Below are 72089 nucleotides of genomic sequence, written 5' to 3' on the forward strand. Positions count from 1 at the left end.
GGCCAAACAATCATACATTTATTATTTGAAACCTGGTTAGTTGTGTCAGGCTTTGATAAAAGGATTTGGACTCAGATGCAGATTTGGGACTTTAGACAGGCTTTTATTTTGACAATTTCCTTTTACCTCCCGAGTCAAGAAAAAACATCCATAATCACAAAAATAAACTACTCGGCGAAAAGGTTCCAGAAAAAGAAGGAACAACCGAAAATCACTCCGAACGGAGGGAAACACAAAAGTAAAGACGAACTATAAACAGTATTTAACAAAAATAGTCACTCGAAAAAGTTGAGGAATGAATGAAAAACTTAACTGAAACTTACCACTGCGGCTGAATAACTAAATAATCAAAATCACTCTGCTGAGGAGGAAAAAAGGAAAACTCCAAATATTCATAAAGAGCTTCAGGATCAAGGGACATAGGCACACAAGACAAGGCAAGGCATGGACAAAGACATGGACGCTAGAGAGCACCAATAAACCAGACAATCTGGCACAGAACAAAGGACTTTCTTAGGGACATGTTCTTAGGGACATAATTTGTTAAGGACAGACTTTCTTAGTGACAGACTTTCTTAGGGACAGGCTTTCTTAAGGACAGACTTTATTAGGGACAGACCTTATTAGGGACAGACTTTCTTAGGGACAGGCTTTCTTAAGGACAGACTTTATTAGGGACATGTTCTTAGGGACATACTTTGTTAAGGACAGACTTTCTTAGTGACAGACTTTCTTAGGGACATGTTCTTAGGGACATACTTTGTTAAGGACAGACTTTCTTAGGGACATACTTTCTTAGGGACATGTTCTTAGGGACATACTTTGTTAAGGACAGACTTTCTTAGTGACAAACTTTCTTAGGGACATGTTCTTAGGGACATACTTTGTTAAGGACAGACTTTCTTAGTGACAGACTTTCTTAGGGACATGTTTTTAGGGACATACTTTGTTAAGGACAGACTTTCTTTGAGACAAACTTTCTTAGTGACAGACTTTCTTAGAGACATGTTCTTAGGGACATACTTTGTTAAGGACAGACTTTCTTAGGGACATGTTCTTAGGGACATACTTTGTTAAGGACATACTTTTTCTGGGACAGACTTTCTTAGGGACATGTTCTTAGGGACATACTTTGTTAAGGACAGACTTTCTTAGGGACATGTTTTTAGGGACATACTTTGTTAAGGACAGACTTTCTTAGAGACAAACTTTCTTAGTGACAGACTTTCTTAGGGACATGTTCTTAGGGACATACTTTGTTAAGGACAGACTTTCTCTGGGACAGACTTTCTTAGGGACATGTTCTTAGGGACATACTTTTTTAAGGACAGACTTTCTTAGGGACATGTTTTTAGGGACATACTTTGTTAAGGACAGACTTTCTTAGAGACAAACTTTCTTAGTGACAGACTTTCTTAGGGACATGTTCTTAGGGACATACTTTGTTAAGGACAGACTTTCTTAGGGACGTTTTCTTAGGGACATACTTTGTTAAGGACAGACTTTCTCTGGGACAGACTTTCTTAGGGACATGTTCTTAGGGACATACTTTGTTAAGGACAGACTTTCTTAGTGACAGACTTTCTTAGGGACATGTTCTTAGGGACATACTTTGTTAAGGACAGACTTTCTTAGTGACAGACTTTCTTAGGGACATGTTTTTAGGGACATACTTTGTTAAGGACAGACTTTCTTAGAGACAAACTTTCTTAGTGAGACTTTCTTAGAGACATGTTCTTAGGGACATACTTTGTTAAGGACAGACTTTCTTAGGGACGTGTTCTTAGGGGCATACTTTGTTAAGGACAGACTTTCTCTGGGACAGACTTTCCTAGGGACATGTTCTTAGGGACATACTTTGTTAAGGACAGACTTTCTTAGGGAGATGTTTTTAGGGACATACTTTGTTAAGGACAGACTTTCTTAGAGACAAACTTTCTTAGTGACATACTTTCTTAGGGACATGTTCTTAGGGACATACTTTGTTAAGGACAGACTTTCTTAGGGATGTGTTCTTAGGGACGTACTTTGTTAAGGACAGACTTTCTCTGGGACAGACTTTCTTAGGGACATGTTCTTAGGGACATACTTTGTTAAGGACAGACTTTCTTAGGGACATGTTTTTAGGGACATACTTTGTTAAGGACAGACTTTCTTAGAGACAAACTTTCTTAGTGACAGACTTTCTTAGGGACATGTTCTTAGGGACATACTTTGTTAAGGACAGACTTTCTTAGGGACGTGTTCTTAGGGACATACTTTGTTAAGGACAGACTTTATCTGGGACCTACTTTCTTAGGGACATGTTCTTAGGGACATACTTTGTTAAGGACAGACTTTCTTAGAGACAAACTTTCTTAGTGACAGACTTTCTTAGGGACATGTTCTTAGGGACATACTTTGTTAAGGACAGACTTTCTCTGGGACAGACTTTCTTAGGGACATGTTCTTAGGGACAGACTTTGTTAAGGACAGACTTTCTTAGGGACATGTTTTTAGGGACATACTTTGTTAAGGACAGACTTTCTTAGAGACAAACTTTCTTAGTGACAGACTTTCTTAGAAACATGTTCTTAGGGACATACTTTGTTAAGGACAGACTTTCTTAGGGACGTGTTCTTAGGGACATACTTTGTTAAGGACAGACTTTCTCTGGGACAGACTTTCTTAGGGACATGTTCTTAGGGACATACTTTGTTAAGGACAGACTTTCTTAGGGACATGTTTTTAGGGACATACTTTGTTAAAGACAGACTTTCTTAGAGACAAACTTTCTTAGTGACATACTTTCTTAGGGACATGTTCTTAGGGACATACTTTGTTAAGGACAGACTTTCTTAGGGACGTGTTCTTAGGGACATACTTTGTTAAGGACAGACTTTCTCTGGGACAGACTTTCTTAGGGACATGTTCTTAGGGACATACTTTGTTAAGGACAGACTTTCTTAGAGACAAACTTTCTTAGTGACAGACTTTCTTAGGGAAATGTTCTTAGGGACATACTTTGTTAAGGACAGACTTTCTTAGGGACATGTTCTTAGGGACATACTTTGTTAAGGACAGACTTTCTCTGGGACAGACTTTCTTAGGGTCATGTTCTTAGGGACATACTTTGTTAAGGACAGACTTTCTTAGTGACAGACTTTCTTAGGGACATGTTCTTAGGGACATACTTTGTTAAGGACAGACTTTCTTAGAGACAAACTTTCTTAGTGACAGACTTTCTTAGAGACATGTTCTTAGGGACATACTTTGTTAAGGACAGACTTTCTTAGGGACGTGTTCTTAGGGACATACTTTGTTAAGGACAGACTTTCTCTGGGACAGACTTTCTTAGGGACATGTTCTTAGGGACATACTTTGTTAAGGACAGACTTTCTTAGGGACATGTTTTTAGGGACATACTTTGTTAAAGACAGACTTTCTTAGAGACAAACTTTCTTAGTGACATACTTTCTTAGGGACATGTTCTTAGGGACATACTTTGTTAAGGACAGACTTTCTTAGGGATGTGTTCTTAGGGACATACTTTGTTAAGGACAGACTTTCTCTGGGACAGACTTTCTTAGGGACATGTTCTTAGGGACATACTTTGTTAAGGACAGACTTTCTTAGGGACATGTTTTTAGGGACATACTTTGTTAAGGACAGACTTTCTTAGAGACAAACTTTCTTAGTGACAGACTTTCTTAGGGACATGTTCTTAGGGAGATACTTTGTTAAGGACAGACTTTCTTAGGGACGTGTTCTTAGGGACATACTTTGTTAAGGACAGACTTTATCTGGGACCTACTTTCTTAGGGACATGTTCTTAGGGACATACTTTGTTAAGGACAGACTTTCTTAGGGACATGTTTTTAGGGACATACTTTGTTAAGGACAGACTTTCTTAGAGACAAACTTTCTTAGTGACAGACTTTCTTAGGGACATGTTCTTAGGGACATACTTTGTTAAGGACAGACTTTCTCTGGGACAGACTTTCTTAGGGACATGTTCTTAGGGACAGACTTTGTTAAGGACAGACTTTCTTAGGGACATGTTTTTAGGGACATACTTTGTTAAGGACAGACTTTCTTAGAGACAAACTTTCTTAGTGACAGACTTTCTTAGGGACATGTTCTTAGGGACATACTTTGTTAAGGACAGACTTTCTTAGTGACAGACTTTCTTAGGGACATGTTCTTAGGGACATACTTTGTTAAGGACAGACTTTCTTAGTGACAGACTTTCTTAGGGACATGTTTTTAGGGACATACTTTGTTAAGGACAGACTTTCTTAGACACAAACTTTCTTAGTGACAGACTTTCTTAGAAACATGTTCTTAGGGACATACTTTGTTAAGGACAGACTTTCTTAGGGACGTGTTCTTAGGAACATACTTTGTTAAGGACAGACTTTCTCTGGGACAGACTTTCTTAGGGACATGTTCTTAGGGACATACTTTGTTAAGGACAGACTTTCTTAGGGACATGTTTTTAGGGACATACTTTGTTAAAGACAGACTTTCTTAGAGACAAACTTTCTTAGAGACAAACTTTCTTAGTGACATACTTTCTTAGGGACATGTTCTTAGGGACATACTTTGTTAAGGACAGACTTTCTTAGGGACGTGTTCTTAGGGACATACTTTGTTAAGGACAGACTTTCTCTGGGACAGACTTTCTTAGGGACATGTTCTTAGGGACATACTTTGTTAAGGACAGACTTTCTTAGGGACATGTTTTTAGGGACATACTTTGTTAAGGACAGACTTTCTTAGAGACAAACTTTCTTAGTGACAGACTTTCTTAGGGACATGTTCTTAGGGACATACTTTGTTAAGGACAGACTTCCTCTGGGACAGACTTTCTTAGGGACATGTTCTTAGGGACACCCTTTGTTAAGGACATACTTTCTTAGTGACAGACTTTCTTAGGGACATGTTCTTAGGGACATACTTTGTTAAGGACAGACTTTCTTAGTGACAGACTTTCTTAGGGACATGTTTTTAGGGACATACTTTGTTAAGGACAGACTTTCTTAGAGACAAACTTTCTTAGTGACAGACTTTCTTAGAAACATGTTCTTAGGGACATACTTTGTTAAGGACAGACTTTCTCTGCGACAGACTTTCTTAGGGACATGTTCTTAGGGACATACGTTGTTAAGGACAGACTTTCTTAGGGACATGTTTTTAGGGACATACTTTGTTAAAGACAGACTTTCTTAGGGACAAACTTTCTTAGTGACATACTTTCTTAGGGACATGTTCTTAGGGACATACTTTGTTAAGGACAGACTTTCTTAGGGACGTGTTCTTAGGGACATACTTTGTTAAGGACAGACTTTATCTGGGACAGACTTTCTTAGGGACATGTTCTTAGGGACATACTTTGTTAAGGACAGACTTTCTTAGGGACATGTTTTTAGGGACATACTTTGTTAAGGACAGACTTTCTTAGGGACGTGTTCTTAGGGACATACTTTGTTAAGGACAGACTTTATCTGGGACAGACTTTCTTAGGGACATGTTCTTAGGGACATACTTTGTTAAGGACAGACTTTCTTAGGGACGTGTTCTTAGGGACATACTTTGTTAAGGACAGACTTTATCTGGGACAGACTTTCTTAGGGACATGTTCTTAGGGACATACTTTGTTAAGGACAGACTTTCTTAGGGACATGTTTTTAGGGACATACTTTGTTAAGGACAGACTTTCTTAGAGACAAACTTTCTTAGTGACAGACTTTCTTATGGACATGTTCTTAGGGACATACTTTGTTAAGGACAGACTTTCTTAGAGACATGTTCTTAGGGACATACTCTGTTAAGGACAGACTTTCTTAGGGACGTGTTCTTAGGGACATACTTTGTTAAGGACAGACTTTCTCTGGGACAGTCTTTCTTAGTGATTTTTAATCACACAAAAATGTTATGTTTTCTTTGTTTATGTTTTGTACTAACAGAAATAATCATAATAAATGAAATAATGCTAATGATTGAAGGTCACTTTGTTCCACCAATAAAATATCTCATCATTTTCATACCAATAAGAAAAATAATGCTTCTCTTGTTGTGTCCATCAAAAGTTTGGCCAGTCAACAAAAACTGAAAAATACATATTTTGCATTAAAAAATGTTTTTATTGCACAAGTAATAAAATATATAAATGTATTTCTTTAAATACAAATAAATATAAATAAATACATACAAAATATATAAATATTTTTTTTAAAAAGCTATAAATAGAAGAAAATACATCGCTTTGTAGTCCAATTAAATGGACATCTTGGATGGAATGAGCTGGCTGGCACGGAAAAGATGCAACTTGACTTCAGTCCTGATCATCTCCCAGGCCTCCGCACTGTACTCCTGCAAACATTAGTATTATTATTATTGTATTATTATTATTATTTGTGTGTGTGCTAAATGTAGACACGGACCCACCTTTTCTTCCAGAACCATGCGGGACAGTTCCTTGAAATACTTTTGTAGAGTTTGGTTTTTGCTGTTCTTCACACTCCCCGGCTGTAGTTGCTCCATCCGTGCCATCTAACACAGGAAGGATGGCATTTACACCTGAATACTACTTACATGTACAAGTACTAATTGCATGTACAAGTACTACTTGCATGTACAAGTACTACTTACATGTACAAGTACTACTTGCATGTACAAGTACTACTTACATGTACAAGTACTATTTACATGTACAAGTACTACTTACATGTACAAGTACTACTTACATGTACGAGTACTACTTACATGTGCAAGTACTACTTACATGTACGAGTACTACTTGCATGTACGAGTACTACTTGCATATACGAGTACTACCTGCATGTACAAGTCAAGTACTACTTGCATGTACAAGTACTACTTGCATGTATGAGTACTACCTGCATGTACAAGTCAAGTACTACTTGCATGTACGATTCAAGTACTACTTGCATGTACAAGTACTACTTACATGTACAAGTCAAGTACTACTTGCATGTACAAGTCAAGTACTACTTGCATGTATGAGTACTACTTGCATGTATGAGTACTACTTGCAAGTACGAGTACTACTTGCATGTACGAGTACTACCTGCATGTACGAGTACTATTTGCATGTACGAGTACTACTTGCATGAACAAGTACTACTTGCATGTACAAGTCAAGTACTACTTGCATGTACGAGTACTAATTGCATGAACAAGTACTACTTGCATGTACAAGTACTAATTGCATGTTCAAGTACTACTTGCATGTACGAGTACTACTTGCATGTACTAGTACTACTTGCATGTACGAGTACTACTTGCATGTACAAGTACTAATTGCATGAACAAGTACTACTTGCATGTACAAGTGCTACTTGCATGTATGAGTACTACTTGCAAGTACGAGTATTACTTGCACGTGCGAGTACTACTTGCATGTACAAGTCAAGTACTACTTGCATGTACGAGTACTACTTGCAAGTACGAGTACTAATTGCATGTATGAGTACTACTTGCATGTACGAGTACTACTTGCATGTACGAGTACTACTTGCATGTATGAGTACTACTTGCATGTATGAGTACTACTTCTATTCCGACTTACGCAGTCCTGCAGGTCAACTTTCTCCCTGTAGACGACTGCGAGAAAGTGCTCCAGCGTTGTTTCATCCCAGGATGCAGAAGAAATGTTTTTGTGGTCAAACAGATCCTGGACCTCCTGCAGGAGATCAGCCACGAAAGTCAGACGATGCTTAACCTGCGAGGGCGGGAAAAAAGTCATGGCAGTGAGGACAGAAATGACATCCAGGTCCCAAAAAGCTCCCTGACATAAAAGTGTAATAAAACTGTGGTATTGTAAACATTAATTCAATATGTTGCCAACCTCTGGCACACCCTTTCCCAGTCTGTGGAACGCTCTGCCCGACCACCTGAGGGCACCACAGACTGGATGTTGTTGTTTTTTTTTAAAGGCTTAAAAACCCTTCTTTTTAGCCATTTTGTGGTGTTTGTGTCTGTGGGACCCGTTTGCATTTTTATTCAAATAAAAATGATACAATTAATTAATTTTTCAGACCGAGACTCATTGACTTTGGCTCATTTTCTGTGAACAACATATATCAGAACACATAATTAATGACTACACACCCCCGGGGCTAATAGAAGTATGTACCACACACACACACACACACACACACACACACACACACACACACACACACACACACACACAGAGCAGGCCTAGACAGGAGGAGGACAGAGTGTAGATACACCGAACATCAAGGGGTCAATTGTGCGAGAAAATGAGAGCAGCCAGTGCTGACAAACAATGTAGCAACACAAAAGAAGAATCCCTTGTGAGATGCAGAAACTGGCAGAGACATTTTCCGTGCAACGTTCATATTGTTGTTACTCAGCCAGCGTTTGTGGGTCTGATGGACCCATTGCTTTTAACGCCTCACAATCAAACACTCTTATGTTAAAACACTGAACAGATGTTTACCTTATCCCAATAAACATCTGTTCAGTATTTTAACATAAAAGTGTGAACATTATGAACATTACACAAGGGTTAAAAAAGGCATTTTTTTTTTTTTTTAGAAAAATGTGTGTTAGTTCTAGCTGTTAGGCTGTTCTAGTTTTTTTTTTTTTTTTTTTTTGCTATCTATTTTACTTGTTGGGGGCATCTATTTGTGGTTCTAGAATTGTTGTTTTTTTAAATGCACTGTAGCACTTTGAGGTTGTTTGCTCAATCTAGAGTGCTTTTACAATTAAAATTTATTATGGACCGATGTCCCTTTGGGACAGAGGACCCTATTGAATTTCTAAGGTTGTATTATTATTATTATTAGGGACCGATGTCCCTTTGGAACAGAGGGCCCTATCGAATTTGCAAGGTTTTATTATTATTATTAGGGACCAATGTCCCTTTAGGACAGAGGACCCTATTGAATTTCTAAGGTTTTATTATTATTGTTATTATCATTATTAGGGACCAATGTCCCTTTGGAACAGAGGGCCCTACTGAATTTGTAAAGTTGTATTATTATTATTAGGGACCAGTGTCCCTTTGGGACAGAGGACCCTATTGAATTTCTAAGGTTGTATTATTATTATTATTAGGGACCGATGCCCCTTTGGAACAGAGGGCCCTATTGAATTTGCAAGGTTTTATTATTATTGATAGGGACCAATGTCCCTTTAGGACAGAGGACCCTATTGAATTTCTAAGGTTTTATTATTATTGTTATTATTATTATTAGGGACCGATGTCCCTTTGGAACAGAGGGCCCTACTGAATTTGTAAAGTTGTATTATTATTATTAGGGACCAATGTCCCTTTGGGACAGAGGACCGTATTGTATTTCTAAGGTTTTATTATTATTATTCTTTATTATTCCGTCGCCTCTTTGAGCTGTAATTAGACCCCCTTAACATGCTTCAAAACTCACCATATTTGACACACACATCAGTACTGGCGAAAATTGCCATCTAATAAAAAAAAACCCTCGAAAACTCAAAATTGCGCTCTAGCGCCCCCTAGGAAAAACACGGCCAAAACTGTGTGTAACTTCTGTTAGGACTGTCATAGAGACGTGAAACAAAAATTTCTACGTAGGTCTGACTTAAACCTAGATTTCATACATTGACATTCTTCAGCAAAAATCAACAGAAAGTTGGCAAAAACCTCTTCAAAACAAGTTTCCTAAAAAAATGTCATTTTTGCCTCTTTGAGCTGTAATTCGACCCCCTTAAAATGCTTCAAAACTCACCAAACTGGACACACACATCAGGACTGAAAATTGCCATCTAATAAAAAAAAAAAACTCAAAATTGCGCTCTAGCGCACCCTAGTAATAAAACACAGACAAAACTGCTCTTGGGAAGAAAACACAGACAAAACTGCTTGTAACTTCCGGTAGGAATGTTGTAGGAACATGAAACAAAAACCTCTATGTAGACCTACATTTCATTCATTGACATCCTTCAGCGAAAATCAACAGGAAGTTGGCAATCCCCCCTTCAAAACGAACGTTTTTTAAAAACCTGTCACCTTCGCACAAACATTATCTCCTCTGAGCGCGTTTGTTGTGTCGGCTTCAAACTACCACAGGAGAGAGATTGAAAACCCTTCTGATTAAAAGTTGACGAAATAGTTTTTCTAACTTCTCCGGTTTTGATTTTACGAGCCTTCAAAGAACGGCTGCGCTGCTGCCCAATGTAAAGTGCTTTGACAAATAAAATGTGTGCTTATTATTTTTACTTACGGAGCGTTTGGACTCCAGCTCGTACTGGTCCTTGGGGAAAGGCAGAGGGTTCTCCACATCCTCGGTGGCATTAGCAGCCTGTACCCACACAAACATCCAAACACATCATCTTTGTCAGACGTCGGTCAAGTGTGAGGACAATCGATCCCCCGGGGACGTGGACTTACCATCTGGTCCAAGAACCTGAGAGATGTTTGGTAGTATTTCCCATAGTTCCACCGACATTTAGGAAGGGGAGCTGCCTCCGCCAGGCCCAGCAGGAGCACACCAAGAATTGCAAAGTTTGCCAACATCTTCCCAAATGCTGTAATTGCCCAGGTAGATGCTCTGAGCCTCTTTTATATGCACAGAGGCGCATCACCTGCTTTCCTTTTACATTTTCCTTTTTCATTTGAGTGGAATTTCGCTGTGACATCACCAGATTTCAGTTTGCAAGTCGGACCGGCAGCTGTGGTAAAACAAGCCGGCGGAATATTGAGACGATAGTCCGTCTTAAACGGAACATGAAAGTGATTATTCATGTGAGTCAAATCCTCAATTACCAGAGGAATGATGTAAGGTATTTGCGGAGGGCGGGGCCGGAGTGGAAGTCCTGGATTCAAAGGTGGAAGGGAAGTCCCAGGTTGATAGAAGGAAAGTGATTCCCACACTGACGTAGTAGCGTCACACCGCCTGGGACCGGACTTACCTTCCCTGACAGAGCCGGCAAACGCATGGAAATAACTTTCACCGCCTTCATTTTCACCAGCTTCTGTTTCACTACCTGTTATGCATTCCAGTGAAACCTTTGTCTTGCTATTCAACATCCGTGCCTAAAAATAAAACCAGCTCAGTACAGAAGGACTTTGATATTACTATTTGACCCTTTCCATGTGTGGATTTCACAGGTGTCAAACTCCAGGCCCAGGGGCCAGATCTGGGCAGCCACGTCATTTTTATTTGATTTAGCCTTTTTTTAATCAGGTAATATCCCATCTAGATCAAAGACCTCTTTTCCAATGGAGAGCTGGCAGCAAGGTTACATTAAGAACAGTAAACAACACATAAAACATCATATTTACAACATTAAAATGTGCTCATAAGACACATGTGCATACAGACAAGGTAAGCTACAATCCTTTCACTGAAGCTTTACCAGGGGCGTCACTAGACCTAATACTGTACTGGGGCACACCTGGGGCGTCACTAGACCTAATACTGTACTGGGGCACACCTGGGGCGTCACTAGACCTAATACTGTACTGGGGCACACCTGGGGCTTCACTAGACCTAATACTGTACTGGGGCACACCTGAGGCGTCACTAGACCTAATACTGTACTGGGGCACACCTGGGGCGTCACTAGACCTAATACTGTACTGGGGCACACCTGGGGCGTCACTAGACCTAATACTGTACTGGGGCACACCTGAGGCGTCACTAGACCTAATACTGTACTGGGGCACACCTGGGGCGTCACTAGACCTAATACTGTACTGGGGCACACCTGGGGCGTCACTAGACCTAATACTGTACTGGGGCACACCTGGGGCGTCACTAGACCTAATACTGTACTGGGGCACACCTGGGGCGTCACTAGACCTAATACTGTACTGGGGCACACCTGGGGCGTCACTAGACCTAATACTGTACTGGGGCACACCTGGGGCGTCACTAGACCTAATACTGTACTGGGGCACACCTGGGGCGTCACTAGACCTAATACTGTACTGGGGCACACCTGGGGCGTCACTAGACCTAATACTGTACTGGGGCACACCTGGGGCGTCACTAGACCTAATACTGTACTGGGGCACACCTGGGGCGTCACTAGACCTAATACTGTACTGGGGCACACCTGGGGCGTCACTAGACCTAATACTGTACTGGGGCACACCTGGGGCGTCACTAGACCTAATACGGTACTGGGGCACACCTGGGGCGTCACTCGACCTAATACTGTACTGGGGCACACCTGGGGCGTCACTAGACCTAATACTGTACTGGGGCACACCAGGGGCGTCACTAGACCTAATACTGTACTGGGGCACACCTGGGGCGTCACTAGACCTAATACTGTACTGGGGCACACCAGGGGCGTCACTAGACCTAATACTGTACTGGGGCACACCTGGGGCGTCACTAGACCTAATACTGTACTGGGGCACACCTGGGGCATCACTAGACCTAATACTGTACTGGGGCACACCTGAGGCGTCACTAGACCTAATACTGTACTGGGGCACACCTGGGGCGTCACTAGACCTAATACTGTACTGGGGAACACCTGGGGCGTCACTAGACCTAATACTGTACTGGGGCACACCTGGGGCGTTATAGACCTAATACTGTACTGGGCCACACCTGGGGCGTCACTAGACCTAATACTGTACTGGGGCACACCAGGGGCGTCACTAGACCTAATACTGTACTGGGGCACACCTGGGGCGTCACTAGACCTAATACTGTACTGGGGCACACCTGGGGCGTCACTAGACCTAATACTGTACTGGGGCACACCTGGGGCGTCACTAGACCTAATACTGTACTGGGGCACACCTGGGGCGTCACTAGACCTAATACTGTACTGGGGCACACCTGGGGCGTCACTAGACCTAATACTGTACTGGGGCACACCTGGGCGTTATAGACCTAATACTGTACTGGGGCACACCTGGGGCGTCACTAGACCTAATACTGTACTGGGGCACACCAGGGGCGTCACTAGACCTAATACTGTACTGGGGAACACCTGGGGCGTCACTAGCCCTAATACTGTACTGGGGCACACCTGGGGCGTCACTAGACCTAATACTGTACTGGGGCACACCTGGGGCATCACTAGACCTAATACTGTACTGGGGCACACCTGGGGCGTCACTAGACCTAATACTGTACTGGGGCACACCTGGGGCGTCACTAGACCTAATACTGTACTGGGGCACACCTGGGGCGTTATAGACCTAATACTGTACTGGGGCACACCTGGGGCGTCACTAGACCTAATACTGTACTGGGGCACACCTGGGGCGTCACTAGACCTAATACTGTACTGGGGCACACCAGGGGCGTCACTAGACCTAATACTGTACTGGGGAACACCTGGGGCGTCACTAGCCCTAATACTGTACTGGGGCACACCTGGGGCGTCACTAGACCTAATACTGTACTGGGGCACACCAGGGGCGTCACTAGACCTAATACTGTACTGGGGCACACCTGGGGCGTCACTAGACCTAATACGGTACTGGGGCACACCTGGGGTGTCACTCGACCTAATACTGTACTGGGGCACACCTGGGGCGTCACTAGACCTAATACTGTACTGGGGCACACCTGGGGCGTCACTAGACCTAATACTGTACTGGGGCACACCTGGGGCGTCACTAGACCTAATACTGTACTGGGGCACACCTGAGGCGTCACTAGACCTAATACTGTACTGGGGCACACCTGGGGCGTCACTAGACCTAATACTGTACTGGGGCACACCTGGGGCGTCACTAGACCTAATACTGTACTGGGGCACACCTGAGGCGTCACTAGACCTAATACTGTACTGGGGCACACCTGGGGCGTCACTAGACCTAATACTGTACTGGGGCACACCTGGGGCGTCACTAGACCTAATACTGTACTGGGGAACACCTGGGGCGTCACTAGCCCTAATACTGTACTGGGGCACACCTGGGGCGTCACTAGACCTAATACTGTACTGGGGCACACCAGGGGCGTCACTCGACCTAATACTGTACTGGGGCACACCTGGGGCGTCACTAGACCTAATACTGTACTGGGGCACACCTGGGGCGTCACTAGAACTAATACTGTACTGGGGCACACCTGGGGCGTCACTAGACCTAATACTGTACTGGGGCACACCTGGGGCGTCACTAGACCTAATACTGTACTGGGGCACACCTGGGGCGTCACTAGACCTAATACTGTACTGGGGCACACCTGGGGCGTCACTAGACCTAATACTGTACTGGGGCACACCTGGGGCGTCACTAGACCTAATACTGTACTGGGGCACACCTGAGGCGTCACTAGACCTAATACTGTACTGGGGCACACCTGGGGCGTCACTAGACCTAATACTGTACTGGGGCACACCTGGTGCGTCACTAGACCTAATACTGTACTGGGGCACACCTGGGGCGTTATAGACCTAATACTGTACTGGGGCACACCTGGGGCGTCACTAGACCTAATACTGTACTGGGGCACACCTGGGGCGTCACTAGACCTAATACTGTACTGGGGCACACCTGGGGCGTCACTAGACCTAATACTGTACTGGGGCACACCTGGGGCGTCACTAGACCTAATACTGTACTGGGGCACACCAGGGGCGTCACTAGACCTAATACTGTACTGGGGCACACCTGGGGCGTCACTAGACCTAATACTGTACTGGGGCACACCTGGGCGTTATAGACCTAATACTGTACTGGGGCACACCTGGGGCGTCACTAGACCTAATACTGTACTGGGGCACACCAGGGGCGTCACTAGACCTAATACTGTACTGGGGAACACCTGGGTGGTCACTAGCCCTAATACTGTACTGGGGCACACCTGGGGCGTCACTAGACCTAATACTGTACTGGGGCACACCTGGGGCATCACTAGACCTAATACTGTACTGGGGCACACCTGGGGCGTCACTAGACCTAATACTGTACTGGGGCACACCTGGGGCGTCACTAGACCTAATACTGTACTGGGGCACACCTGGGGCGTTATAGACCTAATACTGTACTGGGGCACACCTGGGGCGTCACTAGACCTAATACTGTACTGGGGCACACCTGAGGCGTCACTAGACCTAATACTGTACTGGGGCACACCTGGGGCGTCACTAGACCTAATACTGTACTGGGGCACACCTGGTGCGTCACTAGACCTAATACTGTACTGGGGCACACCTGGGGCGTTATAGACCTAATACTGTACTGGGGCACACCTGGGGCGTCACTAGACCTAATACTGTACTGGGGCACACCTGGGGCGTCACTAGACCTAATACTGTACTGGGGCACACCTGGGGCGTCACTAGACCTAATACTGTACTGGGGCACACCTGGGGCGTCACTAGACCTAATACTGTACTGGGGCACACCAGGGGCGTCACTAGACCTAATACTGTACTGGGGCACACCTGGGGCGTCACTAGACCTAATACTGTACTGGGGCACACCTGGGGCGTCACTAGACCTAATACTGTACTGGGGCACACCTGGGCGTTATAGACCTAATACTGTACTGGGGCACACCTGGGGCGTCACTAGACCTAATACTGTACTGGGGCACACCAGGGGCGTCACTAGACCTAATACTGTACTGGGGAACACCTGGGTGGTCACTAGCCCTAATACTGTACTGGGGCACACCTGGGGCGTCACTAGACCTAATACTGTACTGGGGCACACCTGGGGCATCACTAGACCTAATACTGTACTGGGGCACACCTGGGGCGTCACTAGACCTAATACTGTACTGGGGCACACCTGGGGCGTCACTAGACCTAATACTGTACTGGGGCACACCTGGGGCGTTATAGACCTAATACTGTACTGGGGCACACCTGGGGCGTCACTAGACCTAATACTGTACTGGGGCACACCTGGGGCGTCACTAGACCTAATACTGTACTGGGGCACACCAGGGGCGTCACTAGACCTAATACTGTACTGGGGAACACCTGGGGCGTCACTAGCCCTAATACTGTACTGGGGCACACCTGGGGCGTCACTAGACCTAATACTGTACTGGGGCACACCAGGGGCGTCACTAGACCTAATACTGTACTGGGGCACACCTGGGGCGTCACTAGACCTAATACGGTACTGGGGCACACCTGGGGTGTCACTCGACCTAATACTGTACTGGGGCACACCTGGGGCGTCACTAGACCTAATACTGTACTGGGGCACACCTGGGGCGTCACTAGACCTAATACTGTACTGGGGCACACCTGGGGCGTCACTAGACCTAATACTGTACTGGGGCACACCTGAGGCGTCACTAGACCTAATACTGTACTGGGGCACACCTGGGGCGTCACTAGACCTAATACTGTACTGGGGCACACCTGGGGCGTCACTAGACCTAATACTGTACTGGGGCACACCTGAGGCGTCACTAGACCTAATACTGTACTGGGGCACACCTGGGGCGTCACTAGACCTAATACTGTACTGGGGCACACCTGGGGCGTCACTAGACCTAATACTGTACTGGGGAACACCTGGGGCGTCACTAGCCCTAATACTGTACTGGGGCACACCTGGGGCGTCACTAGACCTAATACTGTACTGGGGCACACCAGGGGCGTCACTCGACCTAATACTGTACTGGGGCACACCTGGGGCGTCACTAGACCTAATACTGTACTGGGGCACACCTGGGGCGTCACTAGAACTAATACTGTACTGGGGCACACCTGGGGCGTCACTAGACCTAATACTGTACTGGGGCACACCTGGGGCGTCACTAGACCTAATACTGTACTGGGGCACACCTGGGGCGTCACTAGACCTAATACTGTACTGGGGCACACCTGGGGCGTCACTAGACCTAATACTGTACTGGGGCACACCTGGGGCGTCACTAGACCTAATACTGTACTGGGGCACACCTGAGGCGTCACTAGACCTAATACTGTACTGGGGCACACCTGGGGCGTCACTAGACCTAATACTGTACTGGGGCACACCTGGTGCGTCACTAGACCTAATACTGTACTGGGGCACACCTGGGGCGTTATAGACCTAATACTGTACTGGGGCACACCTGGGGCGTCACTAGACCTAATACTGTACTGGGGCACACCTGGGGCGTCACTAGACCTAATACTGTACTGGGGCACACCTGGGGCGTCACTAGACCTAATACTGTACTGGGGCACACCTGGGGCGTCACTAGACCTAATACTGTACTGGGGCACACCAGGGGCGTCACTAGACCTAATACTGTACTGGGGCACACCTGGGGCGTCACTAGACCTAATACTGTACTGGGGCACACCTGGGGCGTCACTAGACCTAATACTGTACTGGGGCACACCTGGGGCATCACTAGACCTAATACTGTACTGGGGCACACCTGAGGCGTCACTAGACCTAATACTGTACTGGGGCACACCTGGGGCGTCACTAGAACTAATACTGTACTGGGGCACACCTGGGGCGTCACTAGACCTAATACTGTACTGGGGCACACCTGGGGCGTCACTAGACCTAATACTGTACTGGGGCACACCTGGGGCGTCACTAGACCTAATACTGTACTGGGGCACACCTGGGGCGTCACTAGACCTAATACTGTACTGGGGCACACCTGGGGCGTCACTAGACCTAATACTGTACTGGGGCACACCTGAGGCGTCACTAGACCTAATACTGTACTGGGGCACACCTGGGGCGTCACTAGACCTAATACTGTACTGGGGCACACCTGGTGCGTCACTAGACCTAATACTGTACTGGGGCACACCTGGGGCGTTATAGACCTAATACTGTACTGGGGCACACCTGGGGCGTCACTAGACCTAATACTGTACTGGGGCACACCTGGGGCGTCACTAGACCTAATACTGTACTGGGGCACACCTGGGGCGTCACTAGACCTAATACTGTACTGGGGCACACCTGGGGCGTCACTAGACCTAATACTGTACTGGGGCACACCAGGGGCGTCACTAGACCTAATACTGTACTGGGGCACACCTGGGGCGTCACTAGACCTAATACTGTACTGGGGCACACCTGGGGCGTCACTAGACCTAATACTGTACTGGGGCACACCTGGGGCATCACTAGACCTAATACTGTACTGGGGCACACCTGAGGCGTCACTAGACCTAATACTGTACTGGGGCACACCTGGGGCGTCACTAGACCTAATACTGTACTGGGGCACACCTGGGGCACAAATAATTCATGTGAGCGTGTGTTGTATGGATCTTTGATGAACCACCTGAAATTAACTCATCCATTTGACCTACTTGTGCACTTTTTTAATCCAGACTTCTAAACTGCTACTGGTAAAAGTAAAAAGGAAGAGCAATGAATCTTTTTGAAATATATATTGCAGTAATCATCTGCACATTTAACATCTACAAAAGTAAAACAATAAATAAAGCAGCCCTACATCTCTGGGTTCTTTTATCTTATTTCATTTCCATTTATGGCAATGTGGCTAATCTTATTTCAGATACACAAAACTATCAAATATACACAAAACAATAAAGCCACAGTAGTAGAATAAATGAACAACTGTTGTGTGTCTGTTCAGGGAATCATTTTCTGAGAAGTAAACTGTAACGTCTCCTTTTCATTTTTGCAAAGTGGTCAATCACTCTGGACAGACATGGAAATATTACAGTAACTGTTATACAGTTGACCAGTGGTTCCCAACTGCTGGCTCCTCACATAAAAGTGGATTGTGTGTCATTTTCAGTCACATGTGTGCGTGGGAAAAAAAAATGTTTAGGGAGAAAAAAATCAAATTGTGGCAACAAAACCAGATATTTTTAGCCATTTTTCTAGTGACTATTAGTGAGTATTTTAGCAAAAGGCAAAGCGACTAACAAGTTGGAGGAGGACTCAGGACAGACATGGAAATATATTTTTTTAAAATCTAAATGGGGCGACATCCCACTGGGGTGAGTTTTCCTTGCCCCAGTCCTCCTCTCCAAGGTTCTCATTGTCATCATTGTCACCGACGTCCCACTGGGTCATTATTGTCACCGATGTCCCACTGGGTGTGAGTTTTCCTTGCCCTTATGTGGGCCTACTGAGGATGTCGTAGTGGTTTGTGCAGCCCTTTGAGACACTAGTGATTTAGGGCTATATAAGTAAACATTGATTGATTGATTGATTGATGTGAGATCTACCGAGGATGTCGTTGTGGTTTGTTTTGTGGTTTGTGCAGCCCTTTGAGACACTATAAATAAACATTGTTTGATACATATATATATAGAAAACCCAGTTTTTCCAGGCAAAAACACACAAACATGCAATGGTTTACACCCCCCCCCCCCCCCCCCCCCAAATGTCAAAGTGGCATTTTAGATGTGAAATATTTGGAGCCTTAAATAGGTCAATAATTCATAACAATATTGATTTTGATTTATTATTATATTTTATACAATTACAGTAAAACAATAACATCCTACTAAAATGACAGGGATCCAGAAGGGCCCCACTCATTACAAATAAGTCATGCATTTTGCTTTGTTTTTATTTTCAACAGTTAGCTCTCTAGATCAACTTCAGATTTATCCCTCAATGTTTTATTTTTTTCAAATGTGTCTTTTTTATACCTTTTTTGTCCAAGAAAATGTTATTTTTAATATGTAAAACACACCAAATATGCTATATTCTCCCCAAACTATATTTCAAATAATAATATTTGATAGTAAGAAATTGGGAGTCTTCTAGAGCTGAATAATTCATAACAACATTGATTTTGATTCATTATTATTTTTTGAGGAATGACAGTTTTAAAGAGAAAAAGATCAACCTGCATGGCAGCTTTTTGTTATTAGAGTCGACATTGGAACTTTTTCTCTTGTCACATTTCACCTGTTTGCTCTTTTATTCCACGTTTGTATGTTTTTTTTCTATAAATATTACTTTTTAAATGCGCCGAGTGACACTATGTTTGATTTAAGCTCTGACAAGTGTGTTGAAAGTGTGTGAGAAGAGACTGGAACATTCTCACATGACAACAACATCAACACGCTTTCCACACACTGCTGCCTTTACGGACGCTCGTACAGCCGGTGCTTCACCAAAAAAACACAGTTCATAATTTGTGACACTTCGAATATTTTAGTTGAAAAATCTACAAATTATGATAATATTAATGGGTGTTTTAATGTGTGGAGCGAACAAGATTTAAATGAAACGACATATTTTAGAATGATCACGATCGAGAAGAAAAAAACTGTCCGTGAATGCATCATCCATGTTCCCACAATGCACCACGCTTCGTCAGCTACTACTCTCCACTTTACTAATCTCTTCTCTCCGCTAACAAATCTTAACTAACCGCAGATATTGTCCACTTTTAGAAGCGTTTACAGGAGACGTCATGTCAGAAGCGCTGTTTACTTTTTATAGCGCACAGGCGGCTGTCTTTTGGACCCAAATGGAAAGTAAACTTTTCTCGGTAAGGAAGCGGCTCAGCTAAACTAAGCCAGTGACGTCATGCTAGCTATACACGTTTTAACGTCTGGGACCAATTTGGAGGTGAATGACTATTTATTTACTCTTTATGTCTTTTGTGCTGATCCATCCTGGCATGCTTGACAACGTTTGAATATCAGAGAGATTTACTTCCCAAGAGCTCTCACAGGAAGTAGACAAAACCCTGCACTGACTCTTGTTACTGTATGCAAATGAGTATGCAAATGAATATGCAAATGAGGTGTCTGTTGTTTAGATTTAGATCAGGGGTGTCAAACATGCGGCCCGCGAGACGTTATTTTGAGGCCTGCACTTTGATATGACAATTTAATGTTGGTGCGGCCCGCAAGTTTAATATGAACTGCGCTTGACAGCGTCATACTTGTCAACGCACCCAATTTTCCCAGGAGACCCTTGAATTTCAGGCCATCCATTCTCTCGAATTCCTGTAGGCTTTTACCCAATCAACAATATTTCGGGGCGTGCCATAATGGCACTGCCTTTAGCGCCCTCCACGTCCTGTACAAACAGCGTGCAAGCCCAGTTATATGTTGCATCTGGCCATTTGATTCGCACGTGTGATATTGCAAGACATATTTGATCAACAGCTACACAGGTCACACTGAGGGTGGCCGTAAAAAAATCCTTTAGCACTGTTACAAATATGCGCCACACTCTGAACCCACACCAAACAAGAATGACAAGAATGGGGACGGCGTGGCGCAGTGGAAGAGTGGCCGTGCGCAACCCGAGGGTCCCTGGTTCAAATCCCACCTAGTACCAACCTCGTCACGTCCGTTGTGTCCTGAGCAAGACACTTCACCCTTGCTCCTGGTGGGTGCTGGTTGGCGCCTTGCATGGCAGCTCCCTCCATCAGTGTGTGAATGTGTGTGTGAATGGGTAAATGTGGAAGTAGTGTCAAAGCGCTTTCAATCAATCAATCAATCAATGTTTATTTATATAGCCCCAAATCACAAATGTCTCAAAGGACTGCACAAATCATTACGACTACAACATCCTCGGAAGAACCCACAAAAGGGCAAGGAAAACTCACACCCTGTGGGCAGGGAGAATTCACATCCAGTGGGACGCCAGTGACAATGCTGACTATGAGAAACCTTGGAGAGGACCTCAGATGTGGGCAACCCCCCGCTCTAGGGGACCGAAAGCAATGGATGTCGAGCGGGTCCAACATGATACTGTGAAAGTTCAATCCATAGTGGCTCCAACACAGCCGCGAGAGTTCAGTTCAAAGCGGATCCAAGACAGCAGCGAGAGTCCCGTCCACAGGAAACCATCTCAAGCGGAGCCAGATCAGCAGCGTAGAGATGTCCCCAACCGATACACAGGCGAGCGGTCCATCCTGGGTCCCGACGAGCGGTCCATCCTGGGTCTCGACTCTGGACAGCTAGTACTTCATCCATGGTCATCGGACCGGACCCCCTCCACAAGGGAGGGGGGGACATAGGAGAAAAAAGAAAAGAAGCGGCAGATCAACTGGTCTAAAAAGGAGGTCTATATAAAGGCTAGAGTATACAGATGACTTTTAAGGTGAGACTTAAATGCTAGTTAGCTTTGAGTACCTTGAAGGTAGAAAAGCGCTATACAAGTACAACCCATTTATCATTTATTTACAAACACATTTTGCCAGAACATCCGCACCGTAACACAACTTAAACACAACAGAACAAATACCCAAAATCCTATGCAGCCCTAACTCTTTGGGGCTACAATATACACCCCCCTACTTGTGTCGGTTGAGGTGGTGTATATAAAAGCCCGGGAGAGTTAGGGCTGCAAGGTGTTCTGGGTATTTGGTCTGTTGTGTTTAAGTTGTGTTACAGTGTGGATGTTCTCCCGAAATGTGTTTTTCATTATTGTTTGGTGTGGGTTCATAGTGTGGCGCATATTTATAACAGTTTTAAATACGTTTATACTGCCACCCTCAGTGTGACCTGTATGGCTGTTGATCAAGTATGCCTTGCAGTTACTTACGTGGATCTGCACAAGCCTCGTACAACATGTTACAAAGCCGGCACGCTGGTTGTGTGATGTAAAAGCGGATGCGATGACATGTTGTAGAGCAGTAGTTCTCAAATGGGGTATGCGTACCCCTGGGGTACTTGAAGGTATGCCAAGGGGTAAGTGAGATTTTTTTTTTAATATTCTAAAAATAGCAGCGATTCAAAAATCCTTTATAAACATATTTATTGAATAATACGTCAACAAAATATGAATGTAAGTTCATAAACTGTGAAAGAAAAAATAATGCAACAATCCGATATTCAGTGTTAACAGCTAGACTTTTTATGGACATGTTCCATAAATAATGATGTTAAAGATTTATTTTTTTGTGAAGAAATGTTTAGAATGAAGTTGATGAATCCAGATGGATCTCTATTACAATCCCCAAAGAGAGCACTTTAAGTTGATGATTACTTCTGTGTAGAAATCTTTATTCATAATTAAATCACTTGTTTATTTTTCAACAAGTTTTTTAGTTATTTTTATGTCTTTTTTTCCAAATAGTTCAAGAAAGACCACTAAAAATGAGTAATATTTTGCACTGTTATACAGTTTAATAAATCAGAAACTGATGACATAGTGCTGTATTTTACTTCTCTATCTCTTTTTTTCAACCAAAAATGCTTTGCTCTGATTAGGGGGTACTTGAATCAAAAAAATGTTCATTCACATCACTGAAAAAAGGTTGGGAACCACTGTTGTAGAGGACCTTAAAGGGGAACATTGTCACAATTTCAAAAGGGTTAAAAACAATAAAAATCAGTTCCCAGTGGCTTGTTCTATTTTTTGAATTTTTTTTCAAAATGTTACCGGTCTCGGAATATCCCTAAATAAAGCTTTAAAGTGCCTTATTTTCGCTCTCTGCGAAGACACTGGCCATTTCCCTGTGACGTCATACAGTGCTGCCAATGTAAACAAACAATGGGAATACCACAGCAAGATATAGTGACATTAGCTCGGATTCAAACTCGGATTTCAGCGACTTAAGCGATTCAACAGATTACGCATGTTTTGAAACCGATGGTTGGAGTATGAAAGTATTGAAGAAGAAACTGAAGCTATTGAGCGAATTCATAGTCATAGCATGGCCGAATAGCTGCGTTAGCATCGCTGGTAAAATGTGCGGACCAAACGATCAGGACTTTCGTATCTTTTGACATGGGAGCAACTTAAATCCGTCGATTGGTGTTTTTTTCGCATTAAATGTGGGTGGAAGGAAACGTAATATAGTTGCAAATGCATCTGCAGGTTATCCATACATCTCTGTGCCATGTCTGCTTTAGCACCGCCGGTAAATAGCATGTTAGCATCGATTAGCGTAGCATGTTAGCATCGATTAGCTGGCAGTCAACATCAACAAAACTCACCTTTGTGATTTCGTTGACTATCGTTGCAAATGCATTTGCAGGTTATCCATACATCTCTGTGCCATGTCTGTCTTAGCATCGCCGGTAAATAGCATGTTAGCATCGATTAGCTGGCAGTCAACATCAACAAAACTCACCTTTGTGATTTTGTTGACTATCGTTGCAAATGCATTTGCAGGTTATCCATACATCTCTGTGCCATGTCTGTCTTAGCACCGCCGGTAAAATGTGGAGACACTCCGGCACATTCAATGGGGGTCTGGCGGAAGATTTCTTGCCAGTGGTGCAACTTGAATCCCTCCCTGTTAGTGTTGTTACACCCTCCGACAACACACCGACGAGGCATGATGTCTCTAAGGTTCCAAAAAATAGTCAAAAAAACGGAAAATAACAGAGCTGTGACCCGGTGTTTGTAATGTGTTGAAAATGAAAATGGTGGGTGTGTTACCTCGGCGACGTCACATTCTGACGTCATCGCCTCTAGCGCGATACACAGAAAGGCGTTTAATTTGCCAAAATTCACCCATTTAGAGTTCGGAAATCGGTTTAAAAAAATAAATGGTCTTTTTTCTGCACCATCAAGGTATATATTGACGCTTACATAGGTCTGCTGATAATGTTCCCCTTTAAAGGCAGTGCAGTCACGGCAGCCCTTAATAATGTCGGCCAGGTGAAAATTGGGACAAATTGGGGAGAATGGTTGCACCGGTAGATTGTCGGGAGGTGCACTGAAATTCAGGAGTCTCCCGGAAAAATGGTGTGGGTTGGCAAGTATGTTGCGAGAAAGCCATTCATAGAAGGTGAATTCATTAAAAAGTTAGATTGTTTAAGAAATCTTTTCTTGAGACCCAGCCTCACCCAGTATCTGCATCCAGTGGCCCCCTGGTACATTGAGTTTGAGACCCCTGATTTAGAGTATTCTTATCATGATTGATTCATGTCATGTTGACACGGGGGAAGTTGTGAAGTATAAACTGCTTTCAGGGCTGAGATCAAAGCAACATGTGACCCAGATGATGACTTAGTTAAAAAAAAACAACAACAGGCAGTTTCCACATGATGGAACATGTTTGAATAGGCACAATACTTGCTAGCTGCATGAAGAGAGGAAGAACTGGACCTTTTAATACCATTTGTCATTGCCAAGGAGGACATTAGTCAAAGCTCAAGTTTTTCTTTCTGATTCTTGCAGCACGCCTTGCGGGATTAGGAATCTCCAGGGGTGCCATGTTGGCGACACAGATAACAGACGCGGCACAGGAGGCCAAACATGTCACAAAGGTAATGTTTCTGTGCCATCTTCTGTTTGTTGCTGACAAGCGTTCACTTAGTAGAGACCTGGGGCCGTATTTATCAAGCGTCTTAGAGTGCCATTTTACACTCAAGTCCTGAGAATTTGCGAAATTTAGTCCTACTCTCAAACCTAAGAATAAAAGCTATGTTTTAACTTTCTTAAGTCTAAGAATCACTCCTACTCTCCATGATATTTAAGAGACCTTCAGAGGTGTCCTAAGTGGTTAGGAGTTGCCAGCGGGGGATGGCACTGAGGCGAGAGGGACGTGCACGAACCTTTCAGGGAGCGGAAGGATATTTATATTTATATTTATAAAAATATTCAACAATATAAAACATATCAAAAATAGTTAAAATATTCCACAACTACAAAAATTCAGTTGGAAAATTTGAATGGACTGTTTTTGTATCGTGAGGCTTTTCAATCTAAGGTTGAATACTGACATAAATTGATTTGAAATATTTATTTCAAACCTGCACAGTACAACTAAACACAGTTTTTGTTTTTTTTACATGTTGGCAAAGATATTTATGCAAGGCTTGAAAAGGGGTTGGATGAAGCAGCTGCTTGTAATAGCCCAACCCCTCTCACTCATTCCACATTTGACATAAACAATATAATACAAAAACAATACTCTATAAACAAAACAAGAAAATCTCCAGTACACTAACAATACCATGAGACAACACAAGACGACAAAACACACACACACAGACACACACACACACACGGGCCCAAACACTCCCCGACCATACACCTCTCTTCCATCACTCTCTTTCCTCATCGTACTTCTTCAGTACTTCTTTTTTAAACAGTGTTTTAAATTGAATCATGCTAGAACACGTTTTTAACTCGTCCCCTAAGTTGTTCCACAGACTGACTCCACGCACTGAAATGCACATTGATTTTAAAGTGGTTCTGAATTTAGGCAAATATAATTTGTTGTTTCCTCTTAAACTGTAACTATGGTGATCATCTCTGTCATGGAATAGGTTCTGTATATTGGATGGTAGAGAGTTTTGGGATGCCCTAAACATCATTTGAGCAGTTTTCTAGGCACTGACATTTTGAGAGTTAAACGCCCATGTTAAGTGTGTTAAGTGCACCAATAAAGTGCACCTACTGTATATAAGTGTGTAAAATAAGTGTAAATATATAAGTGTGTACAATAAGAGCATTAATCAAGTGCACAAGTTATGTGTAAATACATAAGTGTGTGAAATAAGTCCACCAACAAAGTGCACAAGTTATGTGTAAATACATAAGTGTGTGAAATAAGTCCACCAACAAAGTGCACAAGTTATGTGCACTTGTATAATTGTGTAAAATAAGTGCACCAATAAAGTGCACAGGTTAAAGTGCACAATTATAACTGTGTGCAATAAGTGCATTAATAAATTGCAGAAGTCATGTACACATATATATGTATGTAAAATAAGTGCACAAGTTGTGTGCTCATATATAAGTGTGTAAAATAGGTGCACAAGTTGTGTGCTCATATATAAGTGTGTAAAATAAGTGCACAAGTTGTGTGCTCATATATAAGTGTGTAAAATAAGTGCACAAGTTGTGTGCTCATATATAAGTGTGTAAAATAAGTGCACAAGTTGTGTGCTCATATATAAGTGTGTAATATAAGTGCACAAGTTGTGTGCTCATATATAAGTGTGTAAAATAAGTGCACAAGTTGTGTGCTCATATATAAGTGTGTAAAATAAGTGCACAAGTTGTGTGCTCATATATAAGTGTGTAAAATAAGTGCACAAGTTGTGTGCTCATATATAAGTGTGTAAAATAAGTGCACAAGTTGTGTGCTCATATATAAGTGTGTAAAATAAGTGCACAAGTTGTGTGCTCATATATAAGTGTGTAAAATAAGTGCACAAGTTGTGTGCTCATATATAAGTGTGTAAAATAAGTGCACAAGTTGTGTGCTCATATATAAGTGTGTAAAAAAGATGCACAAGTTGTGTGCTCATATATAAGTGTGTAAAATAGATGCACAAGTTGTGTGCTCATATATAAGTGTGTAAAATAAGTGCACAAGTTGTGTGCTCATATATAAGTGTGTAAAATAAGTGCACGAGTTGTGTGCTCATATATAAGTGTGTAAAATAAATGCACAAGTTGTGTGCTCATATATAAGTGTGTAAAATAAGTGCACACGTTGTGTGCTCATATATAAGTGTGTAAAATAAGTGCACAAGTTGTGTGCTCATATATAAGTGTGTAAAATAAGTGCACGAGTTATGTGCTAATATATAAGTGTGTAAAATAAGTGCACAAGTTGTGTGCTCATATATAAGTGTGTAAAATAGATGCACAAGTTGTGTGCTCATATATAAGTGTGTAAAATTGGTGCACACGTGTGCTCACATATGAGCGACAAGTAAGTGCAAAAGTTGTGTGTTCATATAGGAGTGCAACATTAGTGCACAAGTTCTGCGCTCACAGCTAAGTATGTAAAGAAAGTGCACAAATGAGTGCTAAAACTCTTCGCTTGGAGATTTTTAGGATAATTTAGGAGCTCTTTGAGAGGATTCTCAGAATCTTTCATTTTGTTTTGTTTTATTTTGTAGTTTATTGTCGAAATATACACTCCTATTGTCCACTTAAATATTTCTAAGATATTTCTTTATTCTTAGACATGGGATTCCCTTCTGTGATTGGTCATTTCTATGAACACAGAAATGACGTCACCTTAAATTCCGTTTACGGCACATAGTAATGTCTTAATTCTGCTCTGAGTGTGACACTTAAGATTCAGTCCTACACTTCGCTGAAAGTGTGAGTTAGACGCTTGATAACTAACTTTTAAGTGCAGCTCTCAGCAAAGAATTTCTTTACTCATAAGTCAACTCTTAGCAGACTTCTTAGTAGTAATTCTAAGAAGCTTGATAAATACGGCCCCTGGTCAATTGGAGTTGTTAGTTGATACTAGGGCTGGGCGATATATCGAATATACTGGATATATCGCGGTTTTGTCTCTGTGCGATATAGAAATGACTATACGGTGATATTGGAGTATACGTTCTCACGCAGTTGCTTTTTACACTACAGGCTCTCCTCACTCTTTCTTGTCTCTCCTTCTCACAGAGACATAAAACAAGCTCACCTTCTTACATAAGTCACATACTGTCGCGTGTGCAACGTCATACTCCCTCGCGGAGCAGACAGATAGCGGAATGGGTAACATTAGCTGTGATGCTTGCGGAGCGGTGAGAGTTGTAATACGAGAGAAAGAAGGTGCGAATCTGCTAACAAATGAAGGAAGAATTAATTCCCAAGAAAAACAGAACAGGGTCCATCGTCAGGCAGTGGTTTGGCTTCAAGCAGAAAGATGTTGAACAGACAACAGTAATATATCAAGTATGCGGAAAAAGTTTTACTACAAAAAGTAGCATTACTGCTAATTTGTAACATCATTTCAAAAGTCACCCCTAGAGTAGGGGTCGGCAACCTTTACCACTCAAAGAGCCATTTTGACCCGTGTCAAAAATAATAAAGAAAACTATGGAACACTCTTTTGAAATTTAAAATGAAATAACACAACGTACAAAGTTTTTTTTTGCTTTGTGCTGTGTATTAACCAGGGGTCTCAGACACGCGGCCCGCACCTTAATATGAAAATGTAATATTAGTGCGGCCCGCGAGTTTTATTTGAATGCCGCTTGACAACATCACATTTGCCAAGCATCTCAGTTTTTCCGGGAGACTACCGAGTTTCAGAGCAACTATTCTTTCGACTGTCTGCTGGTTTTCACCCAAACAACAATAATAAGGGCGTGCTATGATGACAATGCGTTTAGCACCCTCTACAACCGGAACAAACGGATTACCAGCCCATTCACATGTTGTATGAGGCTTCTGCAGACACACAGAAGCGACTGCAAGCCATACTTGCTCAACAGCCATACAGTTTACACTGAGGGGTTGTGATATAAACAACTTTAGTACTCTTACTAATATGCGCCACACTGTGAAACCACACCAAACAAGAATGACAAACACATTCCGGGAGAACATCCGCACTGTAACACAACATAAACACAACGTAACAAACACCCAGAATCCCATGCATCCCTAACTCTTCCGGGCTACATTATACACCCCCGCTCTCACTCAACCCCGCCAACCTCAAACGACGCACGGTGGGGGGGAAATCTGGTGCTAGAGGGGGTGTATAATGTAGCCCAGAAGAGTTAGGGATGCATGGGATTCTGGGTATTTGTTCTGTTGTGTTTATGTTGTGTTACAGTGCTGATGTTCTCCAGAATTGTGTTTGTCATTCTTGTTTGGTGTCAACATCTCGGCCGGTACTACCCAACAAAATGCCCAAGCAACCATTTCCACATCAACACCGTATGAAAAAAATTATCAACAACAGAAGGAGGTAACGTCCGCAGGAACCTACCACACAGTGAAGGACTACACTATTTGATTTCCTATTATGCAGCTCATTTTTATTTGACACTTATTGAAATATCTTGTGTGACATCATGCACCAAAGTGCACTTTATTTGTTTTAAACTATTCTAGTGGCGTTCTGTACAAAAAGTGCTTTTCAATTTAGTGTTGTTTTGATATGTCATTTTCGTGACATCATGCACAAAAGTGCACTATAGCTTGTTTTAAAATGTGTCTGACAATCTCGCACTTTCTGGTTTGAAATGACATGAATGTTTGTGCCACTGTTTAATAACTGTTCAATAAATACACTTTTGGTAAATTGACTTAGTTGGGATTTCCCTCTCTGCATGAAAGTTTAAAAGTAGCATATATGAATTCAATATGAAGAAGAATGTTTTAATATAGACACGTATCATCATCATACTGCTGTGATTATATGTATCAAGTGTTCATTCAAGGCTAAGGCAAAATATCCAGATATATACAGTATGCTGTATTGTCACATGGCCTAAAAATATTGAGATATTAATAAAAGGCCATGTCGCCCAGCCCTAGCTGATACTGATTATTAGTAGTTAGGTCTGGACGATATAGACGAAAAAGTATATCTCGATATGCTTTTACTAATAAAAAAAAAAAACATAAAATAGCGGAATAAAAAAGAAAGCCGTTGAAATGTAATGCGAAAAAAAGTTGCCATGCAGGCTGGTTTTTGTTTTTTCAAACTGTCATTGCTCCAAAAATAATAATGAATTTTAAAAATAAAATGGCGTCATAAACAATTTACCTTTTCATGGCTCCAAATACTTCAATCAATCAATCAATGTTTACTTATATAGCCCTAAATCACTAGTGTCTTAATGGGCTGCACAAACCACAACACAAACCACTACGACATCCTCGGAAGGCCCACATGAAGGCAATGAAAACTCACACCCAGTGGGACGTCGGTGACAATGATGACTATGAGAACCTTGGAGAGGAGGAAAGCAATGGATGTCGAGCGGGTCTAACATGATACTGTGAAAGTTCAATCCATAATGGATCCAACACAGTCGCGAGAGTCCAGTCCAAAGCTTCACATCACATCATTAAAAACGTATAAACAGATAGATCTGGAGTTGATCAATAGATTTACGTGTGAAAATAATGTAAAAGTTATTCTTCACATGTTGATGAGATAGTATCTTTTGGATCCCTAAAAGTTTGAGTTGGATATTAAAAAAAAAACTGTCATTGATAAAATTAGAAAAAGCAACGTTGTTATGCATCATTGACCTCGTTGGCTCCAATTATTTCACATCGAATAATTCACTTTGCGTATTTTGAAAACTTTCTTGAAAGATACTTCCGAAGCTGATATACTGTACAAGCATAGGAAAATGAATATTAGTATTGCTTTTAAAATGAAAAATATCAAAATAGCCCCCGCATGCTTTGACTGTGCCGCCCTCAGTGGAAACAGTTTGGACACCCTTGATTGAAGTAATGTTAAGAGAACAAGTCTATTCACTATTGTAGCACCTTTATTTGCTGTACCTGCAACACTTTGAGTCACATGTTGACATTCACAAAGGAGCTAACTGGGCTAAGCTGCATGCATTCTGTTGACTTGTTGGAATCTATAAAAAGCCACAAAGAAAAAGCCTGCTTTACCAGAGAATAAGACATTGGAAAAAAGTCTGTGATTGTCTTTTAGCCCCTTGTCGAGGAGAGGTACATCTCAAAAGTGGTGTATCAGTCACAAAATGATTCAAGTGAGAGCGTACATTTAAAAGTACATGTGTTCAGTTGTTGTTTTATTTGAATCGTGGTATCCAATAAGTATAGAGAGTCACGGAAATTCATAGGTATCATTTTTGCAACAATTTTGTGTGGATGTTCCATCTCAGCAGCTCTTGTCTGTCCTCTGCACACCACTGCATGATTCAATCTTCATCTTGTCCTTCTTTCCATGTCAGCTGACAGTCATGTGACAACTGTGTCATAAGGCCATCGACCCCAAATGTGTTGGCACTTTTCGCTGCACACTTTATTTCTTCTGCAAAGGCACAGATGTTTAACCACACACACACATATATATATATATATATATATATAAAATTATGTATATATGTATGTACGTATGTTAGATCAGAAAAAAACACAGAGGCTATTTCATCCCTACAAACCTGTTTCGCAGGTTTCCTTGCTCTTCAGGGGATTTCCTGATTACCTAACGTGAATTCCGCTCTACCCTTGTATTGAGCACCAATAACGAATATGGATACACCACAGAAACCTCATACATACATACAGTGGGGCAAAAATGTATTTAGTCAGCCAGTGATTGTGCAAATTCTCCCACTTAAAATGATGACAGAGGTCTGTAATTTTCATCATAGGTACACTTCAACTGTGAGAGACAGAATGTGGAAAAAAAATCCAGCAATTCACATTGTAGGAATTTTAAATAATTTATTTGCAAATTATGGTGGAAAATAAGTATTTGGTCAAGCATTCAAAGCTCTCACTGATGGAAGGAGGTTTTGGCTCCAAATCTCACGATACATGGCCCCATTCATTCTTTCCTTAACACGGATCAATCGTCCTGTCCCCTTAGCAGAAAAACAGCCCCAAAGCATGATGTTTCCACCCCCATGCTTCACAGTAGGTATGGTGTTCTTGGGATGCAACTCAGTATTCTTCTTCCTCCAAACACGACCAGTTGAGTTTATACCAAAAAGTTCTATTTTGGTTTCATCTGACCACATGACATTCTCCCAATCCTCTGCTGTATCATCCATGTGTCCATTTTGGTATAAACTCAACTGCTCGTGTTTGGAGGAAAAAGAATACTGAGTTGCATCCCAAGAACACCATACCTACTGTGAAGCATGGGGGTGGAAACATCTTGCTTTGGTGCTGTTTTTCTGCTAAGGGGACAGGACGATTGATCGGTGTTAAGGAAAGAATGAATGGGGCCGTGTATCGTGAGATTTGGAGCCAAAACCTCTTTTCATCTGTGAGAACTTTGAATGGTTGACCAAATACTTATTTTCCACCATAATTTACAAATAAATTCTTTAAAATTCCTACAATGTTAATTCCTGGATTTTTTTTCACATTCTGTCTCTCACAGTTGAAGTGTACCTATGATGAAAATTACAAACCTCTGTCATCATTTTAAATGGGAGAAATAAATACTTTTTTGCCCCATTATATGTATGTGTATATATGTATATGTATATATATGTATATGTGTATGTATATATATATATGAATAGAGATATATATATAGATGTATATGTGTGTATATATATATATATATATATATATATACATACATACATACATACATACATACATACATACATATATATATATATATATATATATATATATATATATATATATATATATAATATATGTGTGTGTGTGTGTATGTAGGGCTGGGCGATCTGGCCTTTTTTTAAGATCTCGATATTTTTAGGCCATATCGCGATACACGATATATATCTGGATATTTTGCCTTGGCCTTAAGTTAACACTTGATGCATATAATCACAGCAGTATGATGATTCTATGTGTCTACATTAAAACATTCTTCTTCATACTGCATTAATATATGCTTCTTTTAAACTTTCATGCAGAGAAAGAAATTAAAATTAAGTCACTTGACCAAAACTATATATTAAAGGGGAACATTATCACAATTTCTGAAGGGTTAAAACCAATAAAAATCAGTTCCCAGTGGCTTATTTTATTTTTCAAAGTTTTTCACAAAATTTTACCCATCACGCAATATCCCGAAAAACGGCTTCAAAGTGCCTGATTTACACCATCGCTATATCCACCCGTCTATTGTCCTGTGACGTCACTGCATGAAACCACCAAAAACAAACATGGCGGATAGCACAGAAAGGTATAACATAGTAGCTCGGATTCCGACTCGGATTTAGCGCCGTAAGCGATTCAACAGATTTTGCATGTATTGAAACGGATGGTTGGAGTGTGGAGGCAGGTACCGAAAACGAAATTAGAGAAGAAACAGAAGCTTTTAAGCCATATCACGACAGACAGCGGCACGGGAGGAAGCGCGGACGAATTCGGCGATCGCCTTCTAAACAACAATTGGTATGTGTTTGTTTGGCATTAAATGTGGGTGGAGAGAAAGGCTGGATGCAAATATAGCTACAAAAGAGGTATCATGATGCAATATGTACATACAGCTAGCCTAAATAGTATGTTAGCATCTATTAGCTTGCAGTCATGCCGTGACCAAATATGTCTGATTAGCACACTCCACATAAGCCAGTAACATCAACAAAACTCACATTTGTGATTTCGTTGACTTTATTGTTGGAAATGCATCTGCTTTGAGTGTCGCAGGACATCCACACATTCTTGCCATCTTTGTTGTAGCATAGCTGTCGTCGGTACAGTGTGCAGAACAAACGAGGGACTTTCGCATCTTTTGGCCACTGTTGCAACTTGAATCCGTCCCTGTTGGTGTTGTTACACCCTCCGACAACACACCGACGAGGCATAATGTCTCCAAGGTACGGAAAACAGTCGAAAAAACGGAAAATAACAGAGCTGATTTGACTTGGTGTGTGTAATGTGTTTCAAAAAATGGCGGATTTCTTCACGTTGTGACGTCACGGGTGAAAGGTCACTGCTCCGACAGCCAACAATTGAAAGGCGTTTAAATCGCCAAATTCACCCTTTTAGAGTTCGGAAATCGGTTAAAAAAACATATGGTCTTTTTTCTGCAACGTCAGGGTATATATTGACGCTTACATAGGTCTGGTAAAAATGTTCCCCTTTAAACAGTGGCACAAATGTTCATGTCATTTCAAAACAGAAAGTGCAAGATTGTCAGAGACATTTTAAGTGTCAAATAAAAATGAGCTGCATAATAGGAAATCAAATAGTGTTCGTCCTTCGCAATGTGGTAAGTTACTATGGAGGTTATTAAATTCTGTTGTTGACTATTTTTTTTCATACGGTGTTGATGTGAAAATGTTTGCCTCTGCATTTTGGTGGAGTGGGCGTGTTTCACCGAACGGAGATTTCGACATGCGGAGTAAGCGCTCTTCATTCTCTAGCAGGTGACTTTTCAAATGATGCTACATATATTAGCAGTAATGCTACTTTTTGTAGCAACGCTTTTGGCCAAAACTTGACAAATTACGGTTGTCTGTTCGACATCTTCCCACTTGAAGCCAAACCACCGCCAGAAGATGGACCCCTTGCTGTTTTTCTTGGGAATTAATTTAATCATTCATTCGAACCTTTTTTCTCTCCTATTACTGCTTGCACGGCTCTGCTAGCATCACAGCTAACGTTACCCATGCTGCTACCTCTCTGCTGGGCGAGGGCGTATACGTATGTGACGTATGAGGTGACAGTATGTGACGTGTGTAAGAAGGTGCGCTTGTTTTATGTCTCTGTGAGAAGGAGACACAGGGAAGAGCGAGAAGAGCCTGTTGTGTAAGGCCAGCAGCTAAAAGCAACTGCGTGAGAACCTGTACTCCCAATAGCACCATATAGTCATTTTCTGTATCGCACAGAGACAAACCCACGATATATTGTGCATATCGATGTATCGCCCAGCCCTATGTGTATGTGTGTATATATGTGTGTATATATATATACATTAATATGTGTATATATGTATGTGCATGTATATATATTAGGGCTGGGCAACGATTAAAAATTTTAATCGAAGTTAATCGCACTATTCTCCGATTAATCGCGATTAACTGCATTGTATACGCAAAGCCCAATAATGAATTCAAAAGTAGTGTGTAGTGCACCTTTATTGGAATATTCTCCCACTAGAACAAAAGCGCCAAAACATTTGTTGTGCAAACACAATTTAAATCAGTCCTTGTTAAACAATAGCAGTTAAATAGCATATTTTATGAAAATCAACTCCAAAAATGTAAATACAAACATTTAAGCTTATTGCCACTGCCAGGGTATTTAAGTTATCCTGTTTGTTATGGAAAATAAATATAATCTACATACAAATCTCTGAGCCACAATCATAACATCTGAACAGGCAATTTCTGAGGTAAGAGCAAAAACATTTTTTTTATCAGGATCTTATGTTTAAAAACCTATATTATAGGTAGTGGGCTGTTTTAGGGAATTTTTGATCAAATTATCCGTAGTAGCAATATTAATAATGTTGTGTTTATTCTGCGTAGTGCACTTAAAATAATTATGACCATATCTAGGAATTGATATGATGGGAATTTTCCGATTGTTTGCTTGGTGCTTTGATAAACTGAAGGCATCATATACATGGTACTATATTGTGATGTTATGAGCCAGGGAAAAAAGAACTACCCTACCCAGCATGCAACAGGAGTGAGGAGCATGCGCGGTAGCCCGGTATAGGTTGTGTCGCCATGACGGCATCTTGTATGTTGTGATATGCACGCTCTGAAAGCAAACGTTAAGAACTCAGCCAACACTCCTGGTCAGCATTATTCATAAATAGACAGACAACACATATACTCCGCTGCTTCACAGGCCGCTGGATGTAGCCGGCAAAGTATTCCCATGCTAGCTAGCCGGTCTAGCAAGCACGCGTCATTCAGTCCAAAACGGCCCGATCTATCCACATTCAGAATTGTCTGGCGGTCGTAAGTGATCCCGGAGTGACCACGCTGTAAGCCAGCCAGGAAATTTGCAGAATTGTCCGGTATTTTTGCCAAATGTTCCATCTTTACCAAGAGCCCCTCGACGCCGAAGTACATCCGGGATATGCCATCTTGTTGAGAAAAGGCGTTAACAAAATAAAAGCATGTAAACAACATACGCAAATGTGCGATAAAATAATTGTCGGCGTTTATAGATTGATGAGTTAACGCGTAATTAACGCATTAATTTGCCCACCCCTAATATATATATACATATATATGTATATATATATACATACATATGTGTGTGTATATTTTATATATGTATATTTTATATTTGAGTATTTTATGAATAAAATAAAAGAGGAAGTGGTTGTAATGTATCTTTCCTGGCTTGCCCTCCTGCAGATCAAGGAGAGGCTGGCACAGTCGCTCAAAGCCCTGCAGAGACGCTACGTGACGTCGGATGCAGTGGTCACCAGCGAGGACGCAGACGCCAACCTCCTCTGCTGCACCCTGGAGGCCGTCTTCATCCACGGCATCAAGAGCAAGTACATCCGCTTGGAGGCCGGGGGCCGTGGCAGGAAGGGGAACCGAGGACCTCTCCCTCAGCCTTTCTTCTGGAGCCTCGTTAAGACCGTCACCCACCGGTGAGTTTTACCCGGGAACAGTTGCGAGCAACCCAAAGATGTGTCTTCAAATGCCCCTCCTCGCCATCATCCACAGTGACGTGATCACCGAGCTGGAGAAGATCAGTTTCGTGGGCACAGACGTGGGTCGCTGTCGCGCTTGGTTGCGTCTGGCTCTCAACCACGGCCTGCTGGAGTGTTACCTGGCCTCGCTGTTTCGGGAGAGCGCCAAGCTGCGGGCGCACTATCAGCCCGGCGCCTTGCTGCTGGACGCGGAGGAGCGGGAGGTGCTGCTCAGCTACCTGCAGGGTCTGGCCTCGCTCCCGTTCAGCCTCTCGTACAAGTCGGCCGTGCTCAACGAGTGGACCACCACGCCTTTATCCCTCGCCGGACTCTGCCCCCAGGCCCAGGGAGACTCCAACGGCACGGACCACCCCGTCTCCAAGCTCACGTGCAAAGACTCCTCGGATACCGCGTCGCAGTCGTCAGGATCGTCCGATGCACCCGACGTGCAGAGGGTGCTGGTCAGCAGGGTCTCCGGCGGGTTCCAGGGGGGTACCAGAGGGCTCAACTCGTCCAGTTTGAGCCTCAACACCACAGGCTCCTCGCAGCTCTCGTCCAGCTTGAGCTCCGACAGCCTCCTCCAGGGCCAGGAATCCCGCGCCCCTGCTGGAGAGCAGTGGTCCTCATGTGACCTGGACTCCACCTTAAATGGAACCAGCAGCACCAAGCCGCCCTTGAAAAAGTAAGCTGTGACACCTTAATTGATTACAGCACAGAACTCTTTGCTGAACTTCCTCTCTGAGTGAACTACATATTTGCTCTCCTCAGTTCGCTTCCTGAGCTCCAGGAGAACAGCAGTCAAGACTCTATGCGCGAAGACTCCTTTGTCTCCAGCAACAATCCTGACCACTTCTCAGACATTGACCAGCCGCTGAGTTCCGTTCTCTCCGACACCGAGCCCCGCCAGGACCACGTCAACGCCCTCCCACGAGACCAGCTCCAGCAGCCTGAGGTCGCAGTGGTCCCTGTCCAGGAGAAGGAAGTCCAGGGCAGGTCGGAGTCTTCGATGCATTTGAGCTGTGGTCGTTCGCCGAGTGTCCTGAGCAGGAACTTGTCTTCAGATTCCGTCACTGTAAGTCTTATGTCTCACACACACACACACACACATTTTTGAGACCTCCGAAAAATGCCTACCTCTCTAGGACCACCCTTTCTAGACATATAACAATTTGTATTTACAACATGATTAATATATACATACTATGCAAATATAGAAAAGCTTATTGTGAAAAACGAGTTGGGATTTCACAAGAAAAGTGTCACGATTTCACAAGAAACACTTAGAATTTTGGCAGTATTATAATAAAATGTCGTCATTTTACTCAACACAAGTCAAAATTTTACAAGAAAAAACTGAACATTTGTGCAATTTTATTATAAAAGTTGGAGTTTTGCTCAATAACAGTCGCAATTTTACAGAAAAAGCTTAAAATTTTAGCAATTCTACTCGAAAAAAGTCACAATTTTATGTGGACTCGTCAGACCACAGAATATTTTACCACTTTGCATCAGTCCATCTTAGATGATCTCGGGCCCAGAGAAGCCGGCGGCGTTTCTGGATGTTGTTGATAAATGGCTTTTGCGTTGTATAGTAGAGCTTTAACTTGCACTTACAGATGTAGGAGGAATTGTATATAGTGACAGTGGTTTTCTGAAGTGTTCCTGAGCCTATGTGGTGATATCCTTTAGAGATTGATGTCGGTTTTTGATACAGTGCCGTCTGAGGGATGGAAGGTCACGGTCATTCAATGTTGGTTTCCGGCCATGCCGCTTACGTGGAGTGATTTCTCCAGATTCTCTGAACCTTTTGATGATATTATGGAGCGTAGATGTTGAAATCCCTAAATGTCTTGCAATTGCACTTTGAAAAACGTTGTTCTTAAATTGTTTGACTATTTGCTCACGCAGTTGTGGACAAAGGGGTGTACCTCGCCCCGTCCTTGTTTGAAAAAGACTGAGCATTTTTTGGGAAGCTGTTTTTATACCCAATCATGGAACCCACCTGTTCCCAATTAGCCTGCACACCTGTGGGATGTTCCAAAAAAGTGTTTGATGAGCATTCCTCAAATTTATCAGTATTTATTGCCACCTTTCCCAACTTCTTTGTCACATGTTGCTGACCTTCAAATTCGAAAGTCAATGATTATTTGCACACAACAGAAAGTTTACCAGTTTGAACATCAAATATGTTGTCTTTGTAGCATATTCAACTGAATATGTGTTGAAAAGGATCTGCAAATCATTGTATTCTGTTTATATTTACATCTAACACAATTTCCCAACTCATATGGAAGCAGGGTTTGTAATATATGTCATTGATAATAGGGCTGGGTGATAAAACGATATCAGTATATATCGCGATAGACACTTAATTGGTAGCAACAAAAAATGTGTTCGATAAAACGTACGATTATTTTTCTTTCTTCGCCGTAAAAAAGGTGAAGTATGGTAGCAAGGTTGGTTGCATGAACAACGGCACTCACTCTCTGGTAACCCAGCAAAGCAGGAAGTGATGACTGATCAGTGGGAGTGACACGCTAACAGGTAAACGTGTCGACCTTAAAGTTTGCTTATCTGACGGTTGATTCTTAGCATGGAGTGAGAAGAGAAAGTCGAAATGAAGAAATTGTGGATGAAGGAGGAAAAGTCACCTGGACAGTATGACGCTTTTTGGGATTTTTTTCAAAGGGACCGTAGTCAGACCAATGTGGTCCGGAAACGATGCAAGGCAAGACCGCTAATTAATACCACACCACCTTAGTCGTGCTCACCCTTTAGAGCACAGCTGTAGCTTCCTGCCATTAAACCTGCAGAAAATAGTTCTTCTCAGGTTTCTATGTTTACATTGTCATACTATTTTCTCACACTTTATGAAGCATCTCTTACATATTTATTATTTTTGCACCTTCATTTTAAGAGATTATAGTTAAGTGTTCAATGTGATTTTACTATTTTCTTGACATTGTTTGAGTGTTTTCCATGTTTGTGTTGACATTTCCCTTCTGTCTTGATAGCTGAGGGCATTATAGTCACAGGAAGGTTATATTTCAGATATGTAAAAAAAATGTATATACATAAATAAAAATAATAATACGATATGAATGATATATTTATAATATTAATGATATAAAAAAATAAGATAAATATAACATGATATATATAAATATATTATGTATAAAATAAAACATAAAATATTTACATTTACTATTTTTCCCCCGTTCTTTATATTCCAAAGCTCATTAAAAAAAATTGATATCGACTGATATAAAACACTTCTTATCATGATACAGTTTTTAGCCATATCGCCCAGCCCTAGTATAATACATTGCGCTATTTTCTTACACTTTATGAAGCATTTCTTACAGAATCCTTATTTTTGCACCTTCCTTTTTAGTGTTCAATGTGATTGAACTATTTTGTTGACATTGTTTGTTTTCCATGCTTACGTTGAAATTTCCTTTCTGCCTTGACAGCTGAGGGATTACAATTTGAGGAAGTTACATTTCAAATAAGTTATGTTTTTCTTCTGTTCCATACGTTGTAAAAGAGATTAAATAATTATCGATATTGATCAATACAATAATACAATTCAAATAATGACTGCATAACAAAAAAATCCTTTCCAAAGTTAAATAAAACTAACGGGGCAAATTCATGTTACACAGCCATTATTTGCTTTCACTAAACCTGCAGAAAATAATTCTTCACAGGTTTCTCTATGTTTACATTTTCACACTATTTTCTTACATTTTACGAAGCACTTCTCAGATATTCCTTATTTTTGCACCTTCATTTAAAGAGCTTATTGTTAGGTGTTCCATGTGATTTTACTATTTTGTTTACATTTGTTTTCCACACTTGTGTCAATGTTTTATTTTTGTCTTGACAGCTGAGGGATTTATAATGATAGTAATGTTACATTTGAAATAGGAATGTTTACATTTCATATTTCTTTACCCTGGTCCTTATTTTCCATAAGTCATCAAAAATATCAATAATTACCAATACTGACCGATATAAAACACTTAAATGGTGATACATTTTTTCAGCCCTAATTGATAATGGATTAATGTTATTTTTATAATATGCGGAGGGCTAATAAAAAACAAGGTGTCAGCGACAAATGTTCCACATGTTGCACTTTAGACAGCATGACACAAAAGCTGAAGTGTGTGTGTATGGAAGTCTGCCAAGTGATTTGACAACAGGAAACGCTGACCACGAAGCTTCCAAACACGACATGGTGACGTAACATGTCCATGTCTGTGTCTGCCGCACTGCAGCGTTCTCGCTCCTGGATCTCTGAGGACGATATCTACAAGCCCCGAGTGGACGAGGAGTCCGACCACGAGGAAGCGCCTCCTGCTGCTGCCACCAATTCCCAGTCGCCACCCAGTGTTGTGCATCGTCGGCAAATAGGTGAGCAGTAGGCCCCGCCCTCTTTTAAGCCTCTCGTCAGGTGACGAGCAGGTGTTTTCCCCCGGGCACTTTTATCTCTTGGCAGACGTCAGCTGAGTGAGTCACACAGGCTATTTTTTTTTTGCCGTTAAAAATATAAAGGGAACTGTTGTCATCTGCTGTGAGAAAGATTAGGTAACAACAACGGATGCAATAAAATGACAATTCTTGGCTGAAACTGAAAACTGAAACACGGATATACAAACCACGTTTCCATATGAGTTGGGAAATTGTGTTAGATGTAAATATAAACGGAATACAATGATTTGCAAATCCTTTTCAAGCCATATTCAGTTGAATATGCTACAAAGACAACATATTTCATGTTCAAACTCATAAACTTTATTTTTTTTGCAAATAATAATTAACTTAGAATTTCATGGCTGCAACATGTGCCAAAGTAGTTGGGAAAGGGCATGTTCACCACTGTGTTACATCACCTTTTCTTTTAACAACACTCAATAAACGTTTGGGAACTGAGGAAACTAATTCTTGAAGCCTTGATAGTGGAATTCTTTCCCATTCTTGTTTTATGTAGAGCTTCAGTCCTTCAACAGTCCGGCGTCTCCGCTGTGGTATTTTACGCTTCATAATGCGCCACACATTTTCCATGGGAGACAGGTCTGGACTGCAGGCGGGCCAGGAAAGTACCCGCACTCTTTTTACAAAGCCACGCTGTTGTAACACATGCTGAATGTGGCTTGGCATTGTCTTGCTGAAATAAGCAGGGGCGTCCATGAAAAAGACGGCGCTTAGATGGCAGCATATGTTGTTCCAAAACCTGTATGTACGTTTTAGCATTAATGGTGCCTTCACAGATGTGTAAGTTACCCATGCCTTGGGCACTAATGCACCCCCATACCATCACAGATGCTGGCTTTTCAACTTTGCGTCGATAACAGTCTGGATGGTTCGCTTCCCCTTTGGTTCAGATGACACGATGTCGAATATTTCCTAAAACAATTTGAAATGTGGACTTGTCAGACCACAGAACACTTTTCCACTTTGCATTAGTCCATCTTAGATGATCTCGGGCCCAGAGAAGCCGGCGGCGTTTCTGGATGTTGTTGATAAATTGCTTTGGTTTTGCATTGTAGAGCTTTAACTTGCACTGACACATGTAGCGACCAACTGTATTTAGTGACAGTGGTTTTCTGAAGTGTTCCTGAGCCCATGTGGGGATATCCTTTAGAGATTGATGTTGGTTTTTGATACAGTGCCGTCCGAGGGATCGAAGGTCACAGTCATTCAATGTTGGTTTCCGGCCATGCCGCTTACGTGGAGTGATTTCTCCAGATTCTCTGAACTTTTTGATGATATTATGGAGCGTAGATGTTGAAATCCCTAAATTTCTTGCAATTGCACTTTGAGAAAGGTTGTTCTTAAACTGTTTGACTATTTGCTCACGCAGTTGTGGACAAAGGGGTGTACCTCGCCCCATCCTTTCTTGTGAAAGACTGAGCATTTTTTGGGAAGCTGTTTTTATAGCCAATCATGGCACCCACCTGTTCCCAATTAGCCTGCACACCTGTGGGATGTTCCAAATAAGTGTTTGATGAGCATTCTTCAACTTCATCAGTATTTTTTGCCACCTTTCCCAACTTCTTTGTCACGTGTTGCTGGCATCAAATTCTAAAGTTAATGATTATTTGCAAAAAAAAAAAAAGTATATCAGTTTGAACATCAAATATGTTGTCTTTGTAGCATATTCAACTGAATATGACTTGAAAAGGATTTGTAAATCATTGTATTCTGTTTATATTTACATCTAACACAATTTCCCAACTCATATGGAAACGGGGTTTGTAGATTATTATCTCCATTGTTAGGCTTTGAACCATTTTCATCATGTTATTATTACGGTATTGTTGAACATACTTACTCAGTACTTACTAGGATTGTACAGTATACTAGTACTAGTATAGTACCGCAATACTAATGAATCATATTTGATACTATACCAACTCTAAAAAGTACCGGTTCTCCTCCATCCCTCTTTTGTTTCAACGGGCCGTCACGTGGTGACATTGCTGGTTTTACGAGCAGAGGAGCATGTTGGGCAGCGCACACACACAGAGTACTTACAAGCAGACACAGTGTGTAGACAGAAAAGGGAGAATGGACGCATTTTGGTGTAAAAAGTCAAGATAAAGGTGAAGTTAGAACACTGAAACACCCTCAGGAAAAGCTGCTTTAAGACATTGCTAACTAGCTAGCGGCTAACGTCCATCCGCAGTGTTTTAGCTACTTCTAAATCACTAATCCTAGTCTCCATGGCGACAAATAAAGTATATTTCTTACAAGTTACATTATCACTGCAGGACGAAGAATAGCTAAACATGCTTCACTACTCACCGTAGCTCACCTGTGTCACAATGTAAACAAACGCCATGAGTGGATCTACACCTGACATCTACTGTAATGATACCAAGTACAAGAGCGTATTTAGTTTATACTACTATGATTACACCAATATTTTTTGGCAATACAACATCTTCATACGTTTTTTTTTTAATGTATATTATGTTTATAAAGTCAGGAAATACGTCCCTGGACATATTTAGACTTTGAATATGACCAATGTATGATCCTGGAACTACTTGGTATTGGATCCAGACCTAAATGTGTGGTATCATCCAAAACTAATGTCAAGTATCAAAGAAGAGAAGAACAAGTGATTATTACATTTGAACAGAAGTGTAGATAGAACATGTTAAAACAGAAAATAAGCAGATATTGACAGTAAATGAATTAATGATTTTTTACAGTTTGTCCTTTATAATGTGTATAAAATAATAGGTGTATAAATGACATAATATGTTACTGCATACGTCAGCAGACTAATTAGGAGTCTTTGTTTGTTTACTTACTACTAAAAGACAAGTTGTCTAGTATGTTCACTATTTTATTTAAGGACTAAATTGCAAAAAGAAACATATGTTTAAGATTTTTTTTTCAAATAAATACAATATTGACTTTTTTTTGTATTCCTCTTTATTTAGAAAAGTATCGAAATACATTTTGGTACCAGTATCAGCACCAAAATATTGGTATCGGGACAACCCTAGTACTTACACACACACTTAAATCTTTTGACCAAGTTATTTCCAAATAAATCCAAATAAGTAGACACACTCTGAGAAAACCCTTCATGTTTTCATGCTTCCCTGACTAAAAGTGTCTTTCCTGGTCACAGCATTAAAGAGTGTCCAAAGAAGTCAACAGGAAGCAGATTGCTGAGATATTTGGAGCTGTCAACATGGTGTCGTCATATCGTTTGCTAGGATTTATATCTTTTCTTAAAAAGGCTAAAAAAATGTATACATACATTATTATAATTTGGTAAAAAAAAAAATTCTTATATTTTTCTCAATTTTTTTCACTGATTTTTTTTTTTGATGACTTATGAAAAACAAGGACCAGGAGAAAGATATATGAAATGTAAACATTTCTATTTCAAATGTAACATTACTCTTATTATAAATCCCCTCAACTGTCAAGGCAAAAATAAAATCCATCCATCCATCCATCCATTTTCTACCGCTTATTCCCTTGTGAGGGGGGGGGTTGCGCTGGCGCCTATCTCAGCTACAATCGGGCGGAAGGCCATATCGACACAAATGTAAAAAAAAAAAACAGTAAAATTATATTGAACACTTAACAATAACATCTTTAAATGAAGGTGCAAAAATAAGGAATATGTATGAAATACTTTGTAAAATGTAAGTAAATAGTGTGAAAATGTAAACTCTTTTCTGCAGGTTTAGTGGCAGGAAATAACGTCTGTGTAACATGAAATTTCCGTTATTTTTATTTAACTTTGGAAATTATTTTTTTTAATGCACTCATTATTTGAATTATATTATTATATTGATCAATATCGATAATTATTGATTTTTTTTTTATAACCTATGGAGCAGAAGAAAAATATATTTTTTGGATTGTAACTTCCTCTGATTATAATCCCTCAGCTGTCAAGGTAGGAGGGAAATGTCAACACAAACATGAAAACACTCAAACAATGTCAACTAAATAGTCAAATCACATCAATAATCACTTAAAATGAAGGTGCAAAAATAAGGATTATGTAAGAAATGCTACATAAAGTGTAAGAAAATAGCGCAATGTATTATATTAGGTCTGGGTGATGCGGCTAAAAACTGTATCTTAATAGAAGTGTTTTATATCAGTCGATATAGATATTTTTTTAGGAGCTATGGAATATAAAGAACGGGAAAAAAAATATTAAATGTATGGATGCACCGATTGATCGGTAACCGAATATATTCGGCCGAATATGGCAAAAAAAGCCACATTCGGCTTTCGGTGGAATGAGTTAAAAACAAGGCCGAATAGTGGCGTGTGACGCAAGTTTTTGACGCGGTGACGCAATCAACCAACGTGCAGTGACGCGGTGACGTTGGGATATGTTGTGTTCCTGTATAAGTGTATGAGGTTACAAGCACACACTTAATTGGGATTTAGTGGGGCCTCTGTTTGCATTATTAGCCTGTTGTGTAGGCTACCTGTATAAGTGTATGAGGTTACAAGCACACACTTATTGAGATTTACCTGAGCCTTCTGTTTACATTATTAGCATATCTACTGTGGCTAAGCAGACTCTTGCCAAAAGGACAATAATTCATTTGTTGTGGGTTTATCCACTTTAATGCACTTTATTTTTGGGGGGAATGCATGTTTTGTTTGAAGGCCTAATATAAATGAAAAACTTTGTGCTTTTTTTGAAAAGCAAAGGCTACTGGAATATTAAAAAAATGTCAATATTCAATTAAAAATTACTTTATTTGAAAAACGTGTAAAAATTTATTCTAGGCTATTTATGCAATATTTCAAAAATTGTGAAAAACTGCATTCATTATTCGGTATTTGGTATTCGGCCTTCGGCCAAGCGTTTGAATTTTATTCGGCTTCGGCCACAAATTTTCATTTTGGGGCATCCCTAATTAAATGTAAACATTTGATGTATTTTTTATTTTTATGTTATATTTTATACATAATATATATATATATAATTGTGTATATATCTATTTTAACCCCAAAAAATATGTATTATTAATATTATAAATATATTATTTATATTTTATTTTTGTTTGTATTTATTTATTTATATATATATTTTTTACATGTCAGAAATATAACCTTGCTCTGATTATAATCCCTCAGCTATCAAGGTAGAAGGGAAATGTCAACACAAGCATGGAAAACACTCAAAAATCGTTTACATTACTCTACTTTGTTCAGAATGTTTCAGGAGACTTTTCCAATCGTTTTCTTTATTAAGACCGAGTAGCAACAAATCTTGCATCTTTTTCTGGTGTCGGCGCAGAATGAGGAAGTGTTGTGTCTGGGAGTGACGCACAGATATCAACATGAGTGCACGTGAATATATGTTGGAAGTGGACCAACTTTACAAGTAGAAAATGGTGTCAGACTTTGTGACTTGTGGAGGCTACATTACATTGTGTAAATTATTTACATTACATTGTGTAACTCATTTGTTCTCACATCAAAACCCTCATTTTTGAGGTGTGGTGGCATTTATTTTGGCGTGGCGGAGCATAGTGGTTTGTTCCGCTGCAGCGAAAGTAACAGCTGGCATGGACACTAGGCTTCCACTTGAGGATGGGATGATCTGTCTGAGACAGAATCCCTTTTTGATTGGCAGTGAAATGACTTAATAGGCTATTTTGTAATATTATTTACCCGAGGGAGCAATTTTGAAGTTTCATTCCATTGTTCTGAGTTGATGTGGATAATTTTACAATCCTTATAGTGACTTTTTCATCATGAAAATAGACCAGCAATACGTTTAGCACCTTTTACTGGTGTGTTTAGAGACATCTTTTTCTCTCCAGCGTCCCCAGCGAGCGGCGAGTTCACTGTCCCAAAGCACTCACACGCCGTCACGTAACAGCCTCGTGCAGCAGTTGCAGCTCGCACTTCCCCCCCCCCCCCCTTTCAACATAGACATCTTATAAGTCAGGGGTGTCCAAACTTTTTCCACTGAGGGCCACACACGGAAAAATTAAAGCATGCAGGGGCCTTTTTGATGTTTTTCATTTTCAAACCATAACAAAATATATGGATTTTTTAAATGTATTTTACCTTTTGGGGTCCCGGGGACGATAAAGGGTCTCAGTTATTAAAATGTTAAAAATAAGTCAAATTTGTGTTATTATTTTTAATTTAACGCTTACAGTAAATCTCTATATCAACTTAAAAAAAAAAGGTTTTATGGCTTTTCTGTCAAAAAAAAAAGATTTTATAGTAAAACTAAAATATGCAGTATTTAGTTATTAGAGCCCTAAAAGATCAATAATGCAGGACCCCATTGATTTTAATTATTTATTATTTTTGAGTAATCACCGTGAAAAGATAAATAAAATACCACTAAATATATTTGGGATCCAAAAGGTGTCCCACTCATAAAGTGATACATTTTTATTAGTTTTTTATATTTTTTTTTTTACTTTCAACACTTACATTACGAGATCAACTTCACATACTGTATATCTGTTGGTTTTACATTTAAACTTTTATTTTGTTTGTTTTATCCAATCCAATCCAATCCAATCCACTTTATTTATATAGCACATTTAAACAACAATAACGTTTCCAAAGTGCTCCACAGCCATGTTAAAAACAATTGTAAAAAAATAAATATATATATATATATATATATTATGCTCCACCGATGACTGAATAAAAACAAAAATTAAATAAATATAAAACTAATAAAAACAATATAAAAACAAATGTGATTAAAAACTATTTTAAAGGGTAAAATCAATTAAAAGAGTAAAATAGAAATCAAAGTGTATAAAAAACACAGAGGACAACAGAGGACCACACAACTCACGTAGTGTTAAAAGCCAAAGAATAAAAGTGGGTCTTAAGACGAGACTTAAAAAGAGTCCACTGTGGAAGCAGTTTGAACATGGAGGGGCAGAGTGTTCCAGAGCTTAGGGCCGACCACAGAAAAGGTCCTGTCTCCCCTGGTCTTAGGTCTGGTCTTGGGCACCACGAGCTGGAACTGGCTCTCGGACCTCAGAGCGCGCGCAGGAATGTACATTTGGATGAGGTCCAAGATATATTGAGGTGCCAGTCCATGTAAAGATTTAAAAACAAACAGCAATATTTTAAAATCAATTCTAAAATGAACAGGGAGCCAGTGCAAACTCTGAAGAATTGGGGTTCTATGCTGGCGTTTCCTGGCCCCTGTTAAAAGTCCTGCTGCCGCCTTCTGGACTAACTGCAACCGGGACAGAACTTTTTGGCTAATGCCAGCATAAAGTGCATTGCAGTAGTCCAGGCCACTTCAAATAAAAGCATGCACCACTTCTTCAAAAAGCTTAAAAGATAAAAACGGTTTAACCTTTACTAAAAGACGAAGGTGATAAAAACCCGATTTTAAAACGCCATTGACTTGTTTGTCTAGTTTTTATGCTCTTTTATCAAAGAAAACGTTTGTCAACTTGTATAAGTCGGGGTCCACGTTAATCAATTCATGGTAATTCCATTTACAATAATGCACTGTACAAACTAGGAGCCTAGATTTTACGGTAAAACTGTAGCTCAGTCGCCAGAATTCTGACCGTAAAAATAACAGGTGGAATTTTTCCATTTAGTATAAAAAAGGAGCGTAGATTTTATGGTTAAAAATACAAACTGGCAGGTTAGGCGCCAGAATTTTTCCTGTAAAATTCAGTTTTACAGTTTTTTTTCCATTTATGTAAAAACGACCGTAGATATTACAGTAAAACTGCAACTCAGTCGCCAGAATTTTATCATAAAAACGACAGTTTTAAAGGTTTTTTTTTACGGTAGTGCAATGCATTATTATGCAAATGAGGCAATGAAGTGATTTGTTTAACGTCCATCCTGTTTTTATCAAAAAGGTAAGACTTGTTATCTGCATCCACTCCGCTAGGCCTGTCCAACCCGTTCCGAGGCCTGCTGAAGCTGGGTCACCTGGAACGGCGCAGCGCCATGGGGATGTGGCGCGACCATTACTGCGAGCTGTCGCCCTTCGAGTTCCGCCTTTACCTCAACGCCGAAGAGCGCACGTGTTGCGACAACTGCTCCCTGGTGCGCTGCGAGGACGCCCGCCTCGCCTCGCCCGACGGACGCTTCGAGTTGGCCTTCCCTGGCAAGCGGCTGCACCTGCGGGCGACGAACCGGGATGAAGCGGAGGACTGGGTGGACCGGATCCTAGAGGCCGTCAACAAGTACCGGCCCGTGTCCTGCGTGGACGAGCAGTGGGAGGTGTTGGAGAGCCCCAGTGAGAATGGCGTGGAAGATGACGCCGCCCGCTGCAGCCCAGAGCGAGGCTCCTCCTCCTCTGATGCACGGACATGTGGCAGGAAAGCCACGCCCCCTCCAGTTCAGGAATTTCACTGGGCTCGCACAACGGATTTGGAAACGGACGCCATCAAGGAGGCTGTTCTTTATTGTTCCGCAGACTCCGACGCTCGGACTTGGATCCCGCTCGTCTTCTCGCTCTCCTTGGAGTCCTTGAAGGCTTTCCTCGTTGTAGAAGAAAGAAAGTTGCTTCGACAAAGCTTCCCCATCGAGGAAGTGAGGGACGTGGTTCCCGACGTCTCGCTGGGCGGACCCAACTTCTTCAAAGTCCTGACGCTCAGAGAAACACTGCGCCTGAGGGCGGAGAACGCAGAGGAAGCGCGCTCCTGGAGGATTTTCATCCGCGGCGCTCTGGATTCTTACCTGGAGAGCGGCGAAGACGGGGAGGCTGCGGTCGGCCAGAGCGGGGCGGGAAACCTCCACAGGCTGGTTCAGCACAGACTGAAAGAAGACGGCGCGCTGCTGGCCCACTTGTGCACCGTGCCCTCGCACAAGGGTCTGGACACGCAGAACTTCAGATGTGCAGGTAAGACATTTTCAGTCCAGCTCCATCACGAGAACGTCCCGGTCACCGTGTGTCTGTGTCCGCCACGCAGGCTGCTCGCAGCAGATCGGCCCCTCGCTGGGCCGAGGACGCCTGTGCCACTTCTCCGGCCAGTACTACTGCGACTCCTGTCACCGCGGCGACACTAGCGTCATCCCTTCACGCATGGTGCACAACTGGGACCTCCACAAACGCCAGGTGGGTGCGGGACGGCACGTGGCCACCTGCGGCCATTGCAGTGACGGCGTATGTGTGCAGGTGTCAAGGAAGGCGCTGTGGCTGCTGGCTCAGGTGGAGCAGGAGCCTCTGCTCAACCTGGATCAGCTCAATCCACACTTGACCACGCACTCGGAGACCATGGCGCGGGTCCACAGCCTGCGGCAGAGGCTGCGACTCCTGGGCGACTACGTGCTGGCCTGCCGCAGCGGAGCCTGCAAGACGCTCCAAGCCAGGTGTGCAGCGAGCTGCATGACCTTTGTGTTCCTCGCTTCCAACTGTGACCTTTACCTCCTGCTAGGATGGAGCAGAGAACATACCCGCTGGAGTCCTGCAGCCTGTACAGCGTGCTGGACCTGCGCCAGGTACCTATCGCACCTGTCGGTGTGCTTTTATTCATCAATGCATTTTGTTGCTTGTGACTTCACCTCCGGTTGTAGACTATACTCGGCCAGGAAACATTTAGTCAAGGAGCACTCAGCCAAACGGCCTCTAAGGCTACGCTAGGATGTCCAATTCCCTTTTTTTTATCAAATCCAATCTTTTTATGTAGTCGTTCACATCACACACAAAAAATGTGATGTGTTACATCAATATTTTTTATCCTCAAAAAATATTTTTCCTTTTTCTTTTTAATTCATATGTTTATAAAGTCAGTAAATATGTCCCAGGACACATGAGGACTTTGGATATGACCAATGTATGATCCTGTAACTACTTGGTATCGCATCGATACCTGAATGTGTGGTATCATTGAAAACCAATGTCAAGTATCAAAGAAGAGAAGAATAAGTGATTATTACATTTGAACAGAAGTGTAGATAGAACATGTTAAAACAGAAAATAGCGCGACACCTACCCTTTATATCAGTATTTTTTCATCAGTATAGGTTTATTATTAGGTATTGTATTTTATTGTATGATCGTGTAACTACTTGGTATTAGATCCATACCTAAATGTGTGGTATCATCCAAAACTAATGTCAAGTATCAAAGAAGAGAAGAATAAGTGATTATTACATTTTAACAGAAGTGTAGATAGAACATGTTAAAACAGAATATAAGCAGATATTAACAGTAAATGAACAAGTATATTAATAATCCCTTTTTTACAGTTTGTCCCTCATAATGTGTATAAAATAATAGGTGTATAAATGACACAATATGTTCTTCTCAGCGAAGGAGAACCTTGAAACAAGGGAGACTCAGACTTAAGGCCTTGTGTCCTCCAGATAGCGGAGGATCAGTACACCACCTACCTGACCTCCATGTTTTGTGTCCTGTTAGATAGCAGAGGATCAGTACACCACCTACCTGACCTCCCTGTTTTGTGTCCTGTTAGATAGCAGAGGATCAGTACACCACCTACCTGACCTCCATGTTTTGTGTCCTGTTAGATAGTGGAGGATCAGTACACCACCTACCTGACCTCCATGTTTTGTGTCCTGTTAGATAGCAGAGGATCAGTACACCACCTACCTGACCTCCCTGTTTTGTGTCCTGTTAGATAGCAGAGGATCAGTACACCACCTACCTGACCTCCATGTTTTGTGTCCTGTTAGATAGCAGAGGATCAGTACACCACCTACTTGACCTCCATGTTTTGTGTCCTCCGGATAGCAGAGGATCAGTACACCACCTACCTGACCTCCATGTTTTGTGTCCTCCAGATAGCGGAGGATCAGTACACCACCTACCTGACCTCCATGTTTTGTGTCCTGTTAGATAGCAGAGGATCAGTACACCACCTACCTGACCTCCCTGTTTTTTGTCCTGTTAGATAGCAGAGGATCAGTACACCACCTACCTGACCTCCATGTTTTGTGTCCTGTTAGATAGCAGAGGATCAGTACACCACCTACCTGACCTCCATGTTTTGTGTCCTGTTAGATAGCAGAGGATCAGTACACCACCTACCTGACCTTCATGTTTTGTGTCCTGTTAGATAGCAGAGGATCAGTACACCACCTACCTGACCTCCATGTTTTGTGTCCTCCAGATAGCAGAGGATCAGTATACCACCTACCTGACCTCCATGTTTTGTGTCCTCCAGATAGCGGAGGATCAGTACACCACCTACCTGACCTCCATGTTTTGTGTCCTGTTAGATAGCAGAGGATCAGTACACCACCTACTTGACCTCCATGTTTTGTGTCCTCCAGATAGCAGAGGATCAGTACACCACCTACCTGACCTCCATGTTTTGTGTCCTCCAGATAGCGGAGGATCAGTACACCACCTACCTGACCTAACATGTTTTGTGTCCTGTTAGATAGCAGAGGATCAGTACACCACCTACCTGACCTCCATGTTTTGTGTCCTGTTAGATAGCAGAGGATCAGTACACCACCTACCTGACCTCCATGTTTTGTGTCCTGTTAGATAGCAGAGGATCAGTACACCACCTACCTGACCTCCATGTTTTGTGTCCTCCAGATAGCAGAGGATCAGTACACCACCTACCTGACCTCCATGTTTTGTGTCCTGTTAGATAGCAGAGGATCAGTACACCACCTACCTGACCTCCATGTTTTGTGTCCTGTTAGATAGCAGAGGATCAGTACACCACCTACCTGACCTCCGTGTTTTGTGTCCTGTTAGATAGCAGAGGATCAGTACACCACCTACCTGACCTCCATGTGTCAGTTGGCCTGCAGCCACGTCTTCAGCTGTGACTTGTGCACGCAGCGAGGCTTCATCTGCCAGGTGTGCCATGCCGACGACATCATCTTCCCCTTCCAGTTTGACAGCACCGCCAGGTAACCTTCCCTCTAACAAGGTGTGTCCATTTGGGAGGTCAGAGTTCACTGGCCTTTTTGTCACACACCTTGAATAAGTTTGCTGTTGTGCATTTTATTGAATTTAGACAGTTATAGCTGAGATAGGCACCAGCGACCCCAAAGGGAATAAGCAGTAGAAAATGGATGGATGGATGGACTATGACATCATTAAAAGCATACAAACTTATCACAAACATGACTATGGCATCATTAGAAGCATACAACTTAGTAAAACATGACTATGACATCATTAGAAGCATACAACTTAGTAAAAATATGACTATGACATCATTAGAAGCATACAACTTAGTAAAAATATGACTATGACATCATTAGAAGCATACAACTTAGTAAAAACATGACTATGAGATCATTAGAAGCATACAACTTAGTAAAAATATGACTATGACATCATTAGAAGCATACAAACGTATCACAAACATGACTATGACATCATTAGAAGCATACAACTTAGTAAAAATATGACTATGACATCATTAGAAGCATACAAACTTATCATAAACATGACTATGACATCATTAGAAGTATACAACTTAGTAAAAATATGACTGGCGACTTGTCCAGGGTGTACCCCGCCTTCCGCCCGATTGTAGCTGAGATAGGCGCCAGCGCCCCCCCGCGACCCCAAAAGGGAATAAGCGGTAGAAAATGGATGGATGGATGACTATGACATCATTAGAAGCATACAAACTTATCATAAACATGACTATGACATCATTAGAAGCATACAAACTTATCACAAACATGACTATGACATCATTAGAAGCATACAAACTTAGTAAAACATGACTATGACATCATTAGAAGCATACAACTTAGTAAAAATATGACTATGACATCATTAGAAGCATACAAACTTATCATAAACATGACTATGACATCATTAGAAGCATACAAACTTAGTAAAACATGACTATGACATCATTAGAAGCATACAACTTAGTAAAATATGACTGACATCATTAGCATACAAACTTATAAACATGACTATGACATCATTAGAAGCATACAAACTTAGTAAAACATGACTATGACATCATTAGAAGCATACAAACTTAGTAAAACATGACTATGACATCATTAGAAGCATACAAACTTAGTAAAACATGACTATGACAACATTAGAAGCATACAAACTTAGTAAAACATGACTATGACATCATTAGAAGAATACAAACTTAGTAAAACATGACTATGACATCATTAGAAGCATTCAAACTTAGTAAAACATGACTATGACATCATTAGAAGCATACAAACTTATCACAAACATGACTATGGCATCATTAGAAGCATACAACTTAGTAAAAACATGACTATGACATCATTAGAAGCATACAAACTTAGTAAAACATGACTATGACATCATTAGAAGCATACAAACTTAGTAAAACATGACTATGACATCATTAGAAGCATACAAACTTAGTAAAACATGACTATGACCCTGCAGGTGCAAGGCGTGCAAGTCGGTGTTCCATCAGGCCTGCATGACGCCAGGCCGCTGCTGTCCTCGCTGTCTGAGAATGAAGAAATACTTGGACAGAGACCTGCAGGACTGAGGGAGGCCTCCAGAGGGCGCCATAAAGAAATACTTGGACAGAGACCTGCAGGACTGAGGGAGGCCACCAGAGGGCACCCATGAAAAATACTTGGACAGAGAACTGCCGGACTGAGGGAGGCCACCAGAGGGCGCCCAAGAAGAAATACTTGGACAGAGACCTGCAGGACTAAGGAAAGCCACCAGAGGGCGCCCATGAAGAAATACTCGAACAGAGACCTGCAGGACTAAGGGAGGCCACAAGAGGGCGCCCTCAACCTTCTGCTCTGGACACGGCTGCCAAAGTGCAATTACTGGAGTCAGGTGACACCACACAGGTAGACTCCTCCTAATTTATTGACCTCACTCCTCATCACAGCTTCTTCTGTGCATCTTTTTTCTTACCTTGTTGCCATAGTAACCTAGCAACAAGGGGGCTAAGGGCTTTTCTGAGGACAGCAGTTGAAGTTAGTCGAAGATCCAAAGTGCCTTCAACACACATGTTATCTCCTGACTTCTTCTCTTCTTGTCATTGGTGCTGCAACTGATGATGTCATGATGATGTCACCGCCTAATTAACATCCACGCCATGGCATTGTCCTCCTCAGTGGACAAACCAATCAGGGCCCTGGGGGGGACATCTGCCACGTGATTTTTAAATGTCATTTTATCTAGGCTGCCACAATTATTTGCCTCACCTGACATTTTATTTGATGTGGCTGCCACTTTTTCATGTGGCCTGCCATGTTATTTGATGTGCTCTTTCAATCAATTTTCAGTGGCCCATTATGTCATTTGATGTGCTCTTCCACTTTATTTGAAGTGGCCTGCCATATCATTTGATGTGTTCTTTCACTTTTTGATGTGGCCTGCCATGTCTTTTGACGTTGTCTTCCACGTTATATGATGTGGCCTGCCATGTCATTTGACGTGGTCTTCCACTTTATTTCATGTGGCCCACCATGTCATTTGATGTGGTCTTCCACTTTATTTGATGTGCCTGCCACTTTATTTCATGTGGCCCGCCATGTCATTTGATGTAATCTTCCACTTTATTTCATGTGGCCCACTATGTCATTTGACGTGGTCTAACACTTTCTGATGTGCCTGCAACTTTATTTCTTGTGGCCCGCCAATCTTTTTATGTGGTCTTCCACTTTATTTCATGTGGCCCGCTGTATCGTTCGAAGTGGTCTGACACATACTTTTATGTACTCCGACACATTATTGAAGTCGCCTGCCATGTCGTTTGAGATGGTCCGCCACTTTATTTTAGCCGGTCCGCCACATCATTTTACGGAGTCTGCCACTTCATTTCACATGGCCCACTCGGCATACTTTCATGTAGCCTGCTGCATTCTTTTTTGTGGTCCGCCACATCATTTTGTGTAGCTGACACATTATGGTAGTCTGCCACATCATTTGATGTCATCTGCCACGTTATTTATGCTAGTCTGACCCATCACTCAATGTAGTCTGCCACATCATGTTTAACTGGCCCACCACTTCATTAAATGTAGCTGACACATTATTTTTAAATGTCCCGCCACATCATTTTATGTTGTCTGCCACATAATAATATTTCCAGTGGCCCGCCACATCATTTAATGTAGCTTACACATTATTTTTAAATGGTCCGCCACATCATTTCAAGTCGTCTGCCACATATTAATATTTCAAGTCGACCGCCACATAATATTTCAAGTCGACCGCCACATCATCTTACTGGCAAATTATTTGATGTAGTCTGCCACTTCATTTTTAAATGGCCCGCCACATCATTAATGTGGTGTGCCACATACTTGTAAGTGGTACGCCACGTTATTTCATGTAGTCTGCCACATCAATTTAAATAGCCCACCACGTCAATTTAAATGGCTTGCCACTCAATTTGAATGGCCTGCCACTTCATTTTTAAATGGCCCACCACATCAATTTAAATGGCTTGCCACATCAATTTAAATGGCTTGCCACATCAATTTAAATGGCCCGCCACATCAATTTAAATGGCCCGCCACATCAATTTAAATGGCTTGCCACACAATTTAAATGGCCTGCCACGTCAATTTAAATGACTTGCCACTTCAATTTAAATGGCCCGCCACGTCAATTTAAATGGCCCGCCACTTCAATTTAAATGGCTTGCCACATCAATTTAAATGGCCCGCCACATCAATTTAAATGGCCCGCCACATCAATTAAATTGGCCCGCCACATCAATTTAAATGGCTTGCCACATCAATTAAAGTGGCCCGCCACATCAATTTAAATGGCTTGCCACATCAATTTAAATGGCCCGCCACATCAATTTAAATGGCTTCCCATGTCAATTTAAATGGCCCGCCACATCAATTTAAATGGCCCGCCACATCAATTTAAATGGCCCGCCACATCAATTTAAATGGCCCGCCACGTCAATTTAAATGGCCCGCCACATCAATTTAAATGGCCCGCCACATCAATTTAAATGGCCCCCCACATCAATTTAAATGGCCCCACACATCAATTTAAATGGCCTGCAACATCAATTTAAATGGCCCGCCACATCAATTTAAATGGCCCCCCACATCAATTTAAATGGCCTGCAACATCAATTTAAATGGCCCGCCACATCAATTTAAATGGCTTGCCAATCAATTTAAATGGCCCCCCACATCAATTTAAATGGCCTGCAACATCAATTTAAATGGCCCGCCACATCAATTTAAATGGCCCGCCACTTCAATTAAAGTGGCCCGCCACATAAAGCAATGTTTTGGATACATCTTTTTGTTCTGTCAATGTTGTCATGAAAACATTGCAGGAAATGTGATATTTCCTCCACATGAATATTATTCTATCAAGCAACAAGATGTCCAAACATTTTTCTTTCTTTTGTTTATCAAAGAAATATAAATATTTGCTTGTTGCTTGGACTTATGATTGCTGAGATATCATCAATCTCACAGTGCTGATGTACTTTGTGAATATGCATTTATATTCATACTCGGGTTGTCTACATACCCATATTTTGGTACCGGAACCAAAATGTATTTCCATACTTTTCTAAATAAAGGGGAGCACCAAAAATGTCATTATTGTAACAAAGAATGTTTGTGTACATCAAACATAAGTTTATTATTGTCATTTAGTCCTTAAATACAAACCCTGTTTCCATATGAGTTGGGAAATTGTGTTAGATGTAAATATAAACAGAATACAATGATTTGCAAATCCTTTTCAAGCCATATTGTGTACAGGTGAGCTCCATCCAGTGGTACAACAAAGATTTGATTCAATATTTAAGTACACTCTTGTATTTCAAACACAGTGTTACCGTTCAAACTGTGTCTGTGTAATGTTACAGTGGTCAAAAATATTCAACATACTTGCTAAATACAACCTTCGTCTTATTTTTAATGAATAATTGGGCCACTATGCTACTGTGTTTGACAGTGTAACATTGGTGGACTTTTTCACAGCTGGTGAAAATAGTTTGAGAATCACCGCTTTAGCACTTTAGCACTCTCTAAATCAGGGGTCACCGCCCCCTGGCCTGTTCTAAAAATAGCTCAAATAGCAGCACTTACCAGTGAGCTGCCTCTATTTTTTAAATTGTATTTATTTACTAGCAAGCTGGTCGACATTTTTAATTCTAAGAGAGACAAAACTCAAATAGAATTTTAAAATCCCAGAAAATATTTTATAGACTTGGTCTTCACTTGTTTAAATAAATTCTTTTTTTTTTTTACTTTGCTTCTTATAACTTTCAGAAAGACAATTTTAGAGAAAAAAATACAACCTTAAAAATGATTTTAGGATTTTTAAACACATATACCTTTTCAGCTTTTAAATTTCTTCCTCTTCTTTTCTGACAATATAAATCAATGTTCAAAAGTCAATTTATTTTTTTTTATTGTTAAGAATAATAAATACATTTTAATTTAATTCTTCGTTTTAGCTTCTGTTTTTTCGACAAAGAATATTTGTGAAATATTTCTTCAAACTTATGATTAAAATAAATAAAATATATTCTGGCCAGTCTTAAAAATCTGTAAAATCAAATTTAAAACTTATTTCAAAGTCTTTTGAATTTCTTTTAAAATTTTTGTTCTGGAAAATCTAGAAGAAATAATGATTTGTCTTTGTTAGAAATATAGCTTGGTCCAATTTGTTATATATTCTAACAAAGTGCATATTGGATTTTAACCTATTTAAAACATGTCATCAAAATTCTAAAATTAATCTTAAAAAATTACTTATGATGTTCCATAAATTCTTTTTTTCATTTTTTTCAAAAAGATTCGAATTAGCTGGTTTTTATCTTCTTTTTTCAGTTGAATTTTCATTTTTTTAGTGTTTTCTCCTCTTTTAAACCGTTCAATTAAGTGTTTTTTCATCATTTATTCTCTACAAAAAACCTTCCGTAAAAGGAAAAAAATATATATGACAGAATGACCGACAGAAATAACCATTTTTTTTATACATATATAGATTTATTTATTAAAGGTAAATTGAGCAAATTTGGTTATTTCTGGCAATGTATTTAAGTGTGTATCAAACTGGTAGCCCTTGGTATTAATCAGTAGCCAAGAAGTAGCTCTTGCTTTCAAAAAGGTTGCTGACCCCTGGACTACATCTTACATACCTTGCAATTATGTGTTCATCAATAATAAATAATAATATATTTTATTTGTAAAAGCACTTTCAATTGAGCAAACAACCTCAAAGTCTTACAGTGTATTAAACAAACAAAAACATTTACACACCATGTTTGGTTTACAGGTCCTATTTTTGGCGATTTTTTGTTTGTTTCCTCTGTTTTTGTTTGTGTATTCCAGTTCTAATCTAAACTGTGTTTATTTAGTCTGCAGGAATTGTCTCGGGACAATTAAAAAACAAAACGAGCTGCAGGACAGAATTGAGCACATTTTGGACATTTCAATTATATTTCAATTGCTATTGTGTGTTGACTTTTGGGAAGTGAGGGATGGGAAGGGAAAAGGAAAAGAAAAAAGAAAGAAACAGACATATATATATATATATATATATATATATATATATATATATATATATATATATATATATATATATATATATATATATATACACATATATATACATAAATGTGTCCTGACAACATCGCCACCAGGGGGCGTGTCCTGACATCACCACCAGGGGGCGTGTCCTGACAACATCGCCACCAGGGGGCTTGTCCTGACGACATTGCCAACAGGGGGCGTGTGTCCTGACACCATCGCCACCAGGGGGCGTCTCCTGACATCGCCACCAGGAGGCGTGTCCTGACAACATCGCCACCAGGGGGCGTGTCCTGACAACATCGCCACCAGGGGGCGTGTCCTTACAACATATCCAACAGGGGGCGTGTCCTGACAACATCGCCACCAGGGGGCGTGTCCTGACGACATCGTCACCAGGGGGCGTGTCCTGACAACATCGCCACCAGGGGGCGTCTCCTGACGACATCGTCACCAGGGGGCGTGTCCTGACATCACCACCAGGGGGCGTGTCCTGACAACATCGCCACCAGGGGGCGTGTCTTGACAACATCGCCACCAGAGGGCGTGTCCTGACAACATCGCCACCAGGGGGCGTGTCCTGACAACATCGCCATCAGGGGGCGTGTCCTGACAACATCGTCACCAGGGGGCGTGTCCTGACAACATCGCCACCAGGGGGCGTGTCCTGACAACATTGCCACCAGGGGGCGTGTCCTGACAACATCGCCACCAGGGGGCGTGTCCTGACAACATCGCCACCAGGGGGTGTCTCCTGACGACATCGCCACCAGGGGGTGTCTCCTGACACCATCGCCACCAGGGGGCGTCTCCTGACAACATCGTCACCAGGGGGCGTGTCCTGACAACATCGCCACCAGGGGGTGTCTCCTGACGACATCGCCACCAGGGGGCGTGTCCTGACAACATCGCCACCAGGGGGCGTCTCCTGACACCATCGCCACCAGGGGGCGTGTCATGACAACATCGTCACCAGGGGGCGTCTCCTGACGACATCGTCACCAGGGGGCGTGTCCTGACATCACCACCAGGGGGCGTGTCCTGACAACATCGCCACCAGGGGGCGTGTCTTGACAACATCGCCACCAGGGGGCGTGTCCTGACAACATCGCCACCAGGGGGCGTGTCCTGACAACATCGCCATCAGGGGGCGTGTCCTGACAACATCGTCACCAGGGGGCGTGTCCTGACAACATCGCCACCAGGGGGCGTGTCCTGACAACATCGCCACCAGGGGGCGTGTCCTGACAACATCGCCACCAGGGGGCGTGTCCTGACACCATCGCCACCAGGGGGCGTGTCCTGACAACATCGCCACCAGGAGGCGTGTCCTGACACCATCGCCACCAGGGGGCGTGTCCTGACAACATCGCCACCAGGAGGCGTGTCCTGACACCATCGCCACCAGGGGGCGTGTCCTGACACCATCTCCACCAGGGGGCGTGTCCTGACGACATATCCACCAGGGGGCGTGTCCTGACAACATCGCTGTGATGTCCTCTGACCAAGTCATGAAATCACTTTTTTTTTTTCCTCCATTCATTTTCTACCGCTTGTCCCTTTTTATTTGTTTGAATCACACGGTCTTCCTGTGCCCTCTAAAGCCCGCGTGACTTCCCTCCGTCAGTCGTCTGGAGTTGGGGTTCAGCGTTTTGGGCAGGAAGTGCGTCTTGGCGCCGCCCACGTCCTCCTTGTAGCGGGACGATGAAGAGTGAGGAAGACCTCGGCGTTGCTCTGATGGTAGACACATTCATTTTTTATTTTTTTAAGAAGAATGGTCTCCTTTTCACCTTGGCTCACCTTGACCTTCGCCCTTCAGGCCGTGCTGGACGCTGTGATGAGGCGAAACGGCGGCGGCGGCGACCTCCGGGGCTTCGTCTCCGGCCTCCGCCGGCTCGGCGTAGTCCCAGAAGACTTTGGCGAAGTGGTAGAGCTTCACGCAGGAAGTGGCGTTGACGAGGATGCTGGAGGAGGACAAGACGTCACGTTTGTTTGGCTCGGAGGCCAGCGAGTGTTGCCACTGACTTGTTCTCGCTGAAGTGCAGCGACAGGATGCGGCCCGCCTCCGCCTCCACCATCACGCTCCGCAGACACTCGCCCGTCAGGAAGTTGAAGATGCGGATCTTGCCGTCCACGCAGCCCGTGATCACTCGGAGGAAGGACAGCGCCATGGACTTCACTTCCCTGCAGGTACGTGTCATTATCAATAAATGTCATCATGGTCTGGGGGTGCATGAGTGCTGGAGAGCCGTGGTTCTAAGGGGGGCAAACATCAATCTCACAATGAACTCTGTGACCTTTCATTGCATGACACTTTTCTAACAGGATGTTCAGTTGCTAGTGAAGTCAATTATATTTATATAGCGCTTTTCTCTAGTGACTCAAAGCGATTTTACGTAGTGAAACCCAATATCTAAGTTACATTTAAAGCAGTGTGGGTAAAGTGTCTTGCCCAAGGACACAACGGCAGTGACTAGGATGGCGGAAGAGGGAATCAAACCTGCAACCCTCAAGTTGCTGGCACGGCCGCTCTACCAACCGAGCTATGAGGATGTCAATCTTACATCAACTCACGATCCCATTCGTAGGTGACGATTCCATTCAGAATCGACTCTCGGTTCAAAGCCTTTCTCGCAATGTATTCTTTCCTATCAAACAGATCATAAAATTCTTTGCAAAACAGATTTTATTATTGTGTAAAAAAAAAAGCCCTAGCATGAGTGCTGCTGCCCGGGAGAGCTGCGGTTCTTTAAAGGGGAACATTATCACAATTTCAAAAGGGTTAAAAACAATAAAAATCAGTTCCCAGTGGCTTGTTGTATTTTTTGAAGTTTTTTTCAAAATTTTACCGGTCCCGGAATATCCCTGAATAAAGCTCTAAAGTGCCTTATTTTCGCTATCTTCGAAACCACTGTCCATTTCCCTGTGACGTCATACAGGGCTGCCAATACAAACAACATGGCGGTTACCACAGCAAGATATAGCGACATTAGCTCGGATTCAGACTCGGATTTCAGCGGCTTAAGCGATTCAACAGATTACGCATGTATTGAAACAGATGGTCAGAGTATGGAGGCAGATAGCCAAAACGAAATTGAAGCTATTGAGCGAATAGCTATTGACGCTATTCGGCCATAGCGTGGGTGTACCTAATGAAGTGGCTCATAGCATGGCTGCCTTATTAGCATCGCCGGTAAAATGTGCGGACCAAACGATCAGGACTTTCGCATCTTGTGACACTGGAGCAACTTAAATCCGTCGATTGGTAAGTGTTTGTTTCGCATTAAATGTGGGTATCTAGTTTCAAATGTACATACAGCTAGCGTAAATAGCATGTTAGCATCGATTAGCGTAGTATGTTAGCATCGAATATGTCTGATAAGCACATGGGTGTCAAACTCTGGCCTGTGGGCCAAATCTGGCCCTCCGTGTAATTTAAATTGGCCCTTGAGGCAATATCAATTTAGTATTAGAGCTGGCCCGCCGGTGTTATACAGCGTCGGTGCCGATGTAACACCGCATTCACCGCTAATATTCATACTTGGCAACCCTCCAAATTTTCCCGGTAGACTCCCGTAGTTCAGTGCCCCTCCCGAAAATCTCCCGGGGCAACCATTCTCCCAAATTTCTACCAATTTCCACCTGGACAACTATATTGGGGGCGTGCATTTCAAGCACTGCCTTTAGCGTTCTCTACAACCTGTTGTCACGTCCGCTTTTCCTCCATACTAACAGCGTGTCACATAATATTTGTGGCTTTTACACACACACACACACACGCACAAGTGAATGGAAGGCATACTTGGTCAACAGTCATACAGGTCACACAGAGGGTGGCCGTATAAACAACTTTAGCACTTTTACAAAAATGCGCCACACTGTGATCCCACACCAAACAAGAATGACAAACATATTTCGGGAGAACATCCGCGCCGTAACGCAACAGAACAAATACCCAGAAACCGTTGCAGCACTAACTCTTCCGGGAAACTTTCAGCAAACTGACCAATAATTAATCAAGGTTCCAAAAAATAGTCCAAAAAACGGAAAATAACAGAGCTTAGACCCGGTCTTTGTAATGTGTTGAAAATGAAAATGGTGGGTGTGTTACCTCGGCGACATCACATTCTGACGTCATCGCCTCCAGCGCGATAAACAGAAAGGCGTTTAATTCGCCAAAATTCACCCATTTAGAGTTCGGAAATCGGTAAAAAAAATATATGGTCTTTTTTCTGCACCATCAAGGTATATATTGATGCTTACATAGGTCTGGTGATGATGTTCCCCTTTAAGGATGTGAATCTTACATCGACTCACGATTCGATTCAATTCTTGGGGTTACGATTCAATTCAACACAACTCTCAATTCAAAGCGATTCTCACCATGTATTATTTGGTAGGAAGATGATGATAAAACCTTTTCAAAACAGGTTTCATTATTGTGTAAAAATCAAACTCAAGATAAGTGTCATTGTGTCGGTGCAGGAGGGCTGTGGTTGTCGGGGTGCAAAGATGAATGCCATCATGTAGATGTGATGTTTTCACCACATGGCAGTTTTCTAACATCATTTTGGATGCGTAGTCGGGATGCGAATCTTGCAATAGCCCACGATTCAATCGCGATTCTTGCAGTGATTCGATTCTTTTTGATTCTTTTAAGAATAAAACAAATTCAATTTCAATTAAAAACAAAGTAAAAATGTGATTCTGAATATTTCTGAGTGGATATGGATTGTGTGTGAGTATTTGTGATGTGAGCTGCACACTGGCTACTCTAAAAGCTTACTTGGGATGGCTGAAGGTCATGAGGCAACCTTCGGCGTCACGCCCGCTGCTCCACGCCATCACCTGCCCGTTGGTGTCGGCGGTGAGAAGGTGCCAGCCGTCCACAAACATGCATCTGACCGGGTGGCCGTGGGCGTTGATGGTCTGCAAGCGCGGGCGAGCGTTAGGGCGTGGCGTGTCGGCGAGGGGGGCGGGGCCTCTTCCTCACCCTGAGCAACGTGGCGTTCTCGGCGTCCCACAGCTTGACCACGCCGCGGTCGCAGCTGCTGAAGACGGTGGTGGCGTTGATCTTCACGCAGCGCACCGACTTGCGATGCTTGAAGTTGAACTCCTCCAGGTGCTTCTCCGTCTGCAGGCTCCACACTGGACACATCGTTTGGGAAAGACCCGTAAACATAAACACAACAATAAAGTCCTTTTTAGGGACCGAATGACCCTATTGAATTGTTAGCGTTTTATTCTTTCTTTCTTTATTATAATTCCGCAGCTTTGAGCTGTAATTTGACCCCCTTAACATGCTTCAAAACTCACCAAATTTGACACACATCAGGACTGGCGAACATTGCGATTTAATCAAAAAAACCTAACCCCAAAACTCAAAATTGTGCTCTAGCGTCCCCTAGGAAGAAAACACAGACAAAACCGCTCCTAGGAAGAAAACACAGACAAAACTGCCTGTAACTTCCAGTAGGAATGTCATAGAGGCATGAAACTAAAACCTACATGTAGGTCTCACTTAGACCTACATTTCAATTATCAAACACTCCCAGCAAAAATCAACAGGGAGTTTGCAATTCCCCCTTCAAAACAAAAGTTTTGTAAAAAAGAAACGGTCACCTTTTTTGAAACATTATCTCCTCTGAGTGCGTTTGTCGTGCCGGCTTCAAACTACCACAGGAGAGAGATTGAACTTCAAGGAGGAATGTCATAGCGACATGAAACAAAAACCTCTATGTAGGTCTCACTTAGACCTAGGTTTCATACATTGACATCCTTCAGCAAAAATCAACAGGAAGTTTGCAATTCCCCCTTCAATACAAAAGTTTTGTAAAAACACTCACCTTTGCCTCTTTGAGCTGTAATTTGACCCCCTTAACATGCTTCAAAAAACTCACCAAACTGGACACACACATCAGTACTGGCAAAAATTGCCATCTAATCCAAAAACCTAGCCCCAAAACTCAAAATTGCGCTCTAGTGCCTCCTAGGAATAAAGCACTCACCAAACTGGACACACACATCAGTACTGGAAAAAATTGCCATCTAATCCAAAAACCTAGCCCCAAAACTCAAAATTGCGCTCTAGTGCCTCCTAGGAATAAAGCACCTATGAAGAAAACACAGACAAAACTGCCTGTAACTTCCAGTAGGAATGTCGTAGAGGCATGAAACTAAAACCTCTATGTAGGTCTCACTTAGACCTACATTTCATATATTGACAGCCCCCAGTAAAAATCAACAGGAAGTTTGCAATTCCCCCTTCAAAACAAAAGTTTTGTATTAACCGGTCACCTTTTTTCAAACATTATCTCCTCTGAGCGCGTTTGTCGTGCCGGCTTCAAACTACCACATGAGAGAGATTGAACCCTTATGATTAAAAGTTGATGAAATAGTTTTAATTAATGCTACGGTTTTTATTTTATCAGCCTTCAAAGAACCGCTTTGCTGAAAACCATTTCAAAGATGGCCGCGGTGCGCAGACACAATGAGGGGGACGGGGGTTTTTTTCCCGTTTTTTTCCATACCGTCTGCTGCTGTTGTGCACGCACCAACATTCGTGAGGGAGGGGCTGTGATCGTCTATACCAAGATGGCTGCCAGGTGCCGTAGCTCAGCCGGTATGTTTTAAAGCTGTCGTTTGCCTGCATATCGTAAAAACAACTGTTCAACATTTTACAAGTAATTGTAAACTTATAGGTGCCGACCATCAGGGCCGAGTTGCGACGAGAGAGTGTGTCCATGTTAAGATATTACGCCGAGTTGGTAAGTCTATCTGTTTGCTAGTAGTAGCTGCTAGCCGTACCCGTGTATTTTCAATGGGCGGTTAGCATGGGGTTTTAATCCCGTTTCCTCCTATGTTTCTGCTCCGATTGAATTTCTTTGTATGTCCAGTCTTTATTTTGGGTACTTACATGTGGTGCCTGACTGTTGTGGCCTTTTAAGGCCATCTGCACTTTTTATGCGCCAAGTTTAATAGTAACTACTAGCCATACCCATGTATTTTCATTCTAACTTTTATCTGTCAGTAGACACGTTATGGAAGATAAAAACTACAATATAATACAAAGTAGTGTGTTGTTCTAAGTTATATCCAGGAAGCCCAGACTTCCCTCTCCTGCCGTCCATCCCTGCTTGCAGCTTTCATTTTATTTTATTTGTTTAAAAAGTCCCATTACAATTGTTGGGGTTCCATGCAGGTCCCATTGATAAAAGTGTTTATTTAAAATCTTGCGCTTGCACGACCTCGACGGGACTCGAACACACGTCCTTCTGATCTGGAGTCAAGACCCAGGTCCTGCTGTATATGTCTCAAAATGAATAGCATTCTTACCTTTGACGGTGCAGTCCTTGGCCCCGGACACCAGTCTGTCGGCGTGGATGTCCAGGCAGTTGACCGTGCTGGAGTGGCCGTAGAGGACCAACACGCACTGGTCTGTCCGCACGCTCCAACACCTGCAAAATCAATAGGAGTCTCGTCACCACGCGGAGTTCCAGGCGGGAACACAAAGGGTTGCCGTACGCCAGGGACATCGAGGAACTCAAACTATACAAAAAACAACAACAAAAATCAGGCCGCACTGTCTGATAACAAAGCAAGATCACTATTGATTTCCCCCCAATGTTGTGTGTCAAAATAGAGCTGAGATGAAAAATTAACATCCTTTCGTTTTTAGCACTCAAAAACCCTTGTGGACTAGTGGCTGTAAGCAGGAACACTATTGATTGGTTTAGGTGTAGGTGCAGGTGTAGCAAGCAGACTATTAGTTTAGGTGTAGGTGCAGGAGAGGTAAGCAAGAAGACTTAGTTCAGGTGTAGGTGCACGTGAGGTAAGCAAGAAGACTATTATTTTAGGTGTAGGTGCAGGTGAGGCAAGCAAGAAGACTATTAGTTTAGGTGTAGGTGCAGGAGAGGCAAGAAGACTATTAGTTTAGGTGTAGGTGCAGGAGAGGCAAGCAGACTATTAGTTTAGGTGTAGGTGCAGGAGAGGTAAGCAAGAAGACTATTAGTTTAGGTGTAGGTGCAGGTGTAGCAAGAAGACTATTAGTTTAGGTGTAGGTGCAGGAGAGGTAAGCAAGAAGACTATTAGTTTAGGTGCAGGAGAGGCAAGAAGACTATTAGTTTAGGTGTAGGTGCAGGAGAGGCAAGAAGACTATTAGTTTAGGTGTAGGTGCAGGAGAGGTAAGCAAGAAGACTATTAGTTTAGGTGTAGGTGCAGGAGAGGTAAGCAAGAAGACTTAGTTCAGGTGTAGGTGCAGGTGAGGCAAGCAAGAAGACTATTATTTTAGGTGTAGGTGCAGGAGAGGTAAGCAAGAAGACTTAGTTCAGGTGTAGGTGCAGGTGAGGCAAGCAAGAAGACTATTATTTTAGGTGTAGGTGCAGGAGAGGTAAGCAAGAAGACTTAGTTCAGGTGTAGGTGCAGGTGAGGCAAGCAAGAAGACTATTATTTTAGGTGTAGGTGCAGGAGAGGTAAGCAAGAAGACTTAGTTCAGGTGTAGGTGCAGGTGAGGCAAGCAAGAAGACTATTATTTTAGGTGTAGGTGCACGTGAGGTAAGCAAGAAGACTATTATTTTAGGTGTAGGTGCAGGTGAGGCAAGCAAGAAGACTATTAGTTTAGGTGTAGGTGCAGGAGAGGCAAGAAGACTATTAGTTTAGGTGTAGGTGCAGGAGAGGCAAGCAGACTATTAGTTTAGGTGTAGGTGCAGGAGAGGTAAGCAAGAAGACTATTAGTTTAGGTGTAGGTGCAGGTGTAGCAAGAAGACTATTAGTTTAGGTGTAGGTGCAGGAGAGGTAAGCAAGAAGACTATTAGTTTAGGTGCAGGAGAGGCAAGAAGACTATTAGTTTAGGTGTAGGTGCAGGAAAGGCAAGAAGACTATTAGTTTAGGTGTAGGTGCAGGAGAGGTAAGCAAGAAGACTATTAGTTTAGGTGTAGGTGCAGGAGAGGCAAGCAGACTATTAGTTTAGGTGTAGGTGCAGGAGAGGTAAGCAAGAAGACTATTAGTTTAGGTGTAGGTGCAGGAGAGGCAAGCAGACTATTAGTTTAGGTGTAGGTGCAGGAGAGGTAAGCAAGAAGACTATTAGTTTAGGTGTAGGTGCAGGAGAGGTAAGAAGACTTGGTTTAGGTGTAGGTGCAGGAGAGGTAAGAAGACTATTGGTTTAGGTGTAGGTGCAGGAGAGGTAAGCAAGAAGACTATTAGTTTAGGTGTAGGTGCAGGAGAGGTAAGAAGACTATTGGTTTAGGTGTAGGTGCAGGAGAGGTAAGAAGACTATTGGTTTAGGTGTAGGTGCAGGAGAGGCAAGAAGACTATTAGTTTAGGTGTAGGTGCAGGTGTAGCAAGAAGACTATTAGTTTAGGTGTAGGTGCAGGTGTAGCAAGAAGACTATTAGTTTAGGTGTAGGTGCAGGAGAGGTAAGCAAGAAGACTATTAGTTTAGGTGTAGGTGCAAGAGAGGTAAGAAGACTATTGGTTTAGGTGTAGGTGCAGGAGAGGCAAGAAGACTATTAGTTTAGGTGTAGGTGCAGGTGTAGCAAGAAGACTATTAGTTTAGGTGTAGGTGCAGGTGTAGCAAGAAGACTATTAGTTTAGGTGTAGGTGCAGGAGAGGTAAGAAGACTATTGGTTTAGGTGTAGGTGCAGGAGAGGCAAGAAGACTATTAGTTTAGGTGTAGGTGCAGGTGTAGCAAGAAGACTATTAGTTTAGGTGTAGGTGCAGGAGAGGCAAGAAGACTATTAGTTTAGGTGTAGGTGCAGGTGTAGCAAGAAGACTATTAGTTTAGGTGTAGGTGCAGGTGTAGCAAGAAGACTATTAGTTTAGGTGTAGGTGCAGGAGAGGTAAGCAAGAAGACTATTAGTTTAGGTGTAGGTGCAGGTGTAGCAAGAAGACTATTAGTTTAGGTGTAGGTGCAGGTGTAGCAAGAAGACTATTAGTTTAGGTGTAGGTGCAGGAGAGGTAAGCAAGAAGACTATTAGTTTAGGTGCAGGAGAGGCAAGAAGACTATTAGTTTAGGTGTAGGTGCAGGAGAGGCAAGAAGACTATTAGTTTAGGTGTAGGTGCAGGAGAGGTAAGCAAGAAGACTATTAGTTTAGGTGTAGGTGCAGGAGAGGCAAGCAGACTATTAGTTTAGGTGTAGGTGCAGGAGAGGTAAGCAAGAAGACTATTAGTTTAGGTGCAGGAGAGGCAAGAAGACTATTAGTTTAGGTGTAGGTGCAGGAGAGGCAAGCAGACTATTAGTTTAGGTGTAGGTGCAGGAGAGGTAAGCAAGAAGACTATTAGTTTAGGTGCAGGAGAGGCAAGAAGACTATTAGTTTAGGTGTAGGTGCAGGAGAGGTAAGCCAGAAGACTATTAGTTTAGGTGTAGGTGCAGGAGAGGTAAGCAAGAAGACTATTAGTTTAGGTGCAGTAGAGGCAAGAAGACTATTAGTTTAGGTGTAGGTGCAGGAGAGGCAAGAAGACTATTAGTTTAGGTGTAGGTGCAGGAGAGGCAAGAAGACTATTAGTTTAGGTGCAGGAGAGGTAAGCAAGAAGACTATTAGTTTAGGTGTAGGTGCAGGAGAGGTAAGCAAGAAGACTATTAGTTTAGGTGTAGGTGCAGGTGTAGCAAGAAGACTATTAGTTTAGGTGTAGGTGCAGGTGTAGCAAGAAGACTATTAGTTTAGGTGTAGGTGCAGGAGAGGTAAGCAAGAAGACTATTAGTTTAGGTGCAGGAGAGGCAAGAAGACTATTAGTTTAGGTGTAGGTGCAGGAGAGGCAAGAAGACTATTAGTTTAGGTGTAGGTGCAGGAGAGGTAAGCAAGAAGACTATTAGTTTAGGTGTAGGTGCAGGAGAGGCAAGCAGACTATTAGTTTAGGTGTAGGTGCAGGAGAGGTAAGCAAGAAGACTATTAGTTTAGGTGCAGGAGAGGCAAGAAGACTATTAGTTTAGGTGTAGGTGCAGGAGAGGTAAGCCAGAAGACTATTAGTTTAGGTGTAGGTGCAGGAGAGGTAAGCAAGAAGACTATTAGTTTAGGTGCAGGAGAGGCAAGAAGACTATTAGTTTAGGTGTAGGTGCAGGAGAGGCAAGAAGACTATTAGTTTAGGTGCAGGAGAGGTAAGCAAGAAGACTATTAGTTTAGGTGTAGGTGCAGGAGAGGTAAGAAGACTATTAGTTTACCTGATGCTGGAGTCGCAGCTGGCGGTGATGACCAGCTCCCTGTCAGGACATAACAACACCACCCGGATACTTCCCACATGACCTTTCATCAGCGCCACGCGCTTGGCCTCCGCCGCCACGTAGTAGAGACGCACCGTGCGGTCCTTGGACGCCGTGCTCAGGAAGGGACCGCCCCTGAAGTCCACCACCCTGTGGGGGTCCTCTCTGGGGGGGGGGGGTCATCATTGTCAACATTATCATCATCCTCATCATCATCATTATCATCATCCCTATCATCATCCTCATCATGTGATCATCAAGTCTCACTCGTCCAGCAGCACAGAAGTGAAGTAAGCTCCACAGTAGACATTCCTCTCCTCCATGCGGACGATGCTGGTCTTCAAGTTGCTGTAGACTGACTGGAAAGGACACTTCTTCAGGCGTCTGCAAGCCGACTCCTGGTCCTGATCCTGGCCATGGTCCTGGTCCTGGTCCTGGGCTGGAACCAGAACGTCGATCATCCTGGCGTAGGAAGGGTTGACTAACTTGATGCCTCTGTAGCGCTGACACAACAACAACACTCATCACAACACTGCTGACACAACAACAACACTCATCACAACACTGCTGACACAACAACAACACTCATCACAACACTGCTGACACAACAACACTCACCACAACACTGCTGACACAACAACAACACTGCTGACACGACAACACTCATCACAACACTGCTGACACAACAACAACATTCATCACAACACTGCTGACACAACAACAACACTCATCACAACACTGCTGACACAACAACAACACTCATCACAACACTGCTGACACAACAACAACAACACCCATCACAAAACTGCTGACACAACAACAACACTCACCACAACACGGCTGACATAACAACAACACCCATCACAACACAGCTGACACAACACCCAACACAACACTGCTGACACAACAACACTCATCCCAACACTGCTAACACAACAACAGCCATCACAACACTGCTGACAACAACAGCCATCACAACACTGCTGACACACACATATATACATATATATATGTTTTTTAATTTTTTATTAGTATTTTATTTTTTTTTAATTATGAATTAATCATTCATATTTATTGAGAATCAATTAAAATAAAATAATA

The 72089-nt window shown here is 42.2% G+C and overlaps 3 protein-coding genes across 6 annotated transcripts in view; 1 reads left to right on the forward strand and 2 right to left on the reverse strand.

The window, feature by feature from the left end:
• Positions 1-6258: 6258 nt before the first annotated feature.
• On the reverse strand, positions 6259-10528 carry LOC133557146 (interferon a3-like). The gene is made up of 6 exons (XM_061907391.1): positions 10403-10528; positions 10236-10313; positions 7558-7726; positions 6577-6587; positions 6430-6534; positions 6259-6354 (listed from the first exon to the last, which is right to left on the reverse strand). The coding sequence occupies exons 1-6, from the start codon at positions 10526-10528 to the stop codon at positions 6259-6261; spliced, it is 585 nt and encodes a 194-aa protein (XP_061763375.1).
• Positions 10529-20202: 9674 nt separating this feature from the next.
• Positions 20203-57851, forward strand: plekhm1 (pleckstrin homology domain containing, family M (with RUN domain) member 1). 4 transcript variants are annotated; one of them, XM_061907623.1, is made up of 12 exons: positions 20203-20476; positions 24998-25086; positions 36553-36794; positions 36871-37518; positions 37605-37908; positions 41120-41255; positions 49246-50202; positions 50273-50418; positions 50479-50672; positions 50738-50801; positions 53038-53195; positions 54691-57851. In XM_061907623.1, the coding sequence occupies exons 2-12, from the start codon at positions 25033-25035 to the stop codon at positions 54797-54799; spliced, it is 3012 nt and encodes a 1003-aa protein (XP_061763607.1). In that variant the 5' UTR covers positions 20203-20476; positions 24998-25032; the 3' UTR covers positions 54800-57851. The 4 variants fall into 4 exon arrangements, with proteins under 4 accessions (XP_061763607.1, XP_061763608.1, XP_061763610.1 ...); XM_061907624.1 differs by having other exon boundaries at positions 20203-20396; XM_061907625.1 differs by lacking the exon at positions 20203-20476 and adding an exon at positions 20500-21964.
• Positions 57852-61146: 3295 nt separating this feature from the next.
• Positions 61147-72089, reverse strand: part of fbxw10 (F-box and WD repeat domain containing 10) — a 16022-nt gene continuing 5079 nt past the window's right edge. The window contains exons 4-11 of the mRNA XM_061907628.1: positions 71256-71491; positions 70950-71153; positions 67131-67252; positions 64789-64943; positions 64582-64724; positions 61821-61979; positions 61596-61759; positions 61147-61529 (exon numbers count right to left, since the gene is read on the reverse strand). Of these exons, the coding sequence (XP_061763612.1) occupies positions 61372-61529; positions 61596-61759; positions 61821-61979; positions 64582-64724; positions 64789-64943; positions 67131-67252; positions 70950-71153; positions 71256-71491 (1341 nt within the window). The 3' untranslated portion in view covers positions 61147-61371. The remainder of the gene's footprint in view (positions 61530-61595; positions 61760-61820; positions 61980-64581; positions 64725-64788; positions 64944-67130; positions 67253-70949; positions 71154-71255; positions 71492-72089) is intronic.

The sequence above is a fragment of the Nerophis ophidion genome, linkage group LG08 (assembly GCF_033978795.1).
Source record: "Nerophis ophidion isolate RoL-2023_Sa linkage group LG08, RoL_Noph_v1.0, whole genome shotgun sequence".
Taxonomy (NCBI): domain Eukaryota; kingdom Metazoa; phylum Chordata; class Actinopteri; order Syngnathiformes; family Syngnathidae; genus Nerophis; species Nerophis ophidion.

What these genes read in the sequence shown, in the direction of transcription:
- LOC133557146 (XM_061907391.1), bottom strand. Translation starts at nt 10,528, where the DNA reads ATGTTGGCAAACTTTGCAATTCTTGGTGTGCTCCTGCTGGGCCTGGCG. An exon ending in AGCTGGAGTCCAAACGCTCC is followed by an intron (nt 7,727 to 10,235) that starts GTAAGTAAAAAT and finishes CCGCCCTCGCAG; the next exon opens with GTTAAGCATCGTCTGACTTT. An exon ending in GCATGGTTCTGGAAGAAAAG is followed by an intron (nt 6,355 to 6,429) that starts GTGGGTCCGTGT and finishes TAATGTTTGCAG; the next exon opens with GAGTACAGTGCGGAGGCCTG.
- plekhm1 (XM_061907623.1), top strand. Translation starts at nt 25,033, where the DNA reads ATGTTGGCGACACAGATAACAGACGCGGCACAGGAGGCCAAACATGTC. An exon ending in TGCAAGACGCTCCAAGCCAG is followed by an intron (nt 50,673 to 50,737) that starts GTGTGCAGCGAG and finishes ACCTCCTGCTAG; the next exon opens with GATGGAGCAGAGAACATACC. An exon ending in CAGTTTGACAGCACCGCCAG is followed by an intron (nt 53,196 to 54,690) that starts GTAACCTTCCCT and finishes ATGACCCTGCAG; the next exon opens with GTGCAAGGCGTGCAAGTCGG.